Source organism: Arvicanthis niloticus, chromosome 14 (assembly GCF_011762505.2).
Source record: "Arvicanthis niloticus isolate mArvNil1 chromosome 14, mArvNil1.pat.X, whole genome shotgun sequence".
Lineage (NCBI taxonomy): Eukaryota > Metazoa > Chordata > Mammalia > Rodentia > Muridae > Arvicanthis > Arvicanthis niloticus.
Genome location: NC_047671.1, coordinates 11,621,958 through 11,693,564, shown reverse-complemented (window position 1 = coordinate 11,693,564; position 71,607 = coordinate 11,621,958). Strand labels below are relative to the sequence as shown.

At 45.0% G+C, this 71,607-nt stretch overlaps 2 protein-coding genes across 6 annotated transcripts in view; both read right to left on the bottom strand.

Moving 5' to 3' along the window:
* Positions 1-25,512: 25,512 nt before the first annotated feature.
* On the bottom strand, positions 25,513-67,032 carry LOC117720166 (urea transporter 1). Of its 4 annotated transcripts, none has more exons than XM_076912389.1 (10): positions 49,294-49,431; positions 46,429-46,594; positions 42,690-42,846; positions 42,033-42,222; positions 39,953-40,081; positions 37,536-37,728; positions 36,171-36,318; positions 35,837-35,971; positions 29,974-30,023; positions 25,513-28,221 (listed from the first exon to the last, which is right to left on the bottom strand). In XM_076912389.1, exons 2-10 carry the CDS (start codon positions 46,558-46,560, stop codon positions 28,048-28,050), a joined length of 1,308 nt encoding a protein of 435 aa, XP_076768504.1. In that variant the 5' UTR covers positions 46,561-46,594; positions 49,294-49,431; the 3' UTR covers positions 25,513-28,047. The 4 variants fall into 4 exon arrangements, with proteins under 4 accessions (XP_076768504.1, XP_076768505.1, XP_076768506.1 ...); XM_076912390.1 differs by having other exon boundaries at positions 46,429-46,618; positions 49,294-49,409; XM_076912391.1 differs by lacking the exons at positions 46,429-46,594; positions 49,294-49,431 and adding an exon at positions 67,014-67,032.
* A 3,359-nt stretch (positions 67,033-70,391) lies between these two features.
* Slc14a2 (solute carrier family 14 member 2) overlaps positions 70,392-71,607 on the bottom strand; it is a 427,138-nt gene continuing 425,922 nt past the window's right edge. For both annotated transcript variants that reach the window (XM_034518114.2, XM_076912388.1), the window contains one exon: positions 70,392-71,371. In XM_034518114.2, coding sequence (XP_034374005.1) covers positions 71,171-71,371 — 201 coding nt within the window. In that variant the 3' untranslated portion in view covers positions 70,392-71,170. The remainder of the gene's footprint in view (positions 71,372-71,607) is intronic.

The window sequence follows — 71,607 nt, the reverse complement described above, 5'->3', positions numbered from 1 at the left end:
TGGCACGGTTAACTGTCATAGGAGCATGCAGCTCCTGATCTCAGTGCTGTGTGTGTGTGTGTGTGTGTGTGTGTGTGTGTGTGTTGTACAGCACTCATGGTTCAGGGAGACAGACAGACAATGTCTCAGAAGGAATAAGGACCTTGCCCAGAGGCACACAGGTGGTAGGAGGCAGGGGCAGGTGTAAGCCATGCTGTGTGGCTCCCAAGTCTTGTACTCTTGCTATGTACCGCAGAACTTCAAAGATGAGCCAGAATTTAGAACCAAATGCTGAGGTTCTAGTTTCTGACGGTGCAAAAGTCCCTGGAGAAGGGAGGTCAAGGGGATGGTGGATGGTCCTGATGAAGGTTTTGGCTTTATCATGTGGGTCCCCTCTACTGAGCTCAGGGGCAATGGCAGGCATTACTCAAGGCTTTATCTTGGAAGGACAAATCTCTCCATAATTCTGATGTGGGCAGAAATTCTGTAACAATGCCACTTCTGTTCTACCCTGTAGGGCCCTAGGGACATGATTTCCTTAAATTGAGACAATGCAGCCAAGTAGAAATTTTCCACAGGTGCCACTTTGTCCACATATGATATCTGGGCTACAGGAGGCTGGGGTCCTGATTTCTCTAAGCTGAGACAGTGCAGTTCTACTGTCCTGAGGAAAACAAGGTACTTTTTCCTCTCGGCACTGGGGCTCAAACCTAACATCTTATGTGTTCTAGGCAAGTATCCTACTCCTGAGCTACATCCCAAGCTATACTGGCTGGTTTTGTGTGCCAACTTGACACAAGCTGGAGTCATAGGGAAAGGAGCCTCCCTTGAGGAAATGCCTCCATGAGATCCAGCTGTGAGGCATTTTCTCAATGAGTGATCGAGGTAGGAGGGCTCTGCCCATTGTGACTGGTGCCATCCCTGGGCTGGTGGTCCTGGGTTCTATAAGAAAGCAAGCTGAGCAAGGGAGGGGAACAAGCCAGTAAGCAGCACCTCGCCATAACCTCTGCATTAGCCTCCTATTTGGGTTCTTATCCCGACGTCCTTTGGTGATGAACAGCAATATGGAACTGTAAGCTGAATTAACCCTTTCCTCCCAAGTTTGCTTTTTGGTCACAGTGTTTCATCGCAGCAATAGAAATCCTAACTAAGACACAGCACACAAATCTTAATATCCTAGGACAGCTGATATGCACAAACACAGACTGAACAGCTGCAAAAGTGCGATTGCACACATGCACATCTGTGTGCAGCTTCTTTCTTCCTTTATTATTCTTTTGTTTGTCTTTAGTTATCCTGCCTTCTTCAGTTCACACAATTTCTCTCGCCCCACCCTCATTTTTATGGTTGCTGTCCTCTGGCCATATTTCTTCATGGTATGTAATACCACGATTGTGTATGTGTGTTTATATATAGTATGTGACTATGTACACTTTTACACAAACATTTATAGACCCAGCACTTGGGGATTATAAACTTACTAAGATAGATTGAGTTTTTAATTACTTGACCAGGACTTGGTTCTTTACCCTAGCAAGCTTTCAGGAGATCTGATGTGTGGTAGTGAGGTTAGATGTTGTCTTCATCTGTTTACTGTTGCTATAGCAAAATGCCTGAGACTAGGTAGTTTTTAAAGACTAGGGACTTGGTGAAAGTGGAAGGATGCTTTGCTTTGAGCAGTACCCTCTGAATTATAATATATATATATATATATATATATATATATATATATATATTAGCTTGTCTGGCAGGTCAGTATAGTAATTAGGGTCCAGCACTGGGTAAGACCACTGCTGTCTCTTCTTATCCCATAGCCTACACAACATTTTCAAGCACTATGAAAACTAGCTAGCAGGGAGTTTACTGGCCAGTTTGATTTTGATTTCTCAATGTCTTGCAACCAAAGTGTGTAGTATCTTCAGCCATGGGGTCTTATCACTTAGTGATGGTGGGCAGACAAGCCATGGAATCAACCTGTGTTAACCAGTGACTCATAAAGAGTTATTCCATGCCTGTCAATGAGATTACCATCGAATAAACTATCTTTGGGGAGCAGTGATGTTCAAAATTAATTTAAAAACTAATAGGTTTCCACAAAGCATCTTCCTAGAGCCTTGGCTTTGGTTACTCACCTCCTAGACCTTGCAATCCTTTATCACCTGCCCTCATCTCCACTTAAACTTTTAACCTGGAGTTCCCACACCCAGTTATTTCAGGGCACCTCCAACCTACTGTCCCTTCTAACTGTAGTCTTTGCTTGGGGTGCAAGAGTGTAGGTTCCCTTGTAACTGTTTTATGTACCTTCATTTTGGTTAAGTCTTCCTCCACATCCTGTGGAGATCTTTTTCCTACATAAAGTATTGTCAGAAATAGGATGGCTAAACATCAGATGTCTCTTTTAACGTGGTTGATGCTTCGCATTTCCACTGTGTCTAAGTTATAGATACAATTTGTCTATTATACATGCACACACTGCATAGTAATAAACACAGTTTTTTTTTTTAAAAAAAGAACTGTTATAAGTGCTTTTCAAACTATTCCATAAAACAGAAAAGGAACCAACTCCACCAAATTTGTTTCTACCGAATTCACAGTACCCCATGGCAAAAACCAAGGAATACACAAAGAAGAAAATTATAAACCAATTTCCATGGTGAACATAGATGCAAACATTCTGTTCTGTTTTATGTTGTTGCCTCTGTGTCTACTTGCAAGTTCCATCTCTCTTGGGGAGAAACTTGTAGTTTGTGGGACCTAGTGGGAGGCAGGAGTTCACCTTCTGAGGGCCAGCTCATCTCTGTACCTTGTTACAAGTGTAACCAAGTGTATCAAGTGGAGGGCCCCAACTGAACTGTGAGCCTAGGAGGGGTGAATTGGGTATTCCTCATCACAGAAGGTGAGAGGCATCCAGTGTGTGACACTGTCCTCTGGGGCTGCATTGTCACCAGTCTTTCTGCTGAGTCTGCTTGCCACACCTAGTTACCTGTGTGTCTTTTGTCATCTACCACTGTGTCCTTTTCTGACTTAGTCAGAGTTGATTTTTATTATTGAAGAACTATGGCTTGTTGACAGTATTACTCCTGCACTCCCCTCAGCTTACGCCCTGTTGGCCAGAGGCCTGCTCGGCCTGCCCTGTCCTCTGCCCTTCAAGGGGGATTGGAATGCACACAGAGGCTACTTTCCAATCCTGGGAAAGAGGAGCTGTCCAGGGCTGACTGGAAGCCAGCATCCTGATGCATTCATAGCTGATTTCTTGTAAGTGTCACAAAGGCCTGGTGTGACTTACTGAAGAGCAGTAGACAATGGCTGACCTTCATTCAAATGAGCTTCCCTGGAGATAGAAGAACATTGTGTAGAAGAAGCAGGCTACTCAGGCTCTGCACTGGGGATCGCCAGGCACTTCTCAGAGGGGCTTTCAAAACACTGCTTGTGCCTCCTGATATATATATATATATGTATATGTATGTATGTATATGTATATGTATATATGCATACATATACATATATATACACACATACATATATAATTTTACATAATTTATCAAGTGTAACTTTGGGTAAATGTAAGGACATTTAGATGTGTATTCGAAAACACAGGGGAAGCTGGTCATTAGTAATGTATGCCTGCCATCCCCACACTTGGGGACAGTTGTTTCTTGTCACTTGCATGCTGGACCCCTCTACTATGCCATGTTAGTTTTGAATTCTTCTTGTTGTCTTCCCAGAGTGGTCCTCTTTGGTGAAGCTGTGCGGTGCTGAGGAACTCTGCTGCCTTTGCATCACCCCTGCCACAGAGCATCCTCCTTAGGCCATAGGCCTTCCCTTCCTTGATTTTTGACAATGTCTGAAAAATACCTTTACTGGACTATCTGGGGACTTATTTGAGTTATTATGGAATTTGGCATAGTTTTATACCAACCTTAGAACTTAAGTCTTAACTTTCAAAGTGAGTCCTTCTAATTTTGAGTTGCTATTCATTTTAAAACATGTATGTATGCATGCATGTATGCATGTATGTATGTATGTATGTATGTATGAATGAATGAATGTAAGTATAATTGTATATATAGTTATAAAAGCAATATATATGTATGTATAAATGTATATATACGTATAAAAGCAATAAATTTAGCATAAAAGACAGAAATGCAGAAATTACCATGAGAGAAAAAAATGTAAAATAAGGTAATTCTCCCACTCAAACAAAAATATTTTAACATTCTAATAAAATTACACTGATCTCTCCTCTTTCCTCCCCCCAAACTCCTTCATATACCACTCCCACCTCTCCTTTAAATTCATGGCCTTTTTCTATTTTTGAATATAATGTTTACTTTCTTTCCCCATATATCTATCTACTTATGGTATTTTATCTACTTCCAGCAGTATGGGAGAAATCACTGCCTTCCAAGGTTCTAATGAATCCTCTTTGTTCAGAATCGGGCACTCAAGCCATATTGCTCTGTCCGTTTGTTGACTCTGTTTTGTAACTACCTTATCTGTTACTATGTAACTCTCTGTCACTGTGATTTTAGTAGAACTTGACCTGTGATGACCCTTGTTCATCTTGTTCGTCTCCATTTCTATTTACTGTAACTGGATTTTTTAATTTTAATTTTGAGATGGGGTGTTGCTACATTGCTCAGGTTGTCCCCAAACTCCTGGACTCAAGCAATTTTCCCAAGCCTGCATTCTAAATAACCGTGACAATAGGCAGGCATCTGCACGGCACACCTAGGCTTCCGCTTAAGTCCACTAGAGATGAACCTCCAGGCCTCCAACCTAGCTTTATCTATTGTAGGTTTATGTATGCAGCTGAACACACTTATATTTTTCATGCATCCTGATTAAAATTTATTAATGAAAAATGTTATTAGGTCTCCACATGAATGTATAAATTTGTATCCTTTGGCCCCACTTCCTATTTTTCTTGCTTAGGGATGTTATAACCTCAGTCTCTAGAATGGAACAGTCCAGGAAACAACACGGTTTCTTGTATTTCCATGATCCTGAACATCTTTGATGCTTGTCATTCATTTGAGGACTGGGAAGACAGTGATCTGAGAGGGCAGATGTGCAACACTCTCAAGGGTCCCAGAGGAGAACCCACCCACACGGCATCACACGCATCATGCATAACTATACCTCCACTGCGCTCTGCAGCCCAGAGTAAGTTTGTCAAAGTACAGTTTTTATTGGTTATTTTATTTATTTACATTTCAAATGCTGTCCCCCTTCCTGGTCTCCCCTCCACAACCCCCATACCCTCCCCCTCCCCTGCCTCTAAGAGGGTGCTCCTCCACCCACCCACCCACTCCTGCCTCACTCCTCTAGCATCTCCCTATGTTGGGGCATCAAGCCTCCACAGGACCAAGGGCCTCCCCTCCCATTGATGCCAGATAAGGCCATCCTCTGCTACATGTGTGGCTGGAGCCATGGGTCCCTCCACGGGTGCTCTTTGATTGATGGTTTAGTTTCTGGGAGCTCTGGGGGTGTCTGGTTAGTTGATATTGTTGTTCTTCCTATGGGGTTGCAATCCCCTTCGGCTCCTTTAGTCCTTCCCCTAACTCTTCCATTGGGGTCACCATGCTTAGTCCGATGGTTGGCTGTGAGTATCTGCATCTGTCTTAGGTGCTGGCAGAGCCTCTCAGGGGACAGATATACCAGGACCCTGACAGCAAGTGTTTCTAGACAGCAGCAACAGTGTCTGGGTTTGGGTGTCTGCAGATGGGATGGATCCGAGGTGTGGCAGTCTCTGGATGGCCTTTCCTTCAGTCTCTGCTCATTTTTTGTCCCTGTGTTTCATTTAGACAGGAACAATTCTAGGTTAAAAATTTTGCGATGGGTGGGTGGCCCCATCCCTCCACTGGGGGTCATTGTCTATCTACTGGAGGTGATCTCTACAGGTTCTATCTCCCCTTTGTTGGGTATTTTGGCTAATGTCCTCCCTGTTGGGTCCTGGGAACCTCGCGCTTCCCTGGCATCTGGGACTTTCTAGTGGCTGCCTTTACTTCCTCAACCCCCCAATGCTACATATTTCTATACATTTTAATCTCCATTTCACTTTAATCTGAAATAAGAGACAGTGGCCACCTGGAGCTGCATTGCACTGAGATGTCAATGACTGACAGCCAATCTTCTGAAACTGTTTAAGGAACAGGACAGTAGAGACTGAAGGAAGAGGTAGGGTGGGGTAAGGCAGGGCAGGGCTGGGTTTGGGGTGGGTTGAGGATTATAAGACAGGGTGGAGTCCAGTTGGTTCACTGTGGTCAGTGTCCTGGCTTTGGGTCCTCTGATGGCTGTTTTATTCTTTACTGTTTCTTGGATACACTATTTACTGAACCATACACTTGAGGTTTATCCAAGTTCACATTTGCTTTTCCACTGACTACTCCCGTGTATGATAAAATGCAAAGTATTGAGGTCTGGGGAGCAAGTGGCTCTTAGCACGTCCTCCATCGAGAGTACACAGAAAGGTGTGCAGTGGACACGAGCCTACTCACACCTATAATTTATTGAAGAAGAGGATGGGGCCCTTTTTGCCTGAGGCCATAAGCACCAGGAGAACCAGGAACTCCACACTTCTCCCTTCTAGTCACATATGTGGGGGGGCTGTGCAGCTAATCTGAGCTGCTTAAGAATCCTATAGACCGGATGGCTGTAAATAAAAATGGAAACATTTTTCCTGTACCCCACACCTGCTGCTCCTTGGGGTCAGGTCTGAGCCCTCCTGGGATTCCTAAGAAGGATGACGGTGATGGTGGTGTTTAGAGAGGACTGACCAAATGGATGTGAGGATGTTAGTGAGTTTAAGAAGCCAAATCTTCCTCATTTTGTGAAATTTGGAACAAGGCGAAGGTCTAGCGGAGGAGATTAGAATGAGCAGTGTTGATGCTTCAGCACCGACCTCTTTCCTTGCTCTCACAAGAGGACTTTCTTGCCTCTGTTCAGAAGAGCGGAGGAGATTTCACTTGCGTTGGGCTGTGTCTTTCTCTACTCTAGGTTGAGCAGGCCTTTAGGACTTGCTGCTTTGGGGGTTTCTTATTCTTACTTTATTTCTGCCAGAGAGCTAGGGCATGATTCAAGGATAGCCATCATTCACTCATTCATCTAATAAATAGTTATCCGTAGGCAACCACTGATGCGGGCTGGCCATGCAGAGGATTAGAGAATCAGGCTCTGCTCTCAAGTCTCAACTCCCCTTCTGCCTTCCTACATGTGCTCACACCATCCCCCCCCCCATTGGGCCTTCTCTCTCTTTTGGCTCCAAGTTTTCTGAACCTGGGCACCAGTGACATTACTGACTGAATTAATCTATGTTGTGGAGACTTCCTTGTTCATTGGAAGGCTTGCAGTAGCATCCTGGTTTCTACCTACTAGTCATTATACCCAACTTAGGCTGTTACAGCCAAAGCAACTCTAGACGTTGCCAAATGTCTCCTGGTAATGGAACCGCTGACCTCTTTGAAATTGATTTCTCTTAGAAACACATCTCCTGTAGCGCTTGCCTCAGTTACTTCTGCTCATGGTGACTGTCGAGGTTTGATATTGCTATGTATTATATCGCTAGATGCTGGCCCCCAAGACTGCACACAGACCCTATGTGACCTTGCTCCAAGTTATTTCTGATTGGAAAATAAAGATGCTGACAGCCAATAGCTGGGCAGAAGAGACATATGTGGGGTTTAGGATTCCTGAGCTGGGGGTCAGAGGAGAGCCAGAGAAAGAAGAAGGTGAAGGAGGAAGGAGAAGCCACCATGGGTTAGGTGAGTCATGAAAATGTGGCCCCAAGAGCTGGCCAGTTGGAGTTAAGAGCAGCCCAGAGGAAACATAGTAAGTAATAACTCGGGGTTATCGATAGGAAGTAGATTCTCATAGCATAGAGGGTGGATATCTGCCCAACTCTTGGGCTGTTGAAGGCTTATTGCAAACATAAGGTTGTAAGTGTCTTTTATCTGCGAACTGAATGATCAAGGCGGGGTAGAGACCCAGCACTGAGATTAAAAGTTTCTACAACCGTTGATGTCTGTCTGTAGTCTCATCCACCCACTGCTGCTGCTGCTACGCTGTTTATCATCCAATTAGTTGTCCCTGTCCTTTATCTGCGAAGAGCAGATATGACGTGATCCCGAGGATATGGATGTCCTTTAGGCACAAGAACTTAGTCTATCTCCTGGAACAAGCTACTGCAGTTTTGCCAAGGATACCCAATTTTCTCTACGTGTCAAGTCATATGCAGAGATAGATCAACCACAAGTCATCAGGGGCATTGAGAAAGTATTTGGGGGAGGTTTCTAGTTAACAACTCTTCTTGAAACGAAGCTGAGTTTCATGTGTTATACATTTAGTTTCTGTATTGGGTTTAGTTGGAATAATATGGTAAATAAAATCTGTCCATGTTCTTAAAGGCTTCTCTACCATTTGACAGTGTCTCCCCCCTAGATGGAGAGCACCTATAGTGCTTGTTACCTTGTGGACCTTCCCTCCCTTACCTTTTCTTCTCTTCTCCTCTCTTCCCTCCTCTTCTCCCCCTCTTCTCCTCCCCTCCCCTCTCTTCCCTTCCCCTCCCCTCTCTTCCCTTCCCCTCCCTCTCTTCCCCTCATTTCCCTTCCCCTCCCTTCCCATCCCTTTTCCCTCCCTCCATCCATAGCGTTGACGTCATTCATGTACTACACCTCCTGCCTCTGCCTCCAAAATTCTGGCACCGGAAGTGTACACCACCATGTCTACCTTCAGGGGCTCTTATGAGGAAAGCTGAGAGTTTTTTGGAACTGTCTTACCAGTTCTCAATTTGTGTCTTACTGTCCAGGCCTTAACCATGTAAGATTCAGGGGGACTGGGGTGGTGAGTGACAGCCCACTTTGGCTTCACAGTAGAAAACCTGAGAGAGAAAGGAGACAGAAGATGGATGCTGTTGAGGCCAAGCCGCAGGTCTGACGTATCCGCTACAGGCAGCCACCCCTCCTCAGCAGATGCTCCAGCACCTTCATCTTCGAAAGGCAGGCAGCCTGGGAGCTAGTGCCATCTGCCTCAACAGTGTGCAGCCTGCCTTCTGAACTTCCCCATGGCACCAAGCCATGGCATGGGTTGGGTGTCCCTTGGGGCAGGGACAGTGGTTCAATGCTCCAGGGGTGGGAGTGAATCTATGGGTGGTTAAGTTCCCCCTTCCTCTTGGCAGACTCTGTAGATGCCATGGGAGGTTCCTCAACACGGAAGCAATTGGGCAAGTCAGACAATGCAGCCTGGCTTCTGAAATGCCAGGGGCTTAACTAGGATTAGAAGCATTGATAGCATTTGGTATTACAAGCATGGGTCAGTGTGGCGGGCAGAGCTCGGCGTTTAGGATTACTTTCGTCCAAGGGGCATTTGTTGATCTGGAGTGGAGGTTGAGAAATGAGTTGTCTTTGACAGTTACAAGCTGCTGGGATTCAAAACTCACTTTCTGTTGGAATCTGCTGTTCACTTTCTCTTCTAGGTTGTATGGGGGCCTCTGAAAACATCTGGGCACTTAGTGCCGAGACTCTACTGGGCTGTGTGGTGGATCTAACGTAAATGGGAATAAAGTAAAATTCTTTCAGAGAACCCCTTAGTTTCTCAGCTTCCACTTGGTGCTTGAGGTATCACAGAAGTCTGAAGCCGTGAACTTGGATTAAGGGCATTGGGGAAGGCCAGTTCCCCTAGATAACTACCAGAGCAAATGAAGAGCCTACGTGGAAGAAGATGCTATCTTGGGTCTCAAATAAATTCTACAGATAAAATTTCAAGTCTGATGCCAAATCACAATAAGAATAAGCAACTGAAGAGAAGGAGGACACAGATGAATACGAACCAGCTCATACAAGAGGCACAAGAGTGCTCAGACTCCTCCTCCTCTTCCTCCTCCTCCTCTTTTTCCTCCTTTTCCTCCTCCTCTCCCTCTTCCTCTTCTTTTTTCTCTTCTTCAGATTTCCCTGTGAATTAATCATTACATCTTCAGACTGCCTATATTGCACATGGATTGAATTCCCTCTCAAAATCTCTTCCTCTCTCCTCCTCAAACCCCCTCTTCTCTCCTTCCTCTTCCTTCCTTCCTCCTCTCTTTTCCCTCTTCCCTCTGCCATCTTCTCTCCTCCCTCCTTCCTCTTCTTTCCTTTCTCCTCCTTCTTCCCTCCTCTCTCCCCTCCGTCCTCCCACTCCTGTTATTTCACCACGTATTCCCTCTGCACAGCCCCACGTCTACTTTCAACTTTTTGTGGATTTATGTATCTCTACAAAATCTAGGAACCACAAATGAAAATAAATATCGTATGTGTCTTTCTGAGGCTGACTTAATTCACTTAACCATCATTATCAGTTACATCTGTTTTCTAGTTAATGACATAGTTTCACTCTTTATGGCTGAAGAAAACTCTACTGTGGTGGCTGAGAGATGGTGTAGTGAGTGAAAGGGTTTGGTTCACAATCGTAAGGACCTGGGTTCAAATCTCTAGCACCCATGTAAAAAGCCATGAGTGGCCACGTTCAACTCTAACCCAGAAATGGCAAGGTCCAGGTTTAATGAGAGACCTTGCCCAAAGGAATGAGATGGAGAGGAATAGAGGACTCCCAGCAGCCTCTTTTTGCCTCCACACTCATGCACATGGATACTTGCATCCTTACACGTATGTACACACATCCATATGTTTTAAATATTACAAAAGCAGAAAATGCCATTATACACAAACCACATTTTTCTTCTCCATTCCTTTGTTTTTGCACACTCAGGAGTGGTACAGCTGGGTCATAGTGTTAGTTTTTCCAGAAATTGCTATATTGATTTCTGTAGTAGTTGAACAAGTTTGCAGACCCATTAGCAACAGATGAACTGCTTGGTCCAGGGGCATGGAACCAAACCCAGGCTCAGTGTAAAAGCGAGCTTAGGTTATTCTTGACCTAGGATTGCCATACCCAAACTTTAAAGCAGCTCTGCTTATTACATATTAGAGGACATGAAAGGTGAAGCTTAAAGTTCAGTAATGTCTAAAGTTAGAAAAATAGTTGTATAGAGTTGGTAAGCTTGTAAGCCTCACTAACTGAAAAAAAATAATAATAAATATTAGATCTCAGTGGACATGCTTAGCATTAAACAGCAGAACAAGAAGGCAGGCCAAAAAGGAACTCCAAAGACAGCACAGAAAGAGGACAAAGGGAGTAAGACTCAAATCAAAAGCACCACTAACAGAGTCCCAAATGGAAGGAGGGGATGAGTGTGGGTCATGTGAGGAGAGGAAATGGTTAAGGATTTCCCCAAGTTGATTAAATGCCTATGAATAAATGCTACACTCATACCCAGACACGTCACAGTCAAATTTCAGAAGATCAAAACCAAAAAGGAAAACCTTGAAGGCAGATGGTGCAAAAGAGAAAACAGAACTAGGGCAGACCCCTGAACATAAGAAGTGGAAACGGAATGATAGTAGAATATTTTCATGTACTGAAAGACATAACTGGCCAGTGGAGAGCTCTGCACCCTGTAGAAACATCTCTCAGAAACAGTGGCAAATGAAGTCATTCCTAAGAAAGCAGGAAGAAGTTAAAAAAAAAAAAAAAAAAACGGCAATAATGAAAATCCCGAGATATTCTTTGGGTTAAGAGAATGTGATCCCAGATGGAAGCTTGGAGCAGGAGAAGGGAGTGAGGAGGGATGGAAATGATAAAAGTGAACATAAATGACCACCGTGGTGAGAACGAAACAATGTGTCTAGCTGCATCTGTTTACTTACCTTAGCCACTTGAACGCTAGGGTGACTGTTGGAAGCCACCATGCTTTGTCTCCCAGTCAGGTTTAAAATGTAGAATCCAGCGAGCCAGATCCAGTGGCTAATGCCTGCCATTCCAGCGTTATGTAGGTTGAGGCAGAAAAATCACAAGTTTGAGGCCAGCCTGGGCTACACAGTGAAACGCTGTCTCAGAAAAGAAACAAAAATCTTATCACATTAGTTTATAAGTCATGGGAACGTAAATGAAGTGGAGACACTCTAAGGTCCTTACATTTGCTTGGGGAAAGGAAAAGTTACCATGTGGCAGGCAGTGCACACTGTAACCCCATTTCCTAGGAGACGAGGCAGGAGTGTGGGGTCACCGGGGACATAAGGAGATATTGTCTCAAATAATATCCCATAAACATTAATGTTTGATATATCTATATTAATTATATTAATTAATATATATATAAAGAATGCAGGTATACTAAATAATATACTAAATATTATAATAATATACTAAAGAACGCAGGTATGTGAAATCCCACCAAGGTGGTATATGTAATAGTGTATGTAATAATATATGTAGTACCCTGCCAATGCCTCAGTTACAGCTATGAGGGCTTCCTCTCTGTGTTCCTTTCTATATTCTCATCTCCTGGGAGATACTCTTCTCATATCTATTTAAATTTACTTCTGACCAGTTATGAATCCCGCCTCTGCCACACTCATGTCTTCCTATTGTGCCACCTGTGTCTTTATTCCTTTATCTTCTGGAGCCTTAGTGGGTTGACTCACTCAGGAGTGTAACAGTTGTTTTAACTTGGAATTGTACTGCATATTCAAGATACCTTTTGTATCTTTTGTATGTTTACCACACTGCCTCACATGGGGCGACACTAGGTAATTTTTACATAAATAAGTAACCACAGAAAGCAAGTTTGTATCAATGAGTTTTTCTCGGTTGTGAAAATGATTTAAACGGTATCTACTCTAATATAGCTCATAGGGTTACAGAGAGGTCCAGACGGGGTAACAGATATGAGTGAACTTAGATTATGTACTGCACCATGAAGAATTATTGTAAGTAAGAAGCAGTGATGGATCAAGTAGCCACTGGGGACTTATAACACGAAGAACATTAACTCAGTGATTGAAGATTTAAAAAGGTACGTTGACTTTCAAGAATGGCCAGTTACATGGGCATCAGATTAGTGAGATTCCAGGGTAAATGCACCAATAAATACCTACTTTTTCTGATAAGATTATTTAATTCAATTGTTTTTAAACTTGAACATGGACAAGAATCACCTGTAAGGCTTATCAAAAGACACACTGCTTACCCCAGCTATGGTATCTATAAACCACATCAATGACCACCATAACACAATAATCCTATGGCGTGCAGTAGTGGAATACATCTTGGTAGTAACCAATGGCTCTATAATTAGATTTAAGACCCACTCAACAACATGTCTGGTATGGGAAACCTAGCTAATTACTCAGTGCTAGTGAAATTTTGGGCATTGAAGGAAAATCTACAACTACTAATTTACCAAACCAGGATAATCCCGAGCAACAATCAATAAACATTTCTTGTTTCATCCACAGATAAGTGTAGTCTTCACCCCTCATTAAGGACACTTCTTTCTGTCACCAATGAAGACCATTATAGAAAACCACAACCAGTCACAATGCAGAGTTGTGCAGCCCAGCCTCAATGAATACATCTACAAAACACTCCTATACCTGAGGCTCAGGAAGCAGTGCAGAAGACAGGGTGGAAAGCATCTAAGAGCTAGGGGACCGGGACTTTTCTGTGATGTGGTGTCTTCTAATAACATCAGAAGCCATAGTTGTAAAGTCTCAGCAGTGTGACTGCCTGAACGTGAGGTGAGCAAGGAAGAAACCAATGAAGATCTCAGCATGCATGGAGAGATATCTGTGAGGCCTCAACCCTAGACAAAGAACCACAGGCAACTGAGCAAACCCACGAGTGGGAGGTCACTGTCCCCAGGGGAGAGCAACCAATTGGTTGTCCGGCACCAAATAGTCAGTCCTGGAAACCCACGTACAGGTAACAGTATGCGGATGAAATAGGTTATCTTTGGGAATATACATGTATATACAAATACATATAGGCATGCAATAACAGTTGGTGAGAAGGAGGCCATGAATTTGAAGGAGAGTAGATAGTGTATGTGAGGGTTTGGAGGCAGGAAAGGGAGGGGGGAAGTGTTATAATTAAAATACAATCTCAAACACAAACAAATAACAAACAAACAAGAAGAAGACAGACTGTAGTCTCCTCTCGAGGTTTCTGATTTGGTAGGTCTAGGGTTAGCCCTATAGTTTGCATTTCTCATGCATTCTTAGATGGTGTCGATGTTGCTGGTCTGAGGATCGCTTTGGGGACCATTGCTTCCTCGTCTACTCTCAGAGGAACAGAGTGGTGTGCACTAACCAAGCCACAAAGCCAGCTCAAACAACCGGAGCTACCAAGCCCTATCTTGCTGAGTTGTCATTTCCTAGATGCCCTGGCCCCCCGCCCCCAGCAACCCCAAATCTTGGTCTGGCTTTTGTCATCTACAAGGGAAAGAGACTATATCAATTTACATTGGAAATCTCATTTCTTTTTTTTCCTTTAAAAAAAAAGTTAATCATTTTATTTGTTTATATTTCAAATGTTGCCCCCTCCCAGTATCCCCTCTGCAAACTCCCCTTGCCCTTCCCCTCCCCCTGCCTCTAAGAGGGTGCTCCTCCACCCACCCACCCACTCCTGCCTCACTCCTCTAGCATATCCCTATGCTGGGGCATCAAGCCTCCACAGGTCCAAGGACTTCCCTTCCCACTGATGTCAGATAAGGCCATCCTCTGCTACATATGTAGCTGGAGCCATGGGTTCCTCCATGTGTATTCTTTGGTTGGTAGTTTAGTCTCTGGACGCTCTGGAGGGGTCTGGTTAGTTGACACTGTTGTTCTTCCTATGGGGTTGCAATCCCCTTCAGCTCCTTCAGCCCTTCCCTAACTCTTCCACTGGGGTCCCTGGGCTCAGTCCAATGGTTGGTTGTAAGTATCTGCATCTGTCTTAGTCAGGTACTGGCAGAACTCTCAGAGGACAGCTATACCTGGCTCCTGTCAGCAAGCACTTCTTGGCATCAGCAGTAGTGCTGGAGTTTGGTGTCTATGGTTGGAATGGATTGCACGGTGGCACAGTCTCTGGATGGCCTTTCCTTCAGCCTCTGTTCGACTCTTTTCTCTGCATTTCCTTTAGACAGGGACAATTCTGGGTTAAAAATTTTTAGATGTGTGGGTGGCTCCTTCCTTCCACTGGGGGCTGTGCCTATCTACTGGAGGGGGTCTCTTTAGGTTCTGTCTCCTTGCTGTTGGGTATTTTGGCTAATGTCATCCCCACTGGGTCCTGGGGACCTCTTGCATTCCTGGAATCTGGGACTTTCTAGTAGTTCCCCAAGTTCTCCACCCCCCTCCCCCCCCTGCTACTTATTTCTATTCATTCTGCTGGCCCTCTGAACCTCTCTCCTGTCTCCTTCCATACCTGGTGTTGCCCCCTTTTTTCTCCCCCTCCCCTCTCCCATCCAGCTTCCTCCCTCCTTCTGCTCCCGTGATTACTTTGTTCCCCCTTCTAAGTGGGTTTGAAGCATCCACACTTTTCTTAAATCAATCATATTCTTAGAGAAGGCAATAGTTTAACCCACTAGAATACATCTACAGGAGTAAAGTTTTATTTAAATTTTTATTAATATTTTATGTGTTTGGGTGTTTTGCCTGCATGTATATCTGTGCACCACATGTATGCATAGTGCCCGCAGAGGCCAGAAGAGGATGTCAGATCCTCTGGCACTCGAGTTATAGATGGTTGTGAACCACCACATGGGTGCTGGGAATTGAATTCAGGTCCTCTGGAAGAGCAATCAGTATTCTTACCCTCTAAGCCAGTGATCTGAACCTGTGGGTTGCGACCCCTTTGGGGGTTGAACGACCCTTTCACAGGGGTTGCATATCGGATATCCTGAATATCTGATATTTACAATATAATGCATAACAGTGGCAAAATTACAGTTGTGAAATGACAATGAAAATAATTCTACAGTTGGGAGTCACTGCAACACGGGGAGCTGTGTTAAAGGGTCTCAGCATTAGGAAAGTTGAGAACACTACTCTAAGCCATCTCTTCAGCCCCGTGTAAGAGTGAATTTTAAAAACAATAATAAAAATATTCTTTGATAAGTTCATAAACATATACAATATACTGTCTACATTGTGCAAGAGTTAGTTTTGTGCAGACAGTGGCTACCTGGCCTTTCACTTCCGGTATGCCAGTGTCTTACCTTGCCTCTTCCTCCTGCCCAGTGTAGAACTCCACACATAGCCTTCTGGTTGGTCTCAGCCCAACCGCTCTGTCTACCTGTAGGGTCTCAGGGAAGCTCAGACTTGCCCAGCTCAAACAAATACAATATCCTGCTGAAGAATGACTTCTTAAGGCTTACCAAGTTCCCTGATATCTTTAGCTTGTAGGATATCTGTGTCTCTCTAAGGCAAGTTTCATAATAGTGGGCTGGCTAGTTTTACATCAGTTCAACACAACCTAGAATCATCAGAGAGGAGGGAGCATCAATTGAGAAAATGCTTTTGTAAGATGGGGCTTATAGAATATTTTCTTAATTAGTGATAGGGGAGGGTCTAGCCCAGTATGAACAGTGCCATCTCTGGGCTAGTGGTCCAGGGTTCTACAAGAAAACAGGCTGAGTAAGGTATGAGGTGTGAGCCAGTAAGCAGCACTCCTCCATGACCTCTGCATCAGCTCCTGCATCCAGGTTCCTCCTACCCTGCTTGAGTTCCTGCCCTTACTGCTTTTGATAATAAACTGTTAAGAGGAACTGTGAGTGAACTCTTAGAGGGAACTTGCTTCTTGGTCGAGGTGTTTCATCACAGCAATTGTAACCTAAATAAGACAAATGGAAACTAATTACAATTAAGAGATGACTGAATGATTTCCTTTCCCTTAGCTCATCAAATGATAATCACAAGTTTTCCATCTACACTGATCTTGCATAAGCATTGTGGGACATCTACACACGGACAGCAGGACAGCAGACACTTTCTTCCCTCCAGAAACTTAAAGACAACGTTGGGAAGGGAAGAGAAGCAGCACGGGCTGTGTGCACAAGCCATTCCATCCCACTGCTTTGGAGGCCTATTTAGAAAAGATCAGACCTAACATAGGCTGAGCCGTGAAGATATGAAGTAAAGTCATTTAAGTGGTCAGAGTTGACTTTAGAAAGGTGGTGTGGTTGATAGTAAGGAGGGCTGGGTTAGTGGGGAATGCCGTTAGCTCGGCGTTCGGGAGAGACAGATCTGTCTAGGTTGGAAGCAAGAAGAAATCGAGATAAAGAAAGATATAATCAAGGTGGGTGGGGGAAAGGCTCACACAGATGGGAAATGCATGCCAGCCTGTGGCCCCTCATCTCCAGCAGAGTCCTATTTTTGTTATGTTGGGTGACGAGTGACCTTGGTAAGGCCACAGGATGTGTGACCTTGCTTCCCTGTCGGGCCCCACCTGAGACCTAAAACAAAGACAGAGTAAGAAACCCAAGGACTTCAGCTTTTCTGTTTCCCCCAGAACCCCTGGGAAATGGTGCATGATCTGGGCAGGCACACACCAGGAAACAGGAAGCTATTTGGGATTTTATAAACAGCTTCATAATAGTGGCATTTATCTTCTTGGGGTGGTCTTTTTGGTTAAGGAAGCTGTTGGTACATGGTTAATAGCTTAGTCAACCCAGCTAGGCGGGGGTGAAGGAACTCTTAGTTTTTATCGGTAAGTTCTTTGTTAGTAACAGGAGCAGGGCTGGAAGGAAAGTGTGGGGTGTGTCAAGACCATCATAAGAAAGAGCATTTCTGGAGGAGGGCTCATGTCTGTGAGGCATTCTGAACAACACCTTGTTCAAAGGTAGCAGTTACCATCCCTATTGTCAAGCAGCTTAGGAGACAAACTTAATATCACAGAAGGATAATACCACTGCATGGTAGCTGAAAGAGTGCTGGTTTAATACAGGATCTTAGTGGAAAGGAGATGTTTTCAAAAAATAACTTTTTAAAAATTGAATGTGTATGAGTGTTTGCCTGTATAGGATGCCTGGCTCCTGGGGAGGTCAGGAGAGGGCATTGGCTCTCTTGGAGTTACATATAGCTGTGAGCCACCAAGTGGGTGCTATGAACGGAACCAGGGTCGTCTGCAACAGTAGCACATACTTTTAGCCACAGAGATGCCTCTCTGGCCCTGAACACATTATTTTTATTTATTACAGTAAATTTTTTTGCCCCTGAAAGGTAATGAAACATGTAGTATCATATCAAAGGAAACAAGTTATTATTGGATTCAGAAGGATATAGTATTAATGAAGACCTTCTTCTTGGGGAGGAGGGGACTGTGGATGGCTGTGTCATATCTGGTATAAAATTGGTGGTCATCTCTTGGCCTATATGCAGAGATATGAACTGAAGAGAATGGAATTAACACGACACTCTCTCAAATGCTGTATTAACTTCTCCCCTCAGTTTTGAGGTTATTTGGAGGAATTTTAAAATGTACCGTTAGAAAGATGCAGATATTACTGGCCACAAGGCCAGAGTAACAGGAGAGAGAAAGAGGGAGGGAGAAGGTCTGGACATGTTGATAGAGGGAACATGAGAGATGCCCTACAGGAAGACACTTGACGGTGGCAGAGGGCCCTACAGAACACTGGTGGTTGGGGAGGGTGTCTAGGAGGAGTATGGTGGCTGTTCTAGGCTGACCATGGGTATCTGGCTTTCTGCCGTAGCCTAGCAACCACACAAACACTCAGTAAGTTGTATCAACAAATATTTTATTATAGTAATGACTTTGAGAGTTAGGTGGAGTTGGGGGTCATCTGCATAGTTCTGAGTACAGACCTATGAGAGTTATTTAGTTACCTCGACCCTTTTCTCAGAGCAGGAAGGAAAGAAACCTGCTATGTTGGTTGAAACACGGGCCCTGGAGTCCGAATGCCTCTGTCTTTTCCTACCTGCGCGGCCTTGCAAGGGTCCTTTAGCATGTAAGTGTCAGCTTTGACACTGACTGAATAGGAAAACTTCCTTGAGGGTTTTTTTTTTTAAATGGGGTTTACATCATACATGCAGGTGTTCATTAAATCTATAATGGTTTTGATTTTCTGGAAATAATATCTATTCTTGCATGAGGGTGCAAAGATGGAACAGATACAGTCCCCGTTGTCCAGCAGCTTAGGAGACAAGCCTAAAACCATAGATCGCTGGTGTAACTGCACAGAGGCTGGGATGAGGCTAGCACAAGGGAGATGAGATGATCCTAGTAGTCTTCACAGTAGGCGTGATAGCCAATTTGGCTGCCAACTTGATCACATCTAGAACCAATAAAAATGTAAGATGCTGGGCATGCCTATGAGAAACATAAATGTATGTGTATATGTATATTGTGAGGAATATTTTTGATTGAGTTATTTGAGGAAGACCCATTCTAAATTGGGACCACACATCCTGATAATATAAAAGGTGGCTTCCCACATAAAAAAACCATGAAAGAAGGAAGGTTTTGCTTTTTGCCCTTGTCCTCACTCTCTCTGGCAAATTCATCTACTCTGCTACTGAGGCAGTCCTTCATGGATATTAGAACTTCTTCAGGATTCTGATGTAGACTGAAGATCAGCAGTTCTCCCAGAATCCTCTAGGGCTCCAGGACTGTTTTGGGATGACTGAGGCATTCAGCCCTGTAGACTGGATAGTTACTGGATTCTTGGCCTTTCCATCATGAGACAGACATTGTTGGCTTGCCAGACCACAGCCTGTAAGCCCATTTAATAAATTTCTCTTCACAGTTCACGCACGAATATACTTCATTCTCTCAGTTCTGTTCTTTTAGAGAATCCATGTTAATACGCTAGGTGAGTATGTTTTGAACTGAACAGAAGACGGAAATTCCAGACCGTAGGGAAAGCAAAGCTACGAGGAAGGAGGAGGAACGAGTGCGGTAGGGTACTGAGTAGTTTCCGAGGGCATGGTGATGAGCTGAGCCCAGGGGCAAGTGGAGCAAAAGAGAAGAAATTCTGAAATTCCAGCCTGAGCCCTTTATCCTGTGGTCTGGATTCTGTTTACACTTTGCAACTAAAACACTCTAAACCATAACTGGATAGAAACCCCAGGCTTTATTTCAGAAATCCACTCTGTGTGTGTGTGTGTGTGTGTGTGTGTGTGTGACGCCATGGGATGAGAGGACTTAATACTTCGGAATGAGGGGTCACTAAGAGCGATGAGGAGATAACTAGTGTTTGCAGATGCATGATCAGACCTAGACTGTGTTGCTTTAATAACCCCGTAGCCTTTCCTCACCGAGAGGATAGGCCGTTATTCAAGCACCTGCCTTGAGAGTGCATGGGATTTGGACAAAAGGGATGAAGTACAGAAACCATCCAAGAGCTATTATTGTACCTGACAGAGCCGCCTTCCCAATGCTCTTTCTTCTTTTTTTCCCACACTTTCCTGACTTACATCTCCTGCATGATAGAATGGAGTAAAACAGATGCATGGAAGGAAGGAAGAAACAAAGAAGGAAGGAAGGAAGGTAGGAAAGAAGGAAGGAAGGAAGGAAGGAAGGAAGGAAGGAAGGAAGGAAGGAAGGAAGGAAGGAGTTTCCTCTTTCAAACATCTCCCCATGTTCCCAAGTCATTTAACCTCAATTTAGTGTTTGTACCCGTAGACAACTTTCTTTATTAGAATGATGAGTTCACATGTGGTCACATGCAAGCAATTAACAAATCCAAATCTTCTGAATTATCCCAAGGGTCTCATCTCTTTAATCACCCCCTTGTCTAAAGCTACCACATTTTGTTGCACATTTATCAACCAGTGGACTCTAGACTGGCTCTATTTTCTAGATACTGTGGATAGAGCGGCAACATACATGGATGTGCAGTATGTTTGTAGGACCATATGGGGAACCTTTGGGTGTGGCCTTGTTGGAGTAGGTGTGGCCTCTTGTTGGAAGAAATGTGTCATTGGGGTGAGTTTAGGGGTTTCAAAAACCCAAGCCAGGCCTGGTGTCTCTCTCTTCCTGCTGTCTACAGATCCAGATGGAGAACTCTTAGCTACTTCTCCAGCTAATGTCTGCCTGTGTGCACCATGCTTCCCACCATGATGAGAATGGCCTAAACCCCTCACCCTCTAAGCCAGCCCCAATGAAATGCTTTCGTTTATAACAGCTGCCATTAGAAGAATCGCCAAGGTTGGATGTCTCTACATAGCAAAGGAGCATTGACTAAGATAGGGAGGGCAGTCATTACAAAAGGAGAGAAAGTGGGGCTGCAGAGATGGCTCAATGGTTAAGAGCACTGGCTGCTCTTCCAGAGGTCCCAGGTTCAATTCCCAGAACCTGCATGGCAGCTCACAACTGTCCATAACTTCTGTTCCTGGGGATCTGACTCCCACACACATGTAGGCAATACATGAATGTACATAAAATAAAAATAATTAAAAACAATAGAGAAAGCAATGAGGCAAAATAACACGGAAGATGTTTGAAAAAGTTGTAGGAATCATTTTATTTTCTACGTATTCCAAGTTATATATAAATGTTTGTGTATACATATAGAGGGGTTATTTTTATATGTGGTTATGAGCCTAGCCTTTAAGAACTAAGCCATTTCTCCTGTCCTGTATGTAGTTTAAATGAAGTGAAGCCACTTGGGTTGACATTGCTTCTCTGCTACAGGGTCATAGAATATCTGATAAAAACCCAAACACCAGTCATGAGAAAACCTCCTTCCAAGTTCTTGGTGGGGGCCATGAGGGTTCAAGAGACTCCCAAAATAATTTCTCTTGCCCTTGGTTATTTCTCAGAGGCCGAGGTTAAGTCCCTATTGCTGAAGACACCAAATACTTCAGATGAAGACCCCAGCAGATCCAAGCTGGATGTCCAAGTTTCCTCCATGAGGACTGTTTCACAGAATGAGACGATGCTGTGCCAGCCACCAGGAGAGGGAGGCAGCAAATAGTTCTACCCAGCTGTGACTCCTGCGAACCACCACCACAAGCATGGTGAGATATCCCTAAAGATATAGCAGTGGCTGGCACTCATCCTGGCAGTTGTCAACTGCTGTCTGACCGGACTTAAGGTCCTCTCAGCAGGAGGGAAAACATGCCCAGTACTGATGACCTAACTAACTACACAGGCCTAGTGATGTTGTGGATCTTAGAGCAGGACCTACTACCACCATCACCACCACCACCACCACCACCACCACCACCACCACCACCACCACCTTACCAAAGCAGCCTGATTCCTAACTGCATTCCAAATATGTATCTTATGTACCCGCAGATAAATGTAGCCCCCAACTCCCATGAAAGAAGCTTCTCTTTGAAACAGTCAGAGACTGTTAGAGAAAACCACGATTGTTCAAAATGCAGAGAGCAACTCATTGTGTGGTATCCAGCTCTAGCAGATATGCCTGCGACACAACTCCTGCACCCAAAGCTCAGGGAAGATCGAGGGAGAGGGGGTGAGAAGACTGTAAGAACCAGGGGACCAGGAAATCTGCTGAGAGGTTGTGTCTCCTAGAAATGACAGGGAAGCTTTACCTCAACAATATGGCCGCCTAAAGATCTTACTGGGACAACCCCAATAGACACCCTAATGTGAAAGGAGAGATCTCATGAGACTCTACCCTAGATAAAGAGCCATAGGCAACTAAGATGAGCTAAGAGAGAGAGAAGTAGTTTTCCCTCACAGAAAGCCCCTAATTGGCTATCTGATGTCAAAATCACATGCATGTTATATGGAATGGACTCAGTAGGTTGTAGCTATATTTATATGCATATTATTATATTTATATGCATATCTCATGTATAAAAAAAACAATTATGGATGAGAAGGCCAGGAATTTGGGAGGGAAAAAACCATGAGGGAAACTGGAGGGAGGAAAAGAAATGGACAGAAACAATATAATTCTATTTAAATAAAAATGTTAATAAAAATATGCTATCAGTCAAAAAAAAGATCAAATGAAATAAATTTAAATTATTTTATTTTATTTCATTTCAGCAAGCCCAAAGTGTTGTTACTTTAACATTTAATCAATTCAAAACTTGTTGATATTTTAACCCTTTTTTTCCCCATTGAGTGTTTGAAATCCAATATGCTCTTTGCATTTGAAGTAAATTTCAGCAGAGACTGATTTCTCTTCCAGGTTATTCACATTGCTGTCTGCTACTGTAATCCATCAGGTGGGGCAAACTGTTACTGCCAGGCCGTCCTGAGGAGGGGGCTGAGAAGGAGAAAGGCCCTTTGTTGGGCTGGCCAGTCCTGTGCACCACACTTATTGCTTCAAGATGCGTTTGGCCCGTGGGACAGTGACTCATCACCCAGCTGCCATTATTTCCTCTGAGATAATTAATTTTAGCCAGGTTCCTGGAACTGTTCCAACTTTCCTCTGTGCCTCATTTCTTCCCTTCAGGTCCTTGCATGCCACAGCAATGTAATTCAAAGCTTTGTTTGGGCTGCAATCCAATGGACCCAACCCAAACAGGAAACGGGATTTCTCATTGTTTATCTGAGACCGAGACCATGAACCAGAAAACGTCGGACACTTGTTTTTAGTGCTTCGTTGAACTGGAAATGAAATGCAACCATTTCCAAAGGTTTCTTGATGTGGAATGATTTAGATGCTTTGACCATTAGGTCAAGATGGAGGGCCCCTGAGATGGCTCAGTGGGTGAACACTTGTTAACAATCCCGAAGATCTGAGGGGTCCATATGGTGGAATGAGAAAACAGACTCCCCACATGTTGTCCTCTGATCCTCATATGCACTGTGGTTCTCTCTCTTTCTCTCTCTCTCTCTGTCTCATACACAAAAATAAATAAATGCTATTTCTTAAAGATAACTATTTAGAGCATGAGTTAGTCCCCTGCTTTCCTTATCGGATCATTCTGTCTCATCCTTTGCTTACAATTTGTTAGTAAGAGCGTACATAATCTTTTTTATGAGGCTTCAGCATCCCAAAATACTCTGGGAACATTCCAGAAAGCATTCCATAATCAATCATTTTGTAAATAGATTTGTTGTAGGCTTCTTCCTCAGATTCCTCTATAAGCTCTGAAATCAATTCTCTCATCTGTTACCACACCACCATGCCCAGCATGGGACATAGATAAAGTGGGATGTTCAGCGTGGCCATATAGGTACCATGTGATATATGGTGGTACTTTATGCCATCTAACAGACATGTGGTCTGCCTGTCAAATCGTTTTTGGTCTTGCTTTTTCTCAGCATGATAGACTTCATCCATTGCATTGAAAGCTAACAATACTATACACAGACTTTTCCAAACTCTCGTAGCCAGGAGTGGGCAAAAGATACTCTAAATACACATAACTTAAAGCATTGTGGGAAGGGGGTACATGAATCTCATTCTCTTGTTGACAACCTACTCCTGTGGAAACTCACCCACCCCAAGACATTAATTCGTTTGTGAAGAGAGAATCCTCATGACTAATCTCTTAAAGGCTTCACCTCCCAACCCTGTTGTGTTGGGGATTAACTTCCTAACACAGTTTGGAGAAGACACTTAAGCCATTGAAGTGGGAGGCATGCAAATTGATACCAGTAGCTTATAAAGGTTTATAGTATTTGGGGCTTCAAAATGTCTCATCTTTTTCTCTCAGATGCAAGTGACATTGCATGACAATATCACATTAGAAAAATGTTCTGATAGAAATCTTATTGCAACAGAGGGCATCTTGATGGGAGCCTCCCATGGTGGCTCCTTTAACCTTTTGTGTGGTATTCTGTCATCACTGAAACTTGTTGAGGTGCATTTCCAGTCTCACTGTGTTTTAGATGTGGTAACCATAGCAAAAGGAGGAGAGAGAGAGGTACTCCCAGGAACAGAGGCAAGCCTGACTTGACCATCTCCCCGTTGATACACATTTTGAGAAGTGGATTTCTCAGAGAGCTGACCCTAGGGTTGCCACTGATGGGAATACCCTGGACCAATGGCTTTTAGGACACTGACCTCATAGGGTTAGTTAGGAGCTTGTCCCAAACATGTGTAGCTGCCCCCATCAAATTATTCTCATCCCAGAGGCAGGAGAACAATGAATAGTTGAGAAGATGGACAGACTTGTCCATCCATAACTGAGCAGAGTTTGATCACTTACCCATCTGATTCTATTACTTGAGATTTTAGGGTCAAGGCCTATGCTCTGAGTGTCTCGGTACGCTAAGCACGCCATCCAAAGAGACAAGGAAGAGTGGAAGGCACAGCAAGGAGATAGAGTTAAAGTGACCACACAGGGAGGAGGAAGCAAGAGCCCATCTAAGGGGTACTGACTTGAAGTTAAGGTTTAAATAAAGGTAAGAAATACACATAACTAAGCAATCCTGGACCAGATATGGTTCTTTGTATCATTGTCTGGGCATCCCGTCTGTCCTACAAGGTGGGCCAATAAGTTGTGAGAACTGAAATTTCTTCTGGGGAACAAGCTCCTCCTCTGGCACCAGGCTTCACCTTTGCCCGTCCCCAACATCAGGTAGAGAAAGGGAATTCTCAATCCTTCGGAGCCCATAGTTCGCTAGCCAAAAGGAGGCCACAAATTTCCCTCTCTTTAGAATATTTTCTTCTTGTTGTCAAGCCAGTGATAATTCTAACTCGGAAAGATAAGTGACACACACTTACACATGTGAATGTTCATATCTATATATTCACATTAATAAGTATAAAGACGCATGAGACTGAACTGAGCTGTTAATATAATTTATTCATATGTTTACACAGGAATCTGTTATGCAGACAATAGGGGGAAAAAGTACAAATGACCCCTAAGAGTTTTTGCTTAACTTTATAATAATACTTAGTAACAAAATACCGTGAAGACACTAATATTACATAAATAAAACAATATAGAAGGTTTCAGCCTGTCCCCGTTTGCAGATCTGAGACAGCGTTGCCTTAGGTGAGTTGGAGCTTTGGTGCAGGGACAGGCACAGTTGCTCTGTAGATGCTTCAGTGGGCTCCAGCCTCTTCACTTCTGAGGGCGTCTTAGCGTACACCTTACTTCTTGCTGTCCCCAAGGTTTACTCCAAACTCCAAACAGGTGAATTTCAGCTCAAACACTGGAAATCCAGATTTTTTTATAGGACAACTCAGGAATCCATGACAATTGCAAATCCGTGGCTTTGAAGGGCTTTGATCACCAGATTTTTAAAATAAGATTTATTTATTATGTTTATAGTATAGTTCTGTTTGTATGCCAGAAGAAGGTAACAGACCCCATTACAGATGGTTGTGAGCCACCATGTGGTTGCTGGGAATTGAACTCAGGACCTCTGGAAGAGCAGACAGCGCTCTTAACCACTGAGCCATCGCCCCAGCCCTGATCACAAGACTTTAAATCATCACAGATCTTTTTCTGTCTCCTGAGAAGAGGGAACATGGCCGGATCCCGAAGGCGTCTGCTCTACAGTCGACTTCAGCCATCCGGCAAGCTGCAGACTGTCTTCTCAGCACTACTTTCTGCTTTCAGCTTTCCAGACAGGGTTTCTCTGTGTAGCCCTGGTTGTCCTGGAACTCGCTCTGTAGACCATGCTGACCTCAAACTCAGAAATCCTCCTGCCTCCCGCCACTACTGCCTGGTTAACACTGACTATTGAAAGAGTGGGGAATTGTTTGTTTTTGTTTGGTTGGGTTTTGGGGATAGGTTCATTCAGTATAGTCCACGCTGGCTGCTCTTAAACTTGTGCTCCTACTACCTCAATCTCCCTAGTGCCAGGATTTCAGGCACGAGCAACATACTTGACAGAAAAAAGGAAATCTTGAGGATTTAAAATTTTCACTTTTCAAACCCCCCCCAATAATAAATTTCACTGGACAGGCAGCAGGCTGTGGGTGAAGCTATTTGCTGTCCTCGTCAGCAAGTTTGGTCATAGAAGTTTTACAGAAACCACAACTTTTAAATTAAAAATTTATATAAAAAAAAAAAAAACCGGGAGAATTCTCTATCTGTATTTCTGTAAGGTGGTTCCAGTATCATTAGTTTGCTAACTAGATCATTAGTGTGCAGAAAATAATGCCTTAAAAAAGAAATTAAAGAAACAAACAAAAAAGAAGAAGAAGGAGAAGGAGAAGGAGAAAGAAAAGGAGAAGGAGGAGAAGGAAGGAAGGAAGGAAGGAAGGAAGAAAGAAAGAAAGAAAGAAATAAAGAAAGAAAGAAATTAAAGAACTCTCAAAAAGACCATGAGAGTGCAGCTTAGCCACTGGTGTTGAGATGATATCCTCAGATTCATTAAACTGTGGCTTCAAAAGGCTATTGAGGTTGAAGTTGCCTTATATTTGAAGCACTTAAAAATCCAACACATAGCTCTGGTGCTTAGGGAATGGAAACAGAGATGCTGAATTCTAGGCTAGCCTGGGCTACATAGCAAAGCCCTATGTCAAACACTCCCTCAAAACACACACACACACACACACACACACACACACACACACACACACACATTAAAGCAAGTATATAAAGCAAAAGCAAGTATGCTAAGTATTCTATGCATTTATACATTTTACTTAAATGTCTAAAAACTGGCTGGCTGCAAACATATATCAGTGGAGAAATAATATTTTCATAAAGAATAAATAAACTCTACCAGATTTTGTAAATTCTGAGTGTGGCAATGCAAAACTATTTTGACCAACAAAGTCCTTCCCACAGCTTAGTCAGCTTAGAAAAAAAAAAAGCTAACCATTCTCATTAAGAGGACATCACTAGTCTGCTGGTGAGCTGGGGACCAGCGCTTTGGTCAACCTGACCCACTGCAATGTTGGACCCTGTTGCTATGAGTAACTTGCACTGATTCCAACTCTGGGCTGCTTTGTTTTTGTGCCTGTGAATTCTGAAAGGCTTACATGGTTTACAGAGCTTGAGTTTTAATACTGACATCAAAGATAGCTTTAAATAACAATAATTGTTGCTGCTTCCATTTCTCCTTTCTGTTGAAACATTTTGACTTCATAAATACATTACAGTCTGAGTGATACTCCTGCTGACCCCCAATGCACAGCGGGGGTTTAAATTCCTTTTCAGAGAACATCACCTGGACAGGACTCTCATATGATTGATTATATACAGTCAAAAAGAAAAACACGAAGCAAGCAAGAGAGCGGGTTGCTGAGAGTATGGAAGTTGTTCTCAGTGAAGAAAAGCAATTGCGGAGAACCTGGAAAGCCAACTAGAGCTGCACTTAGAACTGACTCAGGACCACAGCTGTTGGGTGGCATTGCTCTTACAGAGGGCTTTCAACTATCCTTTTCTTGTTCTGTAGGTAGAAGATGCGGTTCTCCTCTGAGTAGGTAACTTTGCTCAGGGGCATCCTGTAGATGTTGGGATTTTTCGTGGTCAGCAAGAGAAAGAGTAGTGTGGCCAAACAGAAGGACCAGGTACAAGCTGGCAGGTGAACCTGGGGAAGAAGAGATAGACCACACAGTTACTTTTCTGAGATTCTGTCTTAAAGTGAGTCTACACAGAGGACCACCTGAACTTTCACTCCAAGGGTGGGGACCTTGCTCTGAGATCTCAGGGAATCTGCCATTTGAAATGTTTTCACTTGTCTTTTACAGCGGTCAGCTTTGTCTCTTTTGGATGTCTGGCCAGTTTTCTCACGTATTCAGACTTCCTGCGCAGAAGGTGCCAACATGACACCGGACACACAGGGTGGCAGCAAATTTCTAATACCCTCTGGCCTCTCAGCACACCCACAAAGGCCTTCTCTGATTGGTCAGTCATAGTGACCTTTCTGACTTTGACTTCTCTGTGACCTTGAACTCGTTTTTATTTCTATTTCCTCTCCTCAATAGACTTTTAAATTTTGAGATAGGTACCCTGTCAATTCACATGTTTCTGAGTATACCACATTGACTGGCTTTAGCTTTTTGTATGGATCTCAGAAGTGTGTTGGGGCACCGAAATCTGACTGAACATCATAACTCTCTGGGGGAATCTGAAAAATAAGGAATCCTTACACAAGATCTACTTTATCTTCAAACCAAGCGATGGGGCTTCAGGATCTGAAGCTTTCTGGATCTCCCTCGCTAACTCAGATAGAATCAGTTTAGTTTTGGTCCTCAGACTGACGATGCCTTTGCATTTTCTTAGTTGGGGTGTGAAGGACTCTGTAAAGTTCTCACAACAAGCTTGGTGATTGTAGTTTGGACTAGAGTTCCTGTGATGTCAGAAGGTGGGAGTGGCTGAGACCTACACATTGAGAATCGTCGGTCACCATGGTCATGGACCCCGATCCTCATTGTGCAGATCTACACTAGAATCTTGACTTCCCACCAGGAAGATGCTGTGTCTCCACAGACATCTTCTCAGGTAAGATCTCTATGAACTGCCGAGAGAGTCAAACACTGCTGGGACCCACAGGCAACCGTGAACGTACGGTTGAGCCCCGCATTACCTGCAGGGTAGGAGATGGGAGAGCAGCATCCAGGGTTAGGAAGTAAAGGGTCCCAGTGCACCCAGGGAATATTTGCCTTCTTGGAGGAGGGGCAGGGGAAGATCAAAAGACAGAGGATAGTGTTGAAAGGAAGAAGCCAGGCTTAGTAGCAGGCTACCTATAGTCCATTTTAAGGCAAACCTCAGCTACACAGTGAGTTTAAGGCCAGTCTGGGCTAAGGTGAAAGTATGGGCAGGAGAGAGCAAAGATTTGTCTAGAAGTAATACAAGTAGGACCTAGGTTTGAAAAGTCTTATTGATGTGTAGGTGAGAGTGCAAAGAAGACTAGAGATATGGAAAAAAATTGATTGGATTTTAAACAATAGCTGTTTCTTTAGTCAGTTACCTTCATCTGCTCTTTTCTGGTTTCTCAACTACTCCATGGGTGTGTTTTTCGTAATAAGTAAACTATATTCTAAAGTCAACTTCTCAACACCAGAGTTCGACCGTGAGTGTGATAACATGGTATCGAGTTATTGACAAAGCTATTGTTAAGGTTATTCTTTAAACTGAGCAATCTGACATTTGTAACCAGCCTGGTGATTATAGTTTGGACTAGAGTTTCCTGTGACGTTAGAGGGTAGGCGTGACTGACAGCTCACTCGTGGGGGAGCAATGGTGCTCACAGTCATGGACCCTGTCTGTCACCAGGTGCTGCCTGGGTGGGCATCAGGGTACTGACAAGTCAAGCTGAGGACAAACAAAGAAGACTCACCACAGCCATCAGGTTTGTCATACAGGCTCCGAAGTAGGCAGTGAACAGGGCTACGGGAAGAGGAGAGGACACTAATGGGTAGATGTACTTTTCATCAGCATCCCAGACTGTATATACATGTCTGCATTCTACCAGCCAGCCCATCCCAGTTCCCTAGTTATAAATGTGAATCTAGACTCAGATGTTCTTAGTTCAGATCCCAGCAGAACTTATTGGCCTTATCTCTACGCTCTGTCTCCTTGGCTGTGCAGAAGTAATGAGAGCCGCTCTTTCACAGGGGTGGGTGAGCATGGAGGAAAGAACATACTCAGCACATAGTAAGTGCTCAATAAAAGTAGTCTTTCTGTACAGGCTTTTTCATTGTAGTAGTAATGCTTTAGGGAAAGGTTTTCCATGGCAAATAAACTGCCGTGCTATTTTCAATAACCATGACTGAATTTATCGGAGACAGCCTGGGTTCTCTACAATCTTGCTTTGTCTAGAAAGGGAATGAGTTGCTTGGAGCTTGGCAGAAGCAGAACACAGCTCTGAGATCTCCCTCACACAATGCCTTTTCATATGCTAAAGGTGGGCATAGGGATTAACTTCTAAGCATCTGACATTTTTATCTACTTTGAGGGAAAAAAAACACTGCAAAGGGCATGTCCACACATGTCTTTTACATGCAAATCGAGAGGGACAAAGGGTCTAGTCAGCTAACTATCAATTTCTGTCTTGGCTGAGCAGGACGCTGGTGTGGGGAATGAACTCAGGTTTTCCAGGGTCAAACTGAAGAATGACTTTCCTTTGATGTCCACAGAGCCTTCTGGCTACTGTTAGACAGTAACCAAATCAATTGATCAATCAGTCAATCACCTATCAATCACATGAGCTGTCTTGCGGGGTATGGCAGGAATGATGAGAGAGCTCTCTGGTCCTCATTCCTTAAACTAAAGACTGTCTTATTTTAATCAGCATTTTGTCCCTGGCACCATGTTCCTTCAATGGTTCAATTAATTCTCCTATGTCCCAGCTTCTCAGGCTAATGAGGGCTTGTCTTCAGATCCCAGTTCTTCCTTCTCTTCACTGGACAGTGAAATCTCAAATGCGATTCTACATGCCCTCAGAGCACTGTAAGCCCGTCCATCTTGGCAGGGTGCAAGGATCCTACTTTGAGAAGAAGGGTGCTCATGGCTGAGGAGGGAAGACTTCTCCTCTTTGCATCTATCAATTCTAGTCATCTTCAAGATCTAACTCACCCATTCAACATGTATCCCCTGGTCCTCTGCTCAGCACTAGCTGCATTCTGGCCTGCTCTCTCGAGTGCTGTCTCTTTATTGCCTCTGTGCACACCAGAAATTATTGTCTCTTATCTCCTTCAAAGGCACAATGCACTTCTAAGGCATGCTTCTGGCGTTCATGGGTTTTGTACTGTTACATGCTTTGGAAGAACCTCTAGGTCTGAGTTACTCTTTTCTCCACAGTGAGAGTCAGATTAATACATAGCAGATTACTCATCCATTAATACATGCAGTGCAGGGGTTGGTTGGCTTACACCAGGGAAGCTTCTACCTATTGCACACGTTGGTGTTGGTGTGGAGACAATTCCCCGATTGCATTACAAAAGGCTCTGAAACCTCAGCAAGAGCCTGGATTTCACAGACAATGCCTCTGTCAGTGGGTTGTCATGCGTGAGTTCTACCATAGTAACCGCAAGCGTTGACAAGTAGTACAAAATGGGTTACAGCTTCTTAGCTAACATAGCAAACAAGACTAGTGCTTGGCTGCCCGGCTCCTGATCTACAGGTAAGGACGGCAGCCCTGACAGACGCCATCACAGGTTCCCAAATCCTCTTCCTGATAGAGACACATGGAATGAAGAAAGGAGCATCTCGGTGCCAGCTATTTATTTACCTTGGCAGACCAGCCTGGACTTTGTTTGTTGGTGACAGGGCAACATGGGCAAGCTGACACTTGCTGTGGCATTTTACACAAAAGGCTTGCTTTGCAAGAGGGGCTGGAGGTCTGTCCCAAGAGTTCACGTGTGGCTATTAAAATGTCTGGGGTGACACAGTGGAGACAGACTCAATACTCTCATACTGTCAGACGAACCTGCTAGAGCTCTCTGGGAATGAACTCCGTATCTATGGACATCAGACTTGCCATTCACTTTGCATCATCAACCTCGCTTTCAGAAATGTTACAGAAATATGAGTATAATGTACATTTGGCAAGTTATACCAAATGCATTCAATGGAGCAGTGTCTTTAAGGGCTCCGAACTAGAATCCATGTAACTACCTTTCAGTATGACAAGCTTGCTGTATCTAAAAGATCCATACTACTTCAACCAGCAGAGGCCACACATCCTGAGAGGCAGAGCCATGGTCTTCTGAGAAAGGCCCTGGCTACCAATCCTCATTGAGAATTGTCACCCAAACAGCTTGAATCCCATGGAAAATAAGCTCTCAGGGCAAGGAAAGGGGACATCCAAGGAAAGGGGACATCCAAGGAAAGGGGACATCCAAGGAAAGGGGACATCCAAGGAAAGGGGACATCCAAGGAAAGCAAATGCCAGGGAAGACAGATACAAACAAAGCAAACACTGCAGGTGAAGCTTAATCAAAGCCAGAAGCAAAACCACAGTGGATGACAGGATTGAGCATAATGAAGAGAGCCAAAAGATGGACGTTCTCGTGAAGTGACAACAAGGAGAAACTACTAAGAAAAAAGTCCCCAGTGATGGGAAAGTTCACACCGAACTAACCCACAAGGAAAGGAACATTTGCAGAGGATCATTGAAAAACTAAAAGCGGACAAAATCCCAGAATTAAAGAAAGACGGGGGAGATCACACTGAAGGGACTCAACAGGGAACACTCACATCTAGACGGGAGACAGGAGAAGAACTCATACGCAAAGATGAAACTCTAAATGTCCAGAGAGAAAAATAGAATGACCTTTTTTTAAAAACAAGAATGAGGTTCTATTTAGACGTCTTAATGGTGGTTTGGGATGACAAAGGTAGTCTTTAAGGACAATTTTCAAAATGTTAGGAGCGGAAAAAAAAATCCTTAAATCTAGTTTTGTTTTCAGAAGGCTTCACTAAGACATAAATCAGGGAGAGAGGAAGCTGTTCTCAGGCACACAGTGCCTTAGAGATTCCCCCAGCAAAACCACCTCTGAAGAAACACTATGACAGGGTGGCATGAGCTGCAGGGCAGGGGTGTATACAAGTCACTATAGGCGGCAGTTACTAAACAAAGAAGTGTGAAAGTGCCCGTTTACAGGAATCCAAAGTGAAAATTCTTTATAATAGCAAATTGGTTCCGAGGTAGTTGGGGGTGGGGCCTCCCAGTAGAGGTTGAATTGGGCCAAGGTGTCTGCTGATCATACTCGGAAAGAAGAGGAAGGTATAGATGAAGTTAAGACACTGAGAAGGAGTAGTAAACAAGGTTAATTCTTAATATTTTATTCCAAGCCACCAGAAAAAAAATAGTTTTTCATACCCTCAAATACTGCAAACAAGTGCTAGATACCATGTATGTTTCACACGATTTATGTACACACTGTTTAATCCTAGACAAATCTATGAGGCACTGAAACCCCTTTAAATGGGGAAACCTAGGCTCAGAAGGGTTAAAAACTCTGTTGGAATCAAGTTCCAGGTAGTCTGGCAACAAGGTGAGGGTTGTTGGTTTTGTTTTGTTTTCTTGAGTCAAGGTCTTACTGTGTAGCTCTATGATCCTTGAACTTATGACCATGCTGGCTCACCTTCCGAAGTTACATCCAAGGTAAAGTTAGCATGGCAGGCTGAAAATGGCTCCTTATTGGGGGTCTACATCCTGATCTACAGAATCAGTGATTATGAAAAGGGACTTAGAACTACGGTTAAGTTAAAACTCTAAACACAAAGGTTATCAGGGAGGAAGTGAGTAGATCCTGTGTCATCAGGAGGGGCTGCATGAATGGAGGTTACAAACTTCCCCGAGGCAGGGGGACGGAGTATTTATCTCCCCTTCTACCTCCTACTTGTATGTACTTTATATGGACTGGACAATGAAACTATACTATTACTACAAATAAAATAGCAACGAAAGATTCCCCTTTGGGGAAAACATTTGCAAAAGTTTTAGGCGCCATCCTTTCACTAGCCTGCCAAAACCAAATCCACTTTTCATGGAATCAGAATGCTTTCTGCCTGACTCAGGCTGTCCTCATGCCCACCACCACCATCTTTTCCATCAAATGGATTCCTCTCCTGTGCTAGGGCTCACAGAAAAGCCACCTTCTCCAGGCAGCATTTCCTGATAACTTTATAGTTGCCCTGCCAGATCCTATACTACAGATTTCTTCTGGTACAAACATTGAAAGTCCCACTCAGGGTCGCTCCTAAATCACCCGGTTCCTACTTTCCACTCCGGTGCTGTCTGCTCAGAATCACAGGAGACCCAAAGCTTCTAACCCTTTGTCTTTCTAGGATAGCCAGCGTGCATCATGAGTATCTAAATACATTTAATGCATTTGCCGTTACTGCATACACAGAACATAAAGTATACACTCCCAATAAAGAGGTGAAGATAATCTCAGAATAAAGGTGGGGGCCCTGGAGGATGAGAACTCTTGCCCCAGGCAAGCCTCAGAGTCTGCCCCACAGCCCTGCCTACTTTGCCCGGAACTTGGGAATACATAGAGAGTAACAAATACTGACAGAGCTGAGCTGAGTCCCTACAGACACCATGACAAAAACGACATCTAATCACACTCAGCAGCTTGAGATCTGCTAACCTCACCATGGCATAAACCCAATCTGAACCCCGAGAACCCTGGTCTCAGCTCACCTCCTCCTCTCCCGGTCCTGCCCAGCTCATGGTCTACCAGTTGGCAACTAGTTAGATAGCTGAGGTCGAGCAGCCTGGTGATAAAATGACTTTAGATATATATTGCATGGGGCTAGGAATAATTTTTCTACAATTGATGGTCCCTTTACCTTTTTGTCCCCAAGGGGACTCCTTATATGACTGCCAGCTCCTTATCATCAGCTCAGAGAACCCACCAGCTTTTCAAGTTCAAAGCTCTTGAGGCTGACCTTGTATCAAGGAGCTACTATAGGGTTGGAAAGCTACAGCCAGGAAGCAGCCAGCGTACAGATATGGCGTCTAGGTTTGCATTTAGTCCTCTGGGACTTGATGCACTTCAACACTTCCTTAACCCAAGTTCAACAAGAAGCATGAGTTGAGGGTGCTAAGGTCTAGTCTAGCTCTGCAGGCAGGGTCTGCTAGGGATCATGAAGGGTTAACGATTTAGTTCTCAGCTTGTGGTCTCCAGGTCTCCCTGTTACAGATGCAAGTTTCTCCCTTTAATCCTGCATCAGAGGCTAAAGGAGAGCTCTAGGGGGAGTCTGTGTCTTCACTAGCATTCTGGGTAGTTTGGGTACATTCTCAGGTCAGGTCAAGCAACATAGTTTTATATTTATTTTTAGTTTTTTTGGGCTGAACAAAAACACACACACACACACACACACACACACACACACACACACACAGAGAGAGAGAGAGAGAGAGAGAGAGAGAGAGAGAGAGAGAGAGAGTGTTCAGTCATGGATCTATTCCTCCAAATATATTCAAATAGAATGGCTATTGGGACTCCAGTCTTTTCCTTCGTAATAACCAGTGTAGTAGGCAAAGGTGACTTTAATTCTCCCAGAGGAGGACCGTCACTTGCTCTGCTTACACAGTTAGCTAGTGGTGAACTCAAATTCTAATCCCAGTTTGAAGTTCTCACGTGATCCTTCTACAGTCTTTACGTGATAATTTACCGCTTGCCTGTGACTCTGATGGCGTCACCATGGCCACCCCTCTTCAACACCATATGTGGGATACTTACCACAGGCAAGAGCCAGGAGGTGGGTCTGCCAGGTGAGTGCCATGAACATTCCTCCAATTGCAATGCAGGCCAGAGAGCTGTTGAAACCCCAGAGCCCAGAGTAGATGTCTTCAAACGGAGCTGCAAGACTGAGCCCTGTTACGCAAAAACAAGAGCGGTCAGAGCCCGGGACAATGAGCAGGATGCTGTGGGATGAATTGTGGGGTCAGGGGAGACATCTCGAGAGTTCCCGTTGCTCAGAGATCTCCAGAAAGCTCTGTCATATAGAGAGGATGCCTGGGACATGCGTGCTGTGGAGAAGACGCTTGTATTAGGTCGAATGTCTTGTGCTCACCTGCGATGACGCCCAACAGTGATCCAATAGCAGCGTGCAGGCACATGAGTGGGGAGGAAAGCAGGATGGCACACAGGAAAATGCCCCCTGTCCATGGGTTGTCACAGCCATATATCTGACCAACTCCCGTGGGAAGGGACTTCAACAGCTGCAACAGAAAGTATATAGTTGTAGCTACACAAACAACAGGCAAGCAGCCCACTGGGACCTTATACAATTATAGTGAATTATGGATGTGCATGTATGGATTTCAGAATTTTTAGAATTAATTTATTTTTTCCTTCAGGATCAGTTCCAGTATTTTATTAATACAGGTACATGCCCAGCAAGGCTCCTCCAAACCTCCTGTGCTCACTAACTTTCACACTAGCTTTGATTCTTGGCCACTGTGAGGCTTCCCGTGTGGTCTCACTACTCCTGCCTCTGAGGACCTGCAGCTCTTCTCTAGTGTGGCAAGGACACTGGTCATGCGTCAGTTGCTTCCTGCTGTCCATCAGTGCTGGCAACCAACCAATGCCCTTCCACAAGCTGTAGAAACGCTATCGCCACTGAATTGGCTGCCCAGCGAACTGCACAAAATTATCTCATCTACGATTTAGGAGCAATTATAGCCAACTTTATGAATGAAAAAAAAAAAAACACATTGGCACTTCTGATACTAAGAGGAACATGTACCATTTAGTAAACATACCTTTAACTTAATTTAGGTATTAGTGCTTGTCAATCAGATCTCAAAACATAACTCTAAGAACAAACGAACAAACAAACAAACAACAAACACAAACCCAACAGTGCCTCTTTTGTTTTCTTTGACTTCAAGTATCTTATTTTCCGAAACATTAAGGAGGGGCCGAGATGCAGCTCAGTGGTAGAGTATTTGCTTGGCTTTCATGAAGCTCTATTGCAATCTCTAGACAAACGCACGCACGCACGCACGCACGCACGCACGCACGCACGTTGGGAAGAGGTGGAATTCAGTTTGAGAGAAGCAGTCTTTTGTACTCTCTGTCCTCCAGTACAATTTGGAGGAGTTTGTTGATACAGGTTCCCGGACAGCCCCCCCCCCCAGAGTAGCCCGCGAGAACCCAGAGCTACTGTTTGTATTCTGTGAGGAGGCAGAACAGCAGGTTCTCCATAGCCCAAAGAGTCCGACAGACATCCTGCTCTGACTGGGGGATGCAGATCACAAAAGCTCTAACCCCAAGGGAGAGACCTTCACCCTCGAGTGGTCTCACCCACCCAAACAAGGGCTGAGCTTCCTGCTGCATCCGATTTCCAACCAGCTGTCTTCTGGAATTGTCATCGCAGAGTTTTGGGGGCAGGGGACGGGAACGGGGCGGGGGCGGGGAGTAGTTGATGTTTTACCTCAAGGGCATTGAGCTCAGACCACGTGATGTTGGGCACAGCGCTGATAGGTGTGAAGAGTTTACTTGGAAAAAACGTATTGTAGTGTCCTGTGGCTGAAAGGTACAGCGACAAAGCCATGTTGAAAGGGAGAGTGAAGACGGGCAGGTCCCACTTGCTGAGCAGCGAGCTCAATGCGCTGGAAAAAACCGGGCTAAAGGAACAAAAATTTCAGAATGAGAATCCATGCCGAGCAGCCAGACTGAGCGCCACCCCCACCCAGCCTCTCCGCGGGGGCGGGTTGTGTGTCCTGTTGTGGTTGCTAACACGCTCTGAAATTGTGCTGGGAAATCTTCCATGGGGTGGAAGGTTGGGGAACCCGTGTGGTCGATCCTATCTCAGAGACAACTCTAAGACACACCACAAAATCAACTCTTGATTTTTTTAAAAAACAAAACAAAACAAAGAAACAAAAAACCAACCAAACACACACACACACACACACACACACACACACACACCCCAAAATAGCCTGAGATGGCTCAAAGAGAGTTATAATCAAGGCTTTAAAAAAATTTTAGGAGACTGGAGAGATGGCTTAGTGGTTAAGAACACTGACTGCTCTTCCAGAGGTCCTGAGTTCAATTCCCAGCAACTCCATGTGGCTCACAACCATCTGTAATGGGACCTGATGCCTTCTTCTGGTGTGTATGAGGACAGCTACAGTGCACTCATAAAAAATAAATAAACAAATCTTTAAAAAAAAAAAAAACCCACATGTTCGGCGCAAATTTTATCTACGGAGTTAGTGCCTTTGGATCCTGGGATCCTTTCTCCCCACCAGAGTCACTGCCATCTTGAATTCGGAAGACATTACTCTGCATTGTGTGTGTGTGTGTGTGTGTGTGTGTGTGTGTGTGTGTGTGTGTGTTATATGTTTTTGGAGAAGAAAAGAACTTAGGACTTGGTGCAGGCTGGGAAAAAGTATCTGGTTTTGAGCCAATTGCTTGCAACTCCAGACACTACCACTTTCTCGTTCTGAAGTGTGCAAACTTAGGCTTGCTTTGGACAGTGTAGATGGTTCCCTGGTCCCTCGGGTCACTCTCAGTTGTTGACCCAATGGAGAAGCATCATTGTAAGATCAGAACAGATCTCTGGTTGGGGGAGTGTGGGTCACCCGATGGCCATGGATCCTGTCCCATTCAGAGCAGTTCCCATCTTCCTGGGAAAGGCTGGCACCCATGGGAGCAACCAGGGTGGAGGTCTCCTGTGGGCAGGGCCCATAATGGGCTCCTTAAGTTCCTCTGAGAGCATATTAGTACTTTACACTTTAGATATGATACAGAAAGACAAGTTTGTTTCTTAGAGAAAGGAATAAAGGTGATGTTAGCATAGAAACTAGTTTTAAGGGTCCAGGTTTGGGAGAAAGAGAGAGAGAGAGAGAGAGAGAGAGAGAGAGAGAGAGAGAGAGAGAGAGAGAGGAGAGGAGAGGAGAGGAGAGGAGAGGAGAGGAGAGGAGAGGAGAGGAGAGGAGAGGAGAGGAGAGGAGAGGAGAGGAGAGAGGGCACAGCTCTGTTGAGATGACTCCACTGATGGGGATGGGCACCTTTGGCTAGACTTTAGAATCACCTCAGGAGACATAACTCCCTCAACATTTTGGCAACATCCCAGAGCAGCTGTGTGAGCTAACCGTGCCGTTGAGGTTGTGAATGCCCGAATGAAGGGGCCATGTGGCGGACTTTGACATACATACGGACAGACAACAGGTTGTAAGGAAGTCCACACCTCTTAGAGTGGTTGCTTTAGTTTCTATAACCAAAGGTAGAACTTAGTTTTAATCTAAGTATTTTTTTTTAATTTGTGGTTAAACACAGACCATAAAAATTAGCATGTATTATTATGTTATTTTTGCCTCTCTAGACAGATTAGCCTGGGACTCCCCAGGCTGACCTTATGCCTACAGCCCTCCTCTTCACTTAGCCTCCAAACACAGAGAAAAAAAAAAAATATATATATATATATATATATATATATATATATATATATATATATATACCACCATAGCTGGGCCCCTTCAACCGTTTTCATTTTATTTTACATCCAATCTGTGTTTGTGTGAGTGAGCATACATGTGTAGAGGGCATGCGTGGAGGTGAGAGGAAGACTAGGGAGTCAGTTCCTTTCCATCATGTGGATTCCAGGGATCAAACTCAGGTTGTTATCCTTGGCTACAAGGATATCAGTCTTTATCCGATAAACCAACTTGCTGGCCCCAGTTAGCTATTTTAAAGTGTAAAGTTCAAGGACACGCTCACTGTGTTAGACCACCACCACTGACTGACAGAACAGCTTTCATCTTATGAGAGTGTGCTCATTAGACATTGACTCCTCCTTCCCTCTACCCACCACAGGTATTTCGAAAACCCAGTAGAACTTACCAAGTCATAGACATAGCAGATACAGGGAATAGCAGCCACCAGAAATAGTCACCCTTGTCGGAGAAGACAGCCATGAGTATTCCTACCAAGGTGGCGTTGTAACCCTGGAGCCCAGCTGCTATTGCTGATCTGCAGACAGGAGGGACAGCACAAACATCACCTGGGTGAGCTTACTTAGGAACGAACGTAAGCAGTAGCTGTAACTTCTACATAACATGCACTTTAAAGAACCATCACAGCTGGGCATGTGTTCCAAAGCCTTTTAGGAATCGTGCGGACACAACTAAATTGCACAGCGAAATCTACATAGATAAAACTCTGAAGTGTGTACTCGGGACAGCTCCCTCCGAGCTATGTCACAAGCCACGGGAAGGAGAGCATCTGGTGACTGAGGGGGACCTGAGTGAGACAATCTGTTCTTCCTTCAGCCTTTCCTAAGAAAATTCTTATGTCTTTTAAATCACTAAGGACCTTGCTGTGAACAGGGCTTTCAGCATTTGAAACAGTCTTAAGTGATTTCTCAGTGAGACACACGATTCCTGGAAGGCAAATCCTTTCCTGGCGCCTTTAGGAACATCCAACTTAGTGTGCATTTCCATGTTCTTCTGATTCTATTCTGTTGTCTCTAATGCATCTCCAGGTTATTGCAGAGGAAAATGGTTGCTTTTATTTGTCCAAGCGCCTATTTAATGTGCTCTCTTAGCGCCTCTTGTTAAAACCCCTTTATAAGTAAGTAAAGTATTCAGTCTGTCTCCAGTCGCTAGTCAGGAGAGCTCTGCCTAGGAAACTCCCTCTGTGTTTGGTTCTAACCTCACTTCCAAAGACTGTCTTCTATGTCAGCTTCTAACAGACTCTGTCAGGAACTATAGGGGGAACTAGAAGCCCAAGAGAGCAAGGGGAATATTTCTGTAGAATAAGCTTTAGTTTGGCAAGCTTCCCATTTTCAGACCCTGAGAGTTGGCAGTGTATGGCACCATGAAGGACAACAGGGTTCACTTCCAGCCTGACTCTCACGGGTCATGACCATAGGGACCAGTGAGGTAAAGATGGTGAATTGGGCTGGTTAGGTCAGATGGATCTGAGGGGCGGGGCTGCAGCCAGTGAGCGCACTGCAGCTGGTATGAGAGTTTTTGGCTTTTTATCTGACTCGACTCCAAGGCACAGATGCAACCAATAAGCTGCTGTCATATTTAGTCCCTGGGCTGAGGACAACGGAGGTTGGACACTAATTCCAAAGTCCTTTGTCTTTCTTCAGAAAACCTCCAGAAATCAAAGTTACACATGACAACAGTGGAGAGCTCTGTAGACGGGTCCTCCCACAGTGTTTGTCCATGGGTGAAGAACAGCTACAAGTCAAGAGATGCCACAATTCCAGTCCCAGGAAGAACTGGTCACTTGAATGGAATTGCCACTTTAATTTTTTTTTCTTTTTAGAACTAAGAAAAAAGGAACTTGAGAAGTAACACATATAAATACAAAAAAATAGGACCAGCCTCTAAAATCTAATTACCAAGGAAATGCGGGTGCCCCTGCCAACACCAGGAATGAAATGCAGGCCCTTGAACACGCTAGACAAATGCTCTACCACTGAATGGTGTGCCTAGCCAGTAGTCACTTCTAGTTGCAGCAAACACAAAGAGAGACTAATCCTAGGATGTGAGGTTCCTCTTCAGCCCAGGAGCTGAGCTGGCTCTGCATTGCCTATGGAAAGAGATAACCATGCTAAACCAAGGGTGATCACAAGATCTACAGGGGGTTGCTAAGCCTTTTCAAGAACTCAGAAGCACTTTGCTTAAAGTTGTAATGAATAATTGACTCACTAAAGGAGACTTCAGCGGGTCCTTTCCTGGTGATAGATGGGTGCTGGCTACTGTACACATCGCTAGTACTCAGACTGGCTCCTTATTCAGATGAGGAGAGTAAGAGACTACTGGTGATTCTCTGGCCTCTGACTAAAGGCAAACAGAGCGTTCTATAGAATAAAGGTTGTTTTCCCTGGGAGGGTGTGGCTTTCTCATTGCTGCCCAGGGCTATTGCCCAGTGTCTCAGAGAGGGGGCTGGCATAGGAGAGCTTGCCTACCTGTCTTGGCTAAGCAAGAGGGCTGTCAGAGTGGAGACCACAGTTCCTACACAACCACAGAGAGCCCACCAGGGGTTCTGGACCAGAAGTCCCACCAGAATCAGGATTCCACTGATGGGGTTACTGACGAACACCACCTGGGATATGCCTCGAAATATCCAGTCCATGAACTGGAGCACCACAGGCTTGTCTGGAGAGACAAGAGGAGCAGAGTTAAGGAAGAGACAAAATACATCAAGTTCTACCCTGCACAGAGTCATCAGGATTGGTCAGAGGGGCAACTCTGGGATGTTTTGTGAAGCCTCCCTTTGACCCCTTAGTTTGTTTAGTCAGTCCACACATCCCCTCCTGGGACCCATGCGTCTGTTTACCAGGCTCAGAGATACAAACTAAGCCAATGGAATGAGTTGTCAGCAGTCAAACTTTCTTTGTTGAGTACTGAGGTTCTCCTTTCATCTCTAATGAATAGGGCCCTGCCCTCTGCCCCTCACTTCAGTGAAAAAGGTGTGAAGAGCCTTGTAAGTTAGAAGATGCCAAGCAGAAAACTCAGAAGGGATGGCTGTGAGAAGAGCTGACTACACAGGGAGAAGCACAGAAAAAGGATGTCCTCAGAGCTGCTTCCCTGTCTCTCCAAGTAATGGATGTCTCCTCACATACCTTTAAGCCAGTTGGCGAACTCCTTCATATCACCTGTGACGTAGCCAAGTACTTGGAGGCCACGCCTTCTCCCCTGGCATGATAACATCTGGTTTTCACCCCGGTCTATTTTAACCATGGTGGGACTGTCTTCCATGGCTACCTCTTCCTCTGGCTCCTTGAAGGAAAGACAGGGTTAGTAAATATCCCGAACCAGAAAGAACTCTTGGCTGCTGTCGCCACAGAAGGTGAGTGTGGAAGCATCCACCTACAGCAGTGGTTCTTAATTTTCCTAGTGCTGTGACCCTTTGATTCAGTTCCTCATGTGTTGACCCCCCCAACCATAAAATTATTTTGTTGCTACTTCATAACTGTAAATCTGCTGATGTCCGTGTTTTCTAATGGTCTTAGGCGACCCCTGTAAAAGGGTCATGGACCTTCCAAGGGGTCTCGACTCATGGTTGAGAACCACTGGAGAAAGCTCTGACAGTGTCATGGGTCTGAGAACGTACTCTTTCTTCCTGGAGTACCACTGAGGAATTCATTATCCAAACCCAAACACCACACAACCTTCGTCCTTGATGTCTTTAATGCTACCATGAGAAGATTCTTGTCTGTACCCTCATACAGCTTGGTTTCTAGCTTAACAAATATTTGTTGAGCCCCCATTCCCTGCACTCAAGGAACTTAGTGCTGTTGAAAAGAAAGAAGAGTAAAATCATCAGAACAAGTCAGATAATAAACAGCTGAAATAAGCAACCGGAACATTTGTCGCTTTTTTCCTCTTTCCTTCCTTTCTTTTCCTTTCTTTCTTTCTTTCTTTCTTTCTTTCTTTCTTTCTTTCTTTCTTTCTCTCACAAAATAGAAGTTATAAGCAGGCATGGTAGCATATACCTGTAATCCCATGAGGCAGGAGGATCAGAAGTTTAAGACCAGCCTCAGCAACATAATAGTTCAAACATAGCCTGGGATACATGAGATCTCTGTCCCAGAAAAGCAAACTGCCAATATATAAAACAAACAAACAAAAATCCAAACTACTGAATTTATTTAAGAATTCTTCGAAAAAGAAGAAATTGTTAAAATAGACTGTGTGTGTTGAGACAGCCTAAGAACCCCTTGACCCGAGTCTCCAAGAATAAGATCGCTTGAATTCGTTCTTATATCATCCAGTTGTCTCAGTCTACAATTTGGAATCCATTGTAAATGCATAAAACAAGCAAGAAACATACCCACAGAGGTGTAGAGCAGTGGTTCTCAACCTATATTTAGCCATCCCTTGGAGGGCCAAATGACCCTTTCACAGGGGTCACCTAAGACCACTGGAAAACACAGACATTTACATTACAATTCATAACAGTATCAAAATTACAGTTATGTGGTAATAATGAAAATAATTCTATGGTTGGGCTCACCACAGCATGAGAAACTACATTAAAGGGTCGCAACATCAGGAAGGTTGAGAAGCACTGGTGTAGAAACTGAGACAGGTAGAAATGGACAATGCTGTCAAAAGCCAAAGACTATGATGTGTATTGCACGGTATAAGAATGCACAAGGTTTTATTATAGTCAATACAAATGCTGTAACCATAATGTGTGTTGACTACAGGGCTGACTAATTCTTATGTTAAGTATGTAACAGGAGCGAACTAATATCATTGAATTTGGTACCCTGTGACACAACATGAAGGCTTCATGGTGTCAACCACAGATGTAGGGGCTACCAATGACACACTCCTAGAGTTAGACACTTGGAGAAGGACAACAGCCAAGTCACCCAGGATGTATGAAAAGAATACAGGCACAGAATACAGACAGGTAAGAAGGAAACAGAGCAGCTCCATCATCAGCCTTCGAAGGCTTCAGTGGGAAATCTGTAGAAGCCACAGCCACAAAAGGCAAGACCAAGGAGATGCCCAGAGCTGCACACATAAGCCAGCTCATCTCTCCTCACAGCAAGGCCACCGACAGAGCTCCTCCAGTGTTCGGTGTTTACTACATCCAAGAGCTAGCTAGCAACAACCCTGCATGTCCTGGAACTAACTCTGTAGCCCAGGCTGGCCTTGAACTCACAGATATTCCACCTGCCTTTGCCTCCTGAGTCCTGGAATTAAAGGTGTGTGCCTCGATGCTCGGCTTAAAATTATGTCTTTCAAAAACACTGGATTCTAATTTTGACTTATGTTAATGCCAGTAGAGAAATCAATGTTTTATCACTGACTTATGACTATATAACAATTTTAGTTTTCACTATAGCTTAGGCTGGCTTTGAACTTGCTGCTTCTGCCTTTGCCACCCAAGTGCTGGGATTATAGGTATGTACAGACATGCCTGTCTATCTTCCTGTTTTTTAAACAATGGCACACCATTAATCATCATACAAAATTGGAACCATTTCTACAATGCATTCCACACCAAGGTCACTCTGTCCTGGCAACATTGTATCTGGCATTTGTGAGTCTATCGATGAATCTTTTGTATTGGAAATTTTTGACACTGAAAACTCCAGGAGACACGGAAACCTGAGCCAAGTCCACAGAACATGGTTCGTTCTGCCCTGTCCTTAAAAATCCACGGGTCTGTTTAAGTAATGCAACACTTATGAAAAAGTTATTTCCACTTCATAAAACAATACATATAAATAAATAAGAATAAAACTTTTATCTAAGCAGTGGCTACTGCTTCTTTCAGACCGCTCTCTTTTTAGAACTCATCACTGAAAATATGCCTGCTTAAACCCTGTCTTGGTGACAGTGACCTTTTCTCAAAGCCAAACCAAGTTACAAGAGGCATCAGCTTTGAGTCTAGGACATTACACGGAGAAGCTCAAAGGACAGGTGTCCCAAGTCACCGTAACCAAACCTATTGACCCCTGAAAGTGGCAGTTTCCACCCGCCATAGAAATCAACTCCAGAATACACAAGTGCATGCTCTCAAAACTTCCAGCTTGTATTTATTTATTTTTGAGAGTTTCGAATACCACATCACCCCAGAGATTCGAAACCTGATAGTATAACTGGCCAGACATGACTGGGAACCTGAATGGCCTGTGTCCCCGTGGAACCACCCCAAGTTAAGACTAAACGACTTTTGCCCAATCTACATCCGTGTCTCCAGTATTCCTGTGTTGGGATGTATCACATGGCTGTAACATAGTTCCCCACCACCCCACACCTCAGAGAGTGGCTCCCCCTGACCGAGCAGACAGTGGCTATGTCCCAGAGTCCTTGGGAGCCATTTATTCCGAGTTGCTGATCTTCCTGTAGGTCCTGCGATCACTGACGCCTGTTCCAGAACTCCAGCCTGAGAGCTGGTTAGGAGAACTAGTTAAATCTAGTTCACTCTAGAATGTTATCATGCTAGGTAGTCTGTGTCTCGGTTTGGAACTTGGATGCAGTGCCCAGGAGAGGCTCCCTCTAGCTGATGCTCATGCTCTGCTGAAAAGACCATTATGTTTCTGTGGAACAGGGAGGGTAATGGAAGAGTTTTTTTTTTTTTTTTTTCATCTAAGAGAAGCGGGAGAACTGTAGAGCCCCTGACTGACTTGTGCTTCTTTGTTTTTTCTAAGGCTTGGCAACTAGCTCAGTAGTGCAGCTCAGTAGTGCAGCCTCTAAGCCTACGGGAGTAGTTCAGGCCACAGCACGGTCCTCAGTAGAGTTGGCTGACCACCCATACCCCAGACTCTCCTCCGAAAAGACACCAAGCTGGGAGCAGTCTCTCAGGTTCCCCAAGGAACAAGCTGCTGGAAGGGAGCCTACCTGTTCTTGCCACCTGTGTGCCAGGACCAAGCTTAGCCGTCTGAAGCCTCCTGGCGCTGACCCAAAAGGGTCTATCCAAAGAGGACCGTGATGGGCGTCATCAGTGCCACCAATCAAAGACTGTCCATTCATGTTTCCGAGACGTGAATCAGCAGGTGTCCTGGCTCTGGGGAGCACAGGAAAAGCCAGACTGGAGGAGAGGGACAGGCCCTCTCTCAGTTTCTGCTGAGGGAAGATGCTCTCTGCCCTGAGCCCCCTAGAGCAGCTTGCAGTGGGAGGGAGGAAGGAGGATACTGACTATGGGATAAAACTCATTTTACATTTCTTAAGAAATGGTGACAACCCGTGCTGAACAGAGGACAAACGAGAGTGGGTCTCACGCTCTGTGTTTGACTGGCAGGAGGGTGGCCCATCTGAGTCCTGCTGAAGAGAGGGACGGTGGTGGCTTCAGGCTCTGAAGCGCTTGGGCAAGCTGTTGTGCTCTGTGCTGGGGACCAGCTCTGAGGCAAACAGTGTCTCAGCCTTGTGTCTTATGAAACAGGAGAAAAAGGAGCCTCTGGGTTCTGCTTCCTGTGGTCAGATACTAGAGACACTTTCTGTGCACAGCAAAGCCCATTCTGGAACACTGACAAATGTCATTTCTTTTATAATAAGAGTTTGATAATTATGGAATACTGAATATCAGTTAACAAGAAACAATTCTGAGTTAAATCTAATAAGAGTGTTAGATTTTAATAATTTCCTTGCTTCCCCCCTTTTCCCTCATTCTCCTTCCCTCCCCCTCTTCCTTCCTTTTCATTGCATTTGTAAAATAGGTCTTCATTCCAATTTTCAATAGAACTATTCTAATAGTTCTAGAATGTTCTACATGTGGTATTTGTCTCTTCCTCTTTATTTTCACATTCTTCTACTGACTGGGAGTGAAACCTGAAAACTTTACCAAAGTGACTTGAAGAATCTACAGATGTGGAAAATATTTCTGACATACACAAAGGTGTGTGTGTGTGTGTGTGTGTGTGTGTGTGTGTATGTATGTGTGTACACTCATGGTAATCTTTCTAGCTAGTTGTAGACCAAAATGATGTTTCTGGTGTTTGCAAAATGAGCGATTTTAATTGGTAAGAAAGAAGAGCAAGCAGCCCCATGGCAAGGATCGTATACTATGTTAAAGGCAGGGGAGGGGGCAAGAAAGGAAGACAAAGAAAAAAAAGACTGAAAGAAAAAGAAAAGGAAAATTCACTTAGCACAAGGGGAGGGGTCTGCTCCTTAGGCCCTGCTACCAGGTCAGAGGCAGGCAGAGCCAGCTTACGCAGGTCCTGTGCCTCTCTGTCTTCTGGTTTGGGACCAGACAAGTTACTGTCATCCAGGATTTTACCAAAGCGAACAAATGACACTAGCAGCTTCTGCATGGAAGGTTCTGAAGTGAGTGGCAGGGTACAGCAGCCTGAATTCACAGCAACCTTGAAGTAAGTCTGGGCTACGGGGTTGAACAAGAGAGAAAGGGCTCTGTGTCCTCTGTGGGATCCATAACCGTCTGTTTAAAGTAATACCAGCAATTCCTCAAAGCCAGCCTCTCCCACGAATTACTGATGTGGCTACAAGTTAGCATCTAAGAATATTCTGGAAGCTGCGCATGGTAAGCTGCCCAGCAGGAGCTGGGAAGTGTGCTTTAGAGCCCAGATTGCCAGTGGAATGAGGCAGTGCTCTATCTTTCAATTTGAGACAAACCTTGCTTTGACTGTCTTCCCTGTTTTATTACACACAATGAAACTCACTGTATTGTAGCATGTATTAGTAACTGGCACAATTGGAGAGACCTGAAAGTCCTCAATTTTCCATGCCTTGAGTATCTCCTCGAATAACACTAAGTGTTGGATCTGGGTTCCTTGAAACATTTTCGTGTTCTGTCATAATAAAAAGACTTCCTGTGCTGACATTTATTTGCTACTTTGTCTAATCTTTATTTTAGGTCATTTTTGATCACAATGGCAGGAACTGCTCAGTTCTCCTTAGAACTGTAATCAGAAACAAAGAGCTGCTGTCAGGTATTCCTGCCCTCCTGATTGAAACACTTCTCTGTGCTGCAGACACCACTCCTCAGAGCCTTGAACTGGGCGGCGACAGAGTGCTGCAGGAAGCCACCGAATCTCTGGCTATACGTGTGACTGATCAGAGATCCCAACGGGAACACAAGCATGCTCCCTTCAGCAGGACAGTACATGCACACAGAAGCCCTAAGCCCATAACTGGGAAGGGCTGTTCCCAGTACCCCACATTTTCTTGTGAGTCATATAAATGCCATTGCTAACTTTGCTTGGTTTTTCAGGAGCATGTCCTGATGAAACTGTGCTGATTAGGCAGGGCCATTTAGCACGGAGTGGGCACCCAGTGGAAGCTCTCTTCCACACCAGCCCAGGGCCGCTTCCACCCTCTCCAGGAATCATAACAAAGACACTACTTTTAAGCTTCTGGGAAGAGGACTGTGGCTTTGGTAAATATTCTTCTAGTCTACCAGATCTCCAGCTATTCAGTTCCAACAATTAGAGACACACTTCACCATTTAAAAGAGAGCAGAGTAGGAGACAGGAAGGCGAGAGTGGACAGAAAGGAAGACGAGCATGATCAAGACATAATCAAGTGTGCATGTATACAATGTTGCAGTAAAGCCCATTAACTTGTAACATTAAACATGGTACCAATATAACAATAACCACAGCAATAATAGAAAGTATGGGATCTGGAGTCAGACACATCTAAGTTTCAAATCCCTTTAAAAAGAAAGGAAAGGGAGTAAGATTAAAGAGGGCGAAGGCAGCCCTCAACAAGGACTAATTGGCAATCAACAGAAATGAGGATGGTACTTACCCTCCGGCTGGCTTCCCGAGCAGAAGGCAGAACCCGATAAAGAGCAGTCAGGCTCTCTTAAAAGGCGCAGTGCTGAGGAGAGGTGGTGCAGAAGAGGCACCTCACCCTTTTATACCCAGTTTGCTCTTCAGGTCTGTGAACCGGCTGGCTTTCTCCACCCACTTAAGCCACTCCAGAGCAATGCCCGTGGTGGATGGGGGTGGGGGCGGGGGTGGGGGATGGGGGTGGCCCCTGGCATCGGTGCCTCATGCCTGTGTCTTTACCTTCCTCTCTCCTCTCTTGACATGGTACCAACCATTTTGTCACATCTGCACAGCATCTCAGGGTCTTTACTTAGTGATAACCAAATTCAAATTCACCCTTTTCTCTTCTATGCCATTTCCTACCCTCAATTTGAACTGTTTCTGGAAAGATTTGTAAGGGTCCACAGAGTGTCATTTAAATGACAAAGCACAGTAGAGCGAAGTGGCTACTCCTGCGATGGAAGTTTCTTGGAGTTGACATTTCTGTCCTGGTGTTAAGCTGGGAAGATCCAAAGGCAGTGGGAGAGGGAGGGAAGGAGGGAGGACCAGGGGAATACAAGTTATTTCTGCAAACTAGCTACCTGCCCATGCAGGAAAACTAAAACCACACATGCTTCCCTGGTCGTTCCTATTTCCAGGCAAAAACCCCAAGACGGACTGCACTGCCTTTAAAACAGATTGGATGTTAGCAGACAAACATCCAGAGCAAACTCTACCACGAAAAGTTTCTTCCCCATTCTTCGATTTCAGTTTCATGGCTTGTTTCTTTCTGTTAGAAATATGGTAAAGTCGGGGCACTTAGTGAATAAAGAATTAGAAAAACCCTCCCTGCTGCCAGAGGTCTTCCTGCACACCCGCTGATGAGCGGATTCTCCTTATCGGCCCTCCTTCAGGCGGCCTCCGGCTCTCGGGCTCCACCCACTGGACGCTGGCCAGACCACGGAGCTCCTCTGCAGGGGGCCCCAGCAGTGCTTAGGGTTGATCCCAGGAGAGAACCGCTGGGCCCAGGTTCACTATGAGAACTTTGAGATCCTCACAAATCTCTAACACCTTTTTTTTTTTTTCCTGGTAAAGTACGCAGAAAACGAACCCTTCGGGTCGTCCTGCAGCTGGTATGGGGCCAGCTTGGGAAGGAAACATTCTAGCCTTTTCTGGTGTTCGTTATGCACTGGAACCACAATTTCTAATATCAATAATGATAAATGGTAGTGAAAAGAATGATAAGAACGACCCAAAAGGGTTGAGTTTCCTCTGGTTGCCAGCATTGTGTTAAACACCTGGCAGGCATGAGTCATTTAATCACCTCAAAATCCCTATATGGAGTGCCGGCCTGTACAATGGTAGAGGGCTTCTTTTCATCCATCAGACTCTAAGTCCCAGTACTGAAAAAAAAAAAAAAAATCCCAGCACTTGGGAGGCAGAGGCAGGCGGATTTCTGAGTTCAAGGCTAGCCTGGTCTACAGAGTGAGTTCCAGGACAGCCAGGACTACACAGAGAAACCCTGTCTCGAAAAACAAACAAACAAACAAAAAAAAAAAAAAAAAAAAAAAGCACCTCTCCACCCCCAAATGAACAACGCTGAACCCTCCCACCCACAATACAAAGAAAACTAAGCAAACCCTATATGGTGTCATTATTCCTGTTTTGCAAGGGAGAAAACTAAGACTCTGAGAGCTGAAGTTCACTTGTCTGGAGTCTGGACGTCAGCTGTGTGAGCACTGTAGGTTGTTGCCAGCTCCTGTCTGTGTGTTTGCTCATGAGTGAGCCATCAGGGCCCTCAGCACCCATGCAGCCTCTTTCTCTGGCTGTTATCAGGTGGAGTGAGTGGGTCGAGCACGTCTCAGGTCTTCTGGACAGAGCCATTTTCCCCTGCACCATCCCTTCCTCCCTGGCCTCTGCTCCAGACCTGCAAAGCCAGCCACACCTTAAGTGCAGGTCACAAAATGCAGCCCTGACTCAGACAACTCAAAGGATATGTGTAACCAAGGCAACCAAACCTGAGTGTGAATCCTGGTTTTGTCCCTATGTAACCTTAGATGTGCCATCCTTTCAGAACTGTGAAATGGGTGATCTACGTCCTTTAGTGGCTGTGATGAAAGATGATGCAGGTGAAGTCTTGACCCCTGTGGCTGGAGTAACCCTGATCTGCCTTCCCCACTTCTGTTAGCACTGGCTTGGCTTCCAGGATCCTTCATAGCTCTCTTGTCTGGCTCTTGATCTCAGACTGGGTGCAGTTCTGAGAGCAATGTCAAAAACTCTGAAGTTGCCGGATGTGGTGGCACATACCTTTAATCCCAGCACTGAGGAAGCAGAGGCAGGTGGATAACTGTGAGTTTGAGGCCAGCCTGGTCTATATAGTGAGTTCTAGGACAGCCAGAGACAGCCAGATAGATAGATCAATTGATCAATTGATAGATATATAGATAATTTTGCCTCAAACAACAACAAAAAACAAACAAACAAACAAACAAACAAAAAAAAAACCCCAGAACAAAACAAAGCAAACAAAACCCAACCTAAAGTTTTTGGGTAGTCATTGATTGGAGTTTGTTACAGTCTTATCTGCAAGATCTCAAGACACCAGGGTTGGCTCTCTCCAGATGCTGTGGCTTTGGGGAGAGCTGGGGAGAGAGTTTTCAGTTGGAAAAACAGAGACAGCTAGCCCTCTCCTGGGAGCTGCTGGGAGCCTGGGTGTATTCCTGGTGTCTTAAGACAGCCCATTGCACAACTCAATGCTTTAACTCAGCGCTTCCTGTGATGCCTTCCTGTGTTACTAGCCAGGTAGCTGAGCATCAGCTGCCCAGTGCTAACACCCTACCGCTGTCCTGGCCACGCCTCCCTTGGCTTCCCACCCCTTCTCTGCAGCAAGCCTTTTAGCCCCACTCCTGTCTGGGCTCCCAAATCAGCCTTCCCTCCTCCCATCTGTACAAACACAAGCAACACAGAGCTTTTCCGTTCTGTTCTCTTTTTTTCCTTGGGGTTTCTGCCCCAGAAAGTTCTCTCTAGTCTCTTCCTGCCCACACTCTGGCGAAATCTATTTGAATTTCTCACTGATTTCTCAGGAACTTAAAACCATCTCTACCCATCCCTGGCTGGTCAGGTAAAATACACATGTCTGGCACCTGCTCTGGTGATGCCTTCTAAATACTTCCTGGCTATTGTCTCCTAAGTGCTTCCGGGGCGTGGGCCCACACTCCTGCAACCACAGCACTTGGGACTGTGAGTTTGGGGCTAGCCTGGGTTACTCAATGAGATTCTATCTCTAGCACTCCAACCTTTTAAATGCTGTCCGGTCCCACTCAGGCTGGAAGGGGCTGGATAGCAGGATTAGGACCCAGCGATTCTCTGTATTCATGATGAATCTCTCTTTCCAGAATGATTTTGGGAAAGTTCATTAGATATCTAATGTGAGAGGAGGGAAGGACTGGGTAACGGAGTGGAAAGAGGGAAAGCAAAACCAGCCAGGGACTACGATACGCCTGTGATATCATAGGCTCATACATGTTTCTAAATACTCATTTGGCTCAGAACTAGTCCAACACTATTTTCTTTCAGTCACTCCTTGACATCGATCCTTCTAGAGGCAGTTAACTCTGGAAATACGCGTATGTAGTGAGGCAGTGGCCACAGAGAGATCCTGCAGAGGATGCCTTTACAGGCTGCATCTGAGCACTGAGCACCACTGTCCTGAAGGGCAGGGAAGGACATTATTTCTCCTTTCTCTTCCATTGCACAGCAAGAGAAACAAAGACTGCAGTGGAATATTCCTTTGCAGTGTGCTTAGATCCAAGGATATTTGGGCTTTGTAAACAGTCAGGCAAAAAGGCATCAGATGAGAGTTAAATCGATTACTGACCCAGAACGCCACGTGCGTTCCCTTTGTGGAAGGTGTTCTCTAGATGTGGTGCTTTGGGGCCAGCAGGTTCTCAGTGCAAAGGTCTCACTGAAGCTACTATTGGCTGTCCCTGCCCCTGCTAGGGGAGCATGCTGACAGCAGGGGTATGGGTGGACTTGCAGATTTTTTCTCTTCAGTGCAGTACAGTAGCTCCAATGAGCACAAAACCAAACTATGAGGAGCCTCAGTTTCAGCCACAAGTTTCGTCAGAAACTCACAGGCAGCATTTAAATTACAACTCAGCCAGTGTAAGTCTCTAGCATCTTTGGCTAGTGATTAATGCTATGAAGGTTCTACACTGTACAAATGTATGAAGTCTAAGGGGCTATCACTAACGTTTTAGATATTTATGTATTTCTTGCAACACAATTCCTAGGCACAAACGTGTCTTGAGGGGTGTTGGGCTACCTTTGACAAGGGGGACACGATAACTAGCAATGTTCTGCTGATGTTTTTGGTTTTCTAGGATTAAAATTCTGTTTCTCAATGAGGAGCAAAAGGGGAAAAAGGTAGGGAGAGTGTTTTCAATCTTAGACAAGGGAGAGAGAGAGAGAGAGAGAGAGAGAGAGAGAGAGAGAGAGAGAGATAGATTAGGGCTTTGGGAAGTGAAGGACTAGAGTATCAGCTCATAACTCCTCAGAGCCCTGTCTTGAGGGTAATTCACCAGCCACTGGGATGGCTCCTTGTCATGAGAGACACGGGAAAGGATATTGGTCCCCAGCTGAGGAAGCGTTACTTGGCAGTTGGTTTGGAAAGAGAAAAATGTGAGTCAAATGGAACTCCCCAAGCACCGGGGGTCCAGGCCACTCACCAGAGTCTGGGTAATAAGGGAAGGGTGTGGGTTAGACAGAGGCAGGGAGGCAGTTGCTGGCTTGGGTTCTTCATAGTTATTCCAGATGTCTGTAGGTTTAATATTAGCTTGCTGAACAGCCTAAACTAAAGGATCCGTCATGATTGTTGGAAGTATCTTTCTCTCCTTCTCTCTCTCTCTCTCTCTCTCTCTCTCTCTCTCTCTTTCTTTCTTTCTTTCTTTCTTTCTTTCTTTCTTTCTTTCCTCCCTTTCTTTCTTCCTTCATTCCTCCCTTCCTCCTCCCTCTTTCCCTCCCTACCCCCTCCTCCTCTTCCTCCTCTTCCCCCCTCCTCCTCTTCCTCCTCTTCTTCCCCCTCCTCCTTTTTCCTACTGTTGATATTAGCCAAAGCTGGAAAGAATTAAGGCCAGAGCAGAAATTCCAGGCAAATGATTCTAGTTCGGATCAATCCTCTTATCATTCGTTCTTGGTTTGGTCTTTTTTTTTTTTTTTTTTTTTGTGATCTGGTGCCTTTATAAAACACCCAACCTCAGCTATTTTGTTTTATTAATGGAAAACTTTTAATATCCAACATTATCTATACAGCTATCTCTTTTGAGCTCAGACTTTTATAGAATCGTAGGCCTTTATAATTTTAGAGAGAGATTTGGCTATCATGCAAGCTCAACAAATTCTTGATAACTTTTTATCTCAAATATCTAAACAGGAAAAACCTCACTAATAAAACAACCTTCGTGACAGTCTTTGAAGGGTGAAGTCACACGAGGGAAGCTGTGGGGCATGTCAGGGCGATCGGGGCCCTACTCAGCTCAGACCTGTGATTTATGTAGGAGAAGATAGTTTCAGACTCAGAGTCTCAACTCAGTTATGCAAGAGACAATGCCCTGAGGTCCCTAGAAGAGCCTCATTTTTTTCTTCTGCTTCAAAAACCTTATTTCATCTGTTCATATAGTTGGTCTAGTCCATTTGTAATTTAAATAATCCCAATCTTAAAAATAAAACTTTGAAGCATGGGTTCCTGGTGGCGGCTGTTTCTCTCACCCTGCTTTGCTTGCACTATGTGAAGTAAAGTTTCTTGCCATTTATTCTTTTGCTCAGTCCCAGTGTGGCCTCTATGCTTGGCTTGCAAGCCTGTTGGCCCAGTAGACCTACACCATCTTTCTTGTTTCCTATAGTTTCTTATCGGCCACTGTGTCCTGTGGACTAAGTGCCAGAGGTTTCATAGTGGAACACTCTAAATTTTAATGATCTGGGATTGGCAAACTTTTCGACTGCCCTGAATCTTGCAGCTCCTGAATGTGTGGTGTCGCTCATATTGGATTGAATTCTCAGCCCATCTTTTCAAAGTTTTCCTTGGTAACCCCAACCCCATCCTCCGACCACTCGGCTTCTTTCCGAAACATCACTTTGTTTAGCTAGTTCACTGGACGGAGTCCCAGGGTTGGCATGGAGATGCACTAGTTTGGACGCTGACAAAACGGGCAGTTCATCCGTTGGCATTTCAATTGCCCCACTTGTTAGAGGACAGCCTGGCTAAACCAGTGATTCTCAGGCACGGCCGTGCATTGCAATGACCCAGAGAGCTTTTATAACTTGCTGCTACCCATGTGGTTGGTTTGAGGTATGAGGGTTTAAAACGTCATTCTAGTGTGCACACCACAATGAGAACGTGGGCCTGGATCTCTCCAACCCTGGTTGGTGCACTGGGGAAGTAGGTTACAGAAAGGTAGGAGAGGGTTTGCAGTTAGAGCTTCAAACTCCTGCCTGCAATAAAACCACAGGGGAAACTAGTTCATGTTTATGAACTTCAATTTTATTATAAAATTAATGGAGATTAAGGGTTTCTCAACTTGCCAAACGCAAAGATTTCAGGTGACCAAAGCCCACATAGGCATTTGAGCAAAGATAACTTTTATTAGTTCCTGCTTAAAACAGTCCCTGTCTCTGGCGTCCTTGTTTCTGCCTGTCGTGCCACCAAATATCAATTCTGAGGCTCAGAAGAATGCTTGCCTCCACGTGCCTTGTGATCCTAACCCTTGGGAGGCTGAAGCAGGGGGATCACAAATTAGAGGCCAGCATGGGCTTGCTAGAGAGGACAAAATGGTGGATCAGGGTCCACCCTCCCCACGAAGCATGGATAGAAGCTTGTTCTCATTCACTCCGGGTAAGGCTCTTCACAATCCTTGCTACATACGCAAAGCGTGGTCCACCACCGAGCTGCTTTGCAGCTCCTGAGACTTGTTGGAAATGACCTTCACAGTCCCAGGAGGCCTTCCAAATCAGAACCTGCACTTCAGCTACATTCCCAGGGAACTTGAGTGAGTATATGTGAAAGTCAGGCATCTCAAGTCCTTGAGACTTGGTAGGGGTGAGGTTTTTTTGTGATGATGTTGTTTTTGTTGTTGTTGTTGGTGGTGGTGGTGATGGTGGTGATGGTGATAGAAGTGGTGGTGAATTCAGGCTCCTGGATTGATAGTGGTTTATAAATTCCAATGTCTTGCTTAGAGACACATTGGTGAATCCCCATGAGTCATACCAGCTGGCACCAGGAACATCTTGTCCTTGGTTGGGCCACGCCTGTGAAAGGCAGTGCTGTAGGCAAAGCCCATCAACCCCTCATCCCATTACACTCCATCAAGACTCCACCACTCTCTCCCTTGCCTAGTTAGGCTTGATGTGTGCGTCAGGACCATCAGTCACCAAGAGATATTACCACAGGTCACGCAATCGGCTGCTCACACGCAGAGGAGCAGGGCTTCCTTCAGTCCCGGAGCCTGGCAGCAGCTCCTATAGTCTGCTCAGATGCCTCTGTGCCATGCTCACCCATGGGACTGAGATCTGCAATTGAGGCCCCAGAGATGCTCAGATCGCCCCCAAGCATTTCTGTGGATTCTACTATTTGTTTTGTCTTTTCTTCCTTTGTTTTTTGTCTGTCTGTCTGTCATCTATCTATCTATCCATCTATTTATCTATTATCTATCTATCTATCTATCTATCTATCTAACTTTTTTGAGCCAAGCCTTTTCCGAATGCCCCTAGCTGTCCTAGAACTCACTCTGTAGGCCAAGCTAGCCTACAACTCAAACTCAAGAGATCCACTTGCCTCTGCCTCCCAAGTGCTGTGATTAGCAGCATGTGCCCCCACTGCCTGGTCAATATTTTGTATTTGTAGCTCAATCCTTGGTTCTTGCAGTAAATTCTACCCTTATTCAGTATATTATTCCTTTAGCTAAAATCTCTCCCTGCAAGGAATTCATTCCCTGAAGCTCTACATTACAACAATAGATGTGTTAAATTCCTCTTTGTAAAGATCAACTTCCTTCTCAACTGCTGCCCCCTCACACCCAGGGCCAGGGTGGGCTAACTGGTGGGCCAGTGTCTCCCATTAAGATTGACTGATGAGCAGAGCTGAACCTGCCAGCTACAGCTGCAACCATCAGCCGCTCAGAGTATCTTGCCTTTTGTTCATGGTGTTTATCAGTATTTACAGTTAGACACTTCTACTTTATTATACTTGCCTATTGGCCAGCAAACCTCCCAGAGGGCAGAGTCTGGACTGGTCTTAGCTGTTACTTAGTCCTAGTATTGGGTTCAGTGTCTGCTACTGACGTTCTCAGAAACTTATTTGCTGAGTCACTGGAATATATGGGTGAATGACTCTGGGGATTTGAAGGGCTAGTGGAGATTGTGTGAGGTATTGAGAGGAAGCAAAGCTTGGAGGCGGGGAGGGGAGATACTTCTTCCAATCACAGGCCCAAGAAAGGACTTACAGCATCATGTCCTCTAGGGAGCCACGCCCCTGCCTTGGGTCAACCAGCAGCCAGTACTCAAGCCTCACAGTTCCCTGCTGTGCTTATACTTTGGCTTGCCTCTAGGACTGTCCCAAAATACGTAGGCCATTCTGAGGACTTCAAGTAGAAAGGGAACCTGGCCTTGCAGAGCTTCCTTGGTGTAGATCAATGTGTTAATATAAGATAGTCTTAACCCCAGCTACTAAACATAGACCAAACCAAACACAGGCAGCCTGGAGTCCTCAAGGTCTCAGTGTGGGGCACAGCTACTGCTCTTCCCTTTGTAGCCTAGCTGTGGCTTCAAATTCAGATGACCTTGGCCAGCTGACCACCTCTTAGTGCTGGGATTAGCTCTCTTGCCAGCTGCAGACAATACTATAGCCCCCTCCCGTCATCTGTCCTCTCCTAGTTTTCTGTCCTTCTGGCCCCTGGCAGATGACATGTATAAGATAGCTCTTGTGTCTGCTCCAGCAAGGGAATCAGTTACACATGTGTCAAAGCCAAGGGTATATGATCAGTGATTGTTTTGCATGTAGAACAGATCCTAGCACAGAAGAATTTATAATATCCTAAGCCTCAGAGGGACCCATTCTTCCAGCTTAAAGCAGAGAGGGCCAGGTTCTTTTCAAATAATACCCACGATGCACTGGATTGTCGGCAGATACGATTTAGGGTTAAAGGGTGGCTTACAAGGAACACTAGGAGAGGTGACGGGATGTGGAAGATGAAGATTTCACATCTGAGCTGCATTCAGTGAAGATGGCAGTAGAGGGGAGGGGCTTCCGGTCAGAGACCTGACGATAGTCCCTAAGAGGCAGGGTCACTCGGGGCCACTGACAGCCTGGGATCAATCTGCAGGGTGTGTTGGGTGAGTCATGGCCCACAAATCTTGTCCCTGTTGTATCCACAGGAAAGCAACACCCCTTTGTATTTACAGAAGGCACCTGCCAGCCAGGTGAGACAACATCGAGACTAGGTACAGAGCCCACCCCACCTCCCATCCCCAATAACAGCATCAAATTAAAAATAGACACAGCAAAATGCTACACTGTAATAGAAAAGACCTAAGTATGTACCTTGATGGACATTAAAGTAGCGAAGCTCTCCTAAATTCCAAATTATTGGTAATACTGTTGCCTAGGTGTCCCCTGTACAACGTATTTGCTCATGTAATAACTATAATAAATTATGAGCAAGCACAGACCGCATGACAGTTTGAATTGCCTTAAAAACGTAGTGAAAATAGAAAAGTTTGTTTGCTGTTGATGTACCCCATCCCCACCCCTGCCCCCAACACCCTCACCCCTACCCCCAACCCCCCATTTCCATGGCTTTCTCCAATGACAGGAAGTCTTGAACATTGTCTACTAGAGGAAGATGCTTGGCAGCTGTACCTGCCAAGGAGTTTCTCCCATAGAGAAGCAGTTTGGAAAGTGGGAGCCTGAAATTTCTGTTAACATTCAAAGTTAACAACTCTTTCCCCACCCAGTTAACATTCAAAGTTCTGCCAACTGCAGACCAAAACCTGGTTACCACTAATGAAGAAGTGGGGGTTATTTTTTTAAAAGCCAGAAAAAAAAAAAACCCACTTACTTGTCAAGTCATTAGGATTTCTAAAAAGTTCTTTACAACTTGAGGCTTCTGTGAAAACAGGAGTGTTGGGACAAGTGTTCAGAGCTGCTGCCACCTTTAACTCTCCTGTGGGTTGGGAGGGAGGCTGTTCTGAAGGGCTGCTAATACAGAGGACATAATATATGGCATCCCAGATTTACCAGAGAAGGCATTAAAGCCCTGGGAAAAATTAAAGCCTCGAATCCTGAAAGGAGAGATGGGGTCCGTTTGATTGCTGACCAGGTTTATCAAGAATGTCAGACAGGACAAATGAGTAGGCCTGGGTCTAAAGAGCCAGGGGCTGTGGAGTTCTGTGTGAAGTAGGATGCTGTGTGTGTACATGGAGTGGTCCACAGTCCCTGGGGTAAGACAGTTCAGGGGGAAAGGGCTGCAAGCATGAGATAACTCAGGAGGAAAAGAACTATCCATAGCCATGGGGGTACCGGAAGGGTGTATCGAAATGGCATCACATATTGGTGAGGAAGTGGTGGCCTTTGGAAAGGACTGGCAGCGTCTGTTAGAAAGGCCAGCTGTGTGTTTTGTGGCCAGGCAGCTCCATCCCAGGTCTATACACAGAAATGCCCAGTGCAAACACACTCATAAGAGCCACAGGGGTTAAGCCAAGTGCCCCTCTACAATGCCATGGCTAAATAATGACAATTTGACAGCAGGGCAACCAAGGCTTGCAGCTCCACTCAGTGGTGTGAGCGGACCTCACAGCGTTAAATGAAAACAGCCAGTGGCAGAGGGGAGCGGAGACTGCAGGATTGTCCTTAATACTAAGGTCAAAACCAGGCGTTAACTCACTGCAGTCAAGGTTCAGATCCCACTGGAGGGGGTGCATGGCTGCTAGAGATGTTTCTTTCTTTCTTCAGATGCTGCTTCCCTGGGCACATTGGTTCAAACATATTTATTAGGCTGTTTACATGTGATGGGTGCATTCGGTTTATGTCTATTGTGCTTTATAAAGAAATGGAACAAATGGAGTACAGTAAATGCTACTGGGAATATATTTTGTGGTGCTGATTTGAGATGCCTGGACAGGCAGGTGGGACCTCTGCATGTGGTTAGAGACACATGGCTTTCGGCTGGGTAAGACTCGAGGGCTGCGTGCACTGAAGTTGGAGATCACTCGTGGAGCACAGAGAAGATGGGAGCAGGGTGTAGTGAGAGCAGCAGAGAAGCGGAGAAGCAGAGGAGAAAGGAGTGGATAAGCCAATCACATTAGAGACCATTCAGCACCCTCTGACACATCAACAGGACTCTGTTGACCACAGAACTTGTGAGGAGATGGGGTAGATGCTCTTTTGTTTCTTCAGGTGACTGTCCTCCCTCTGGATTTATTTTCTGTGGAGGTGGTGGGATGACATGTAGAGCCCCCCACATGCTAGGCAAGATAACCTCTCATTTAAAAAGTGGAGAGAACAAGCCAGGCACAGTAATACATGTCTATAATCCCAGCATTTTGCGGGTTGGAGGCAGGAAGACCAGGGGTTCAAAGTCAGCCTCTTCTACATTGTGTTCAAGGCCAGTCTCAACAAAACAAATGGAAGGAAACAAAGAAAGAACACAAAAACATTTGACCTGTGAACTGTCCAGTACTAGTGAGGAGTGGAACCAGGGTATACCTCAGTCTTCCACGTCCAGGGTGTCTCTGACCATATTGCTCTGAACAGGCAAGGTTCCTGGCCAGTTTGGCTAGCCCCACTAAAAGGTCTTGAAGGTTAGCCCAAGGAGTGTTGGGCAGTATGCTGCCCGGCAGTCCTCCCTGAAGCACAGAACCTCTTGCGATTAGGAGGATATACATGCCCTGACAGCAATAAGGGCTCATCCCGTAGCTATGGGAAGCTCTGTGCTGTGCTTGTAAGCACGTCAGGTCAGAAGGTCAGGGCATCATCTTAAACACTTGTTCGGTGCTGGCGGCTGAGCTGTTGTGCCAACAACAGAAACCCTACATTTCCTCTAATGGAAAATACCAGGTGGGAGAACTACTTAGCCCCAGCATCGAGGCATCTCAGAAATGCAGAAGAAACACCTCTCCTCCTGCTTCCCTGCACTCCTCCTCCGGAACGCCCACCATCATGCATGGAAGGGTAAGAAAGGCAAAGAAGCTGATTGGGCGACTGGAACGGAGGAAGCCCACGGCTGTAGTTTGCACTCTGAATACGCCCCAAAGGCCCAGAAGGCTTGGTGATGAAGCCATGGTGCTATCATGAGCTGTGAAACCCTTAGCAAATGGGTCCTAAGAGAAAAAAGAGAAAAAGAGGGCCTGCTCTGAAAGAGGCTGTTGGGAACTTGTCCCTTCTCTTCCTCCTGTCTCTGCTTTTTGGCCACCACAGGGTGAGCAGCGTTGCTTCAACCCCTGTCCCAAGGTGATCTGCCTCTATAGTTCTCAATGTAGTGTGGGCAAGGGACCATGTTCTGATACCTCTGGGATCAACCATTTCCTTATGTGTTGACTACAGCAGGTAACGTGCTGTTGATAAAAAGCTACCCCAGCCTTGGCTTGTGTTCAGGGCCTGGCCTCTACCTACCCTACTATCCCTAACGCTCATGACTTCTCAATGAGACTTTCCATGGAATTGTCAAGTTCCCTGGAGGGGGATGCTCCAGGACAACTGTCCCCATCCCTACCGCCTGTGCTGTTCCTTCTGGGAAGTGCTAAATGACTGAAGTCCTGGCACTGGGACTTCTTAGCGTAGTAACACAGGAATTAGGATAATTCTACATTGCCTTAGCGTTTTTTGGCTTTAAATGATGTATTGGCTGGTTTTGTGTGTCAACTTGACACAAGTTGGAGTTATCACAGAGAAAGGAGCCTCCCTTGAGGAAATGCCTCCATGAGATCCAGCTGTAAGGCATTTTTTCAATGAATGATCAAGGGTGGGAGGGTCCATTATGGGTGGTGCCATTCCTGGGCTGGTAGTCCTGGGTTCTATAAGAAAGCAAGCTGAGCAAGCCAGGGGAAGCAATCCAGTAAGCAGCATTCCTCCATGGCCTCTGCATCAGCTCCTGCCTCCAAAGTCCTGCCCTGTGTGAGTTCCAGTCCTGATTTCCTTTGGTGATGAACAGCAATGTGGAAGTGTAAGCTGAATAAACCCTTTCCTCCCCAACTTGTTTCTTGGTCATGATGTTTTGTGCAGGAATAGAAACCCCGACTAAGACAAATGGGATGGACACCTCAATGGTACCAGAGAGACAGCACCTGTGGGGTCCCTAGCTCGGAGACCAGCAAGAATTGGCAGGCAGACAACCATTCGTAGTTGGTTTCAGTCTCATTCCCATGAGCCCCTGCTGGGATGTTCCCACCAACACAGTGTCCTCCAAGTGTAGCCATTTCCCTCATATAGGTAGAGCATTTTCACTTCCACCGCCTCTGATATGTCTACTCACATATTTGAAATTTCATAGCTCATTTTTCCCATCACAAGTTTAAATAGAAATACAGTTCTAAGTACAGTTGTTGAGGTACATCTGCCTGGTTATGTAGTCTGTTTCTCAGCCTGGGCAGTAGTTACACGAGCATGTTCATTTATGGGGACTTTATTGCCAAAATGATCCACTTACAATTGTTTCACTTTTCTGGATACATATCATACTTTAATAAAGTGTAAAAAACAAAATAAAACAGAAGCATTTGTTATAGGCTGTCTGAATTCAGATCATAACTTGCTTCTTGTTCAGTCTCATGGTAGGTATGTGAGACTGTGTGATGGATTGGCATGACATGTGAGACTGTGTGATAGATTGTCATGACATGTGAGACTGTGTGATGGGTTAGCATGACATGTGAGACTGTGTGATGGGTTAGCATGACATGTGAGACTGTGTGATGGGTTGGCATGAGGCATCTGCTAGGTTTCTAAAACAACCTTTGGAGAGGTCGATTGAAAGGCCATCTCTGATGAGCAAGGAGATCCCATCAGCCTCTTAAAAGCCAAATCAGGAGAACATTAAAGACAAAGTGTACAGAAGTAGTATGCATGTGTGGGAGAACATGCGCTCAATTTTTTCCTTGAGAACCAGAGAAGTTCCCATAGAAGATGTGAACATGGGAACGGGGCGTTGACCACTGATGGAGAAGCATTTACAATGGAAAGTGGAAGAAAGAGACAAAAAGAATAGAAAAATAAAGTATTGAAACTGAGGTGCAGGAGTATTCTAATGGTGGAGAACTGTGACTGTGTGTGTGTGTGTGTGTGTGTGTGTGAGAGAGAGAGAGAGAGAGAGAAAGAGAGAGAGAGAGAGAGAGAGAGAAGAACAACTTGCCCATCAGCCCAAGGGTTTGCTTTTTAATCCTTCAGTCGGGTGAGCCCTTAGCCAGCTCCATTCTGTTTTCCACAGTTTACAGTTCTGCCCCGACTTTGCCACCACCACTAATGCCACCACCAATGCCACCACCTCCTTTACCATCCCCCACTCCCTATTATAAGTGTTGTCATAGAACGAATCAATAATAAACATGTTAAACATTGCTTTTGTGACTCAAGGTTTCTGGGTCCTTAGCAGTGCAAACCACTTGCCTTGTGTTAGGGGACTGGCTGCCTGACTTATGTTAGGAGACGGCTCAGAGCTCCTCAAAGAGCTTGACCCCATTTCGCTGTGAAGATATTATAAAGGAGCTGTGCATTTCTTTCGGGAGGAGAAATATCCGCTTAAAGGGGTGGATTCCTCAGCCCCAGGGATAACAAGAGTGTTCTTTAGCAGCTAAGCACTCTGATGTATTCTGGTGTCCCTTTCAGAGTCACAGTATCAGTGAAGTGGAACAGGGAGCGACCGACCTGGAAATGGCTTTTGGAGATACTTTGGCGCCCTCTAGTGCAGCCTGCATGTCCGAGCCTAGTGACTATGTCACTTAGGATGTAGAAGCTCCGTTTCCAACCATGGGCAGTGCAGAGGCAGGTTAGGTAAAATAAAAGGGTTCTTAGTCCTCGGCGTCTGTCACCTCTGTCCTCATCTCTCTACAGACACTGGGTGCCTTCTGGATTAAAGGATAAACACAGTTCTTGAACTTTGATACACACAGCGCTCATCAGGGACTTTAGGGTGGGTTCTAGCCCCGAAGCACACTTCCTTGGTTTGAAGGGGCCACAGGAATTTGTATTTTTGACCATATTTAAGTGATTATAACTCAGGTGGGTTTGGATGGCATTTTCAAAAACCAAACCAAATTAATACACTGACGTTATGGCAGGGACAGGGGAGTTGATCCAATTGGAAGTGATCACGATAAACGAATGAAATAAACCACACTCGGAAAAATACCACATTCCCCCCTCATATGCGGATTGTAGGTAGACGTACGTGTGTGTGTGTGTGTGTGTGTGTGTGTGTGTGTGTGTGTGTTTAGAAAGAGGAGGGTGGGAGGAGGAAGAGGGAACACTATTGTTTATATATGGAAGCAGAAGGGAGAACCCTTGAGGCTGGAGCAGTGGCCATGGGTTAAGAGTGCTTGCTGCTCTCCTCGAGGACCTGCTCAGTCCAGCACTCATGACAGGTAGCTCACAGGCACCTGTAGCTCCAGTTCCAAGGGATCCAAGGGTCCCATTCTGGTCACCTGCGGTCAGGTGCCTATACCCTCACAGAGATGTGTGTGCATACAAATATGCCATAAATAAATCCTGAAACGCTTTTTAAAAGGAGGAGAGGGCTTATTGGTGGGGGAAGGGAAGGGAGAGGAAAGTAAGAAGTCAGATGAGAACAAGATATAGTGATAATATAAAAATATAACCTTAGTATGAAGATGTCACAATGAAACCCGTGTCTGCTGACTGAAAAATTAACAACAGAAACCACCACCACACAGCACCACACACTGCTTAACATTTAGCCTCTAAAAATGATAGTACAAAAAGCAGGACCCCTACATAAACCAGGACCCCTAGTTAAAAAACAGGACTCCTAAAACCAGTTCTCACATGCTTACAGACAAAGCTTGCACCTCTGCAGGCCAACCAGTGCAGTATCTACGGCCTAATCCTTAAATAACCAACAGCATTCAAACCATCCTCATGGAACACGGACCCTGTGAGTGTGAAGAAGCACTCTCTCTTGCTGCACTTGGGGGCAGCACAGAGAATCAGAGCTTGTGAAACCCACTCCTCCCCACAAAGGACTCTGACTCTGTTCCTGTCCAGAGCCTGGGGCTGCGGTCCAGGAGCCAGGTTGAGGCCTTACAAGGAGGAAGCAGCCCCTAGAGGCAGCTGGCAAACCCAGGGAGAGTGGCAGGTGTGCTGGGCCAGGATCCCTCTTTGTCCCTTCCTCCCTCCCCCCATCTCTCTCCAGAGCTTTATTCTGCAGTAATAGAGTTCACTATGTGGACCAGGATGAGATCCTCCTGCCTCTGCCTCCTTGTTGCTGAGATGAAAGACAGGGACCACCATGCTGGCCTTTCCGCTCCTCTGTCAGAGGAGTCAGGAGCCAGGCTTAAATGCCCAGATCTTGGATTTAAGACTTTAGCAGTCACAGGCCATCTCTCATCTCTCACCCCAGAGACAGGAACAACTGTCCCCTGACAAAAATCATGCTGCTCACACAAGGCCCACACCAGTCCAAACCAAACTCTGTCCCAGTGCTGACAGGAAAAGTGGAGATGAACTTCCATCCCTAATCAAGACTCTGTCTCCAGCTTACAACCACTTGCAAAGGCAAAATTAGTTTCTTCAAAGGAGTTTCACTGGACATACAAACCACACTAAAAGGTCCCATACCCAGCAGGAGATGGCCAAGACAAAACAACTCAGTGATATTTTGGATTTTTTTTTCATAATGCTCTGGGCATTTTTTTGTAAAAAAAACTTACTGGTCTTTTGTTTCTATATTAAGGTGGGGAGAGTCTGGGCAGAGACAAAGGAGGGAAAACAGTGATCAAAATATATTGTATGAAAAAAATAATCTCAATTAAAAAAATCAAGCTACCTGTGTGTCTCCCACTTGTCAACTCTCTCCCAATGTTGGTAACACACAGAGAGGGTCCTCCTCACCTTCCAAAGGTGTGTGGCAACTTGACTGCACATGAACACACTCTGGGAGCTTTGAGAACCATTCATGCCTGGGCACACCCTAGACCTCGGATGGGACCTGAACACCAGGATTTTTACATGCTCCCCTCAAGCGCTGCCTGCATCCTTGTCCCCTGGTCCTCCTCCTCCTCTCTGCACCTGCTCAGGCCAGTCTGTGAGTGACAAACTCTCTCTGTAGCACTCAGCCTGATTTGGACAGACCTCTCAAGAAGTTCAGTGCAGGGGAAGGGATGGAGAGCCACCCACTTCTCTGCAGCAGTCTGTGAACCAGGCAGCTCTCAGGAGGACTGGAACCCCTTGCATCCTTAAATCAGAACGATCTGCTCCCTCCCATACTTTTTTTCTGTTCTGGTACTGCAAGCCCAGAGGCTTTTGTTCTTCCTCCTGTCTCCTGTGTCCTGCCTGTCTCTGTCTTTTTTCCTTCTTATCTCAAACTATACCACTTGAGACTTCCTCTATGCCTGACTCCACGGGGCAGACTCCTTTTCCTAGAGCAGCTGCCATCAACAGTCAACACCTCTACAGCTCTCCCTTCTAGCCCCACCCTTGGGCCAACCCTCCATTCCTACCTGCTCACAGGTGCCCCTGCTGTACCTCAGTGGCTGCCATGCTCTGCGTTGGCTCTGACTGTGCCCCTGCAGTGTGGCTGGAGGGGCTTCTGACTACCCCACGGGTGTACTTTTCCTGTGGTTCACTGTGCACACTCAGCAGGCTTCTGGGGCCCATGCTAAGCTTGGCTTCTTTATTTGGTCTTTTGAGCCGGATGTTTCTGGTTGGTGGTTTCTTTTCTTTTCTTTTTTTGTTTCCGTTAGAGTGCAGAGTTAGCCCCCAACTATTACCAAAAAACAGACTTCATTTTGGAAGTTTCTCACTTCCTCCTCCTGCCTGTTGGTACCCCGTGTTCCTCATTATGCCCCATGAGAATCAGAACTGAGAGTTTAACATTCTCCAGGAATGACTTTTTATTTGTTTGTTTGTTTGTTTATTTTAATTTTTTTTCAGAAATTACTCTTTAAGAAGCAGATTAGGACCCAGGAAACAGAACCCACAGTTGCTTGTAAGCCTGGGTGCATACTGGAAGACACCTTGGGAGCATTCAAAACATGCCGTGTTCATGCCTACTGAGACTTGCGTGGTCCAGGATGAGGGTTTGCATTGGAACTGGATGTTGCTTGTCTACCTGGTGATCAGTCAGTGATCTCAAGGGCTGGACTTTGATCCAGCACCTTGATCCATGCCATCCAAGAGTTTATGGGAAAGTTCAGATTCTTGGCTCCATCTGGATCTGCTGAACCCACATCTTTGGGGCTGAGGCTCAGGAGTGTGTACTTTGAGGAAGCTCCACAGAGAATTCCTACGTATACAACAATGTACAGCTAACACGTCATGGTGTGTGACAGAAAGGGAAAGGGTTTATTGGAGGCAGGATCTCATTTGTTACATAAGAGTCTCTCAAAGTGTGACTCTAGAGACACAGCATCCGTGACTGAGAACATAAGAGAGAGGCCCATTCTTGCCTCTGCCACCACAGCCATGTCAAATCCTGGGAGGATGCTCAGTCATCTCTGTTAGATATGGAGTTCCAAACCAATCCAACACACATTGGACTTCAACTGGTCCCGACCATCTACCTGTCTACCTGAGACTATCATATGACGTAGGGGTTCAAGGTATGGGGGAACTGTGAGGGAATCTGGTGCCTTACCACTGAGCCACCCCCTGCAGCAGGAATCTGTAAGGACAGGATGGTTATGGAAGGCTGCACAGAGCTCACAGTTATTGTGCATAAGTTGATGGTGAGTTTGGGGTTGGTTGGGTTAGAAGGAGGATCTGGGCAGGACTTTCTGGAGTGGCTGGGCTGTTGGAAAGTCAGGTGTGTGCATATATGTATTTGTTATGTGTAATACAGAATTCAAATTCTATCCAGGACAGGTAAATGCATGCTGTCAAAGGCAAGGGTGTGGAGATATGTGTCGGCCAGTAGTGACGCACAGCTACCACATGGCATCAACAGGCCAGTGTGAGGAATGAAAGAGACAAACAACAGAAAGAACAGTGTCTGCCCTGAGTAATTTTTTTTTTTTTCCTGAGAGAGTTGAATTAATCACATGTCTCAGTCTTGGGTAAATCAGCTTCCTGGTTCATACAAGGGCTTTCTCCTGAATGAATGAAAGCGTGTATATTTTTTATTTTATACCTTATTCTGTTACATACATCCCATGGTTTAATAGGTTTAATAGGCTGCTTTGTTTGTACACCTGTTAACAAAATGGTGTGTACACACACACACACACACATATATGTATATGTGTACACACCATTTTGTTAACAGGTGTATATACATATATATACATATATACATATACATATACATATACATATACATATACATATACATATATATATATATTAGATTTGTAGAGTTGGCCATTTTCCATGGTATAAAACTTTCACGAGGGCTGCTTTCCAGTGATGTCACTGGATGGCTCGCTGAAGGACCGCTCACAGGCAAAGCTACTCTCAGGGTTTGGAAGCAGGCTCCAGCTCTCTACTTCTGGTGCTTAAGTGAACTGCTAGACTCGACAGTCCGCGTTGGGATCTCATAGACGTCGTATATTTTCATAGGCATTTTTTTTGCCCCATCTGTTTCCACCTTGCATGGAATGCCTGGCCGACTCAGCTTGCTTTATAGGTGACGATGGTGAAATACTCAGAACAGCTGAAGGGTTTTATTAGTGGTCAGTAATCAAAACGGCACAGGCATGGAAGGGTTCCTACTCTTAATAAAATCAGATTATAAAACGTTGGTGGAAATACACAAGGACCCGTTCTTTAATGGTTAGATGTCATCACATCGTGGTTGAGGGGCAGCTGAGTAAGCTTTGAGCATAAACAGCCTTTGGGTGAAATTCCTGAATGCTTGATCCTTGGAGAACCATAATTTCCATGGTCATTAAAACACAGCCTGGGACCTTCTTGGCCTCAAGGTGTGATCACAAACTCAGAGGCGGCTCTGGCGTGTGAGTCATTTCCTTTTTCCTATGTGGAGGACTTTTCTGCTTAGAGAAGGGTTCTATTTTCCTGGGAAAGCCATAAGGGGTGGGATGGGATCTGGAGGAGAAATATATGTCTCAGTGCTCTTGGGCTGCTGGAAAAAAATGGCAGGGATCTCTGGCACACAGAAAAATAAAAATATAGATGTAGAAACTAGCATTTTTTAAAAAAAAATAAATTTCAGTAAAATGTAGTTCTACCTTTCTTTCTGAAACATGCATTTATAGTCTGTTTTCTTGCTTTCACCTACGCCCTCAACCATATATGCATGTATGTTTTCGTGTGTGTGTGTGTGTGTGTCGGGGATACATGTGGGGCCCAGAAGTCAAAGTTGGCTCTCTGTCTTTATCATTCTGCATGGAATCAGGAGCTCACCAATTTGGCAAGACTAGTTGGACTGCAGCTTTAGGAATCTGTCGGCCTCGTCCCACAGTTAGGATTGTGGGTGCACGCCATCACGCCTAGCTCTTTATGACAGCTCGGGAATTTGAGCTCAGGCCCTCATGCTTGTGTAGCAAGCGCTTTACTGACTGAGCCGTCTCCCCAGCCCTGAGTCCCTGGTTACCTCAGCACCTCATCACGCTGAACTGGAAGAGTGTATTGAGGTCTCACTGTTGTTAGAAGGAGTTCATGCTACTCTGGAGAAGGGCATTCACGAAGGGCTGGGTTAGTAATCTTGGTGCACAAGGTGAGAGACTGTATGCTGAAAGGTAATGGGAATTTAATCTGTACCAGCACCACAGGTACATGGACATCTGCACAATTCTCCACAAGAAAATCGACATCTTTTCTGATCACCCTTATGCCCGTTTTCTCTTTCCAGACACACGCTTGGGTGAAACTCTCTATGAGTATGAAGGAAAGCCCCATTTTAAGAAAACCCAGATACCAACTTGCAAATTTCAAGTTTAATGACAGTATTGATTTTGAATATTACACAAGCAAAGATGTTTGTTTACGCTATGATTGGATGTTGGGAAAGATCAATTCTTACCACATGATGTTTCTGGGAGTATTTCTATGGTGCAAAGAAGGTATATTGGCATTTTCAATGAATTCAGGTGTCTAGAGAGCAAGTCTGGAGAGCATCTCCCGTGTCTAAGGATAAACTTCCACAGGACACAAACATTTTCCTCTCTCCACTGAGAACCATTCCATAAGTAACTCAAGTCAGAATAATTATTTGCTGGTCATGCTGAGTTGATTAGTTTACAGGAGATGGAAAAGAATGTTTCTGAGGTAGAAGAACTTTAGAGTCCCTCCTTGTCATAAAGAAAATTTTGGCAACAAAAAGCCCAGGCTGAGATGGGGGTGTTGGGTAGGGAGAGGACAGGCCTGAGACAGTTGGAATTCGTTAGTGGCAGAGCAGGGTAGGGACCAGGCCCTCTTGCCCGGGAAGCTAATGAGCATTTCCAGGCACCATGCTTTGCCCCACTAAGTAACTGAGAAGGGTGACTAGCAAGTTCCCCCAGAGAGTTCCCAAAGAGCCATCAGTGGGTATTTAGTCTAAACTAGCATGGCTTTGATGAGTCCTGCACATCTTATCGAGGGTCCCAACCAGCGGCCACACACGTATTAGAAAGAAGGGAGGTTCAGTGTCCTTAGCTTTAGCTTGGGGTGCAGACCATGTGCCGGAGGCTGCATTTACAAGACATGCTTTAGAAAGGGCAGCTTAGGAGACATCGTAGGCCTGGTACTTAGTTATTGTTGATGCCCTTCTGTTTTTCTCCTGGGACAGGAAGTAGATGCGGTTGGCCTCTGGGTAGGTGACTTTGCTGAGTGGCAGCTTGTAGATGCCAGGGTTGTTGGTTGTCAGGAGAAGGAAGGTGAGTGCCGAGAGGCAGAAGGGCCAGGTGCAGGGTGGTAATCCAAACTGGAGGGAGAGGAGATAAGAGATATTTATGTTACATCAGCTGTGAATGTTTGTTTAACTAGCTTTTATTTGTTACCTATAGCCCTGGTTACAGGAGGGGCTGATTGGTGAGGGGAATACTTAACTGATAGCCAACATAAATGGAATCAGGAGGTCTTTAGTTTATCCTGTGACAGATAAGCACACACCTTCCACAGTACAGCTATTGGACCCTTCATAGTTGCTTATGTATTTTT

Excerpts from the sequence above, each read along its gene's own strand:
- LOC117720166 (XM_076912389.1), bottom strand. The coding sequence starts at position 46,560 with ATGAATGGACAGTCTTTGATTGGTGGCACTGATGACGCCCATCACGGT. Across the intron at positions 42,223-42,689 it reads GTTCGCCAACTGGCTTAAAG|ACAAGCCTGTGGTGCTCCAG; the intron begins GTATGTGAGGAG and ends TTGTCTCTCCAG. Across the intron at positions 40,082-42,032 it reads CTCTTGCTTAGCCAAGACAG|ATCAGCAATAGCAGCTGGGC; the intron begins GTAGGCAAGCTC and ends TCCTGTCTGCAG.